This window comes from Zingiber officinale, chromosome 3B, assembly GCF_018446385.1.
Source record: "Zingiber officinale cultivar Zhangliang chromosome 3B, Zo_v1.1, whole genome shotgun sequence".
Taxonomy (NCBI): domain Eukaryota; kingdom Viridiplantae; phylum Streptophyta; class Magnoliopsida; order Zingiberales; family Zingiberaceae; genus Zingiber; species Zingiber officinale.
The window spans coordinates 97482101-97554189 of record NC_055991.1 but is presented as its reverse complement, the minus strand read 5'-3'; the positions used below and the strand labels follow the sequence as shown (position 1 = coordinate 97554189).

General features: G+C 40.1%; 2 protein-coding genes across 2 annotated transcripts in view; both read left to right on the top strand.

Annotated features, from left to right (window-relative positions):
* Positions 1-2515, top strand: part of LOC121967150 — a 9096-nt gene extending 6581 nt beyond the window's left edge. The window contains exons 3-4 of the mRNA XM_042517201.1: positions 1258-1372; positions 2009-2515. Of these exons, the coding sequence (XP_042373135.1) occupies positions 1258-1372; positions 2009-2217 (324 nt within the window). The 3' untranslated portion in view covers positions 2218-2515. The remainder of the gene's footprint in view (positions 1-1257; positions 1373-2008) is intronic.
* Positions 2516-20982: 18467 nt separating this feature from the next.
* LOC121967149 (V-type proton ATPase subunit a3-like) lies at positions 20983-43149 on the top strand. The gene is made up of 18 exons (XM_042517200.1): positions 20983-21343; positions 23646-23690; positions 23941-24060; positions 24150-24257; positions 25316-25426; positions 25503-25676; positions 25853-25990; positions 31736-31843; positions 32180-32287; positions 32397-32545; positions 33389-33542; positions 37612-37772; positions 37850-38056; positions 41308-41491; positions 41592-41675; positions 41752-41945; positions 42407-42466; positions 42557-43149. The coding sequence occupies exons 1-18, from the start codon at positions 21176-21178 to the stop codon at positions 42756-42758; spliced, it is 2475 nt and encodes an 824-aa protein (XP_042373134.1). The 5' UTR covers positions 20983-21175; the 3' UTR covers positions 42759-43149.
* The last annotated feature ends 28940 nt before the right edge of the window (positions 43150-72089 follow it).

The window sequence follows — 72089 nt, the reverse complement described above, 5'->3', positions numbered from 1 at the left end:
GCACAAATAATCCATTTGTCCCATCATCTCTTTAGTTGTAGCATTGTTTTATTCATCAAAGTGATCTTGAGAAGATCCTGCTCTTCCTCATGTCACACAAAATCTTCAAAGTCATGTCACACAAAATATGCAAAATCTGTATGGACTTGTTTTTTACACCCTTCAAAACCTTTGAATGAGCTTCTACCTCTTGTCGTGTGCCAGCTAGATGATTTCTCATTCAAAAAGACCACTGCAATACTCATTCCTACAACGATTACATTCCAATAGCATTTAGTTCCCTTCATCAAGCGCAATGTTCCCATGTCACCTCAACCTTCTGCTTCTTTCAAGCCATTCACTATCATAATTTAAACAATATATTAAAAATAGAGAAATAGTCAAACTAAAACCTTTTTGAGAAAGTTTGTTTCTAGTCAAAATCAAATATTTAATTACTTGTTAATTATTATCAGTATTTGGATTCTTGAAAGAGGCAAAGAGAATTCTCTATCCACAGACATGGCCGGCGGGGAGATTGAGCCTTAATATGGTTTTTGACATAGTTCCTTGAAATCCATTGAATTATGATAAGGGGTTCTCGGAGATTTTAGGTTGATTGTTTGGCATAAACATGGTTTGAATTATCTGTTTGGCAGATAGACACGAATAATTGTGCATATGTACACATTGGAATTACTCAAAATCAGAACATTTTGCCTTCCAAAATTGTATAGCATGGCCATGTACTCTTCTACAGAACTTTGTTGTTGGGCAACTAATTTGTGTGCATTTGTTTTTTTAGTGTGCTTCTTGCCTTTATAGTTTTCAGCAGTCTTCTCTCTCATTGCATCACAACAGTTTTGATGATTTCCGATGCTTGTAATGGTCTCTTATTTTGAAATAATTGATCCCACCCAAATGTTAGTTGCTGGAAGAGATTTGTCTCAATTGCTAATTTCTGTTTTGATTATAAGAGAAATAATTGGATCATCACTATTTTACTTAAGTTGCATAGGGAATTATTTATTTGTCTTTTTATAAAAAAGGATTCTATTTCTGGATAGGTGGAACATGCTAAATTAGTAATATGTTTCGGAAGGCAGTAAGCTACAGTACTTTATAAAAAGTTTACTGCTTGTTTTTTCCCCTTCATTTTTTCTGTTTTTGGTAAGATTGTACTTTTTTTGCTGTTTACCAGTCTTGCATACTGCTTCAAGGTCATGATTTTGATGCTTAGCTATTATCTAAATCTTATGTTCCCTGCATTTTGTACAGGGTCAACCCTTAAGGCCAGCACAGTTTATACATAAGCCTGTTCTCCGCAAAAAGAGATCACTCAAGAGGAAACGGAGTCAGACAATAAAAACAAAGTCAGAGGTTCTAGAACAAGGTTTTTTTTCTGCATATTACTACTTTGTTTTGCTCTTTGATAGGTTTAATGATGTTGAATATGGAGATAGTAGACTCTGGATTCCAGCTTAATGTCTATGAGAATTATAACTCTAGTTATATGGATCTCTTGCTATATTTTTTTTGGTAATCCAGGTCTTATGATCATGGATCTATTGCTATTGCTACTGCTGAATGTGGTGTTAGTTTATTTGGTGCTTATTTCTCACAATTGGTGATTAGTAGGATTTTGTGAAATGCACAACCACATTGTTGCTGCTGCTGTTGCTACGTTCATCATAAATTTTTTTTGTAGTATAACTGAAAATTTGTGAAAGCTATGCCCTATATATTTCTGTAAATTAACCTTACAACCACAACTTATCCCTAAGCCATGTGTTATCAGGTGGCTCACAATCCTTTTGAAACTTGCTCTTCAAGGGTTAAGTTTGATGCTTCAACTCCTCACTTTTTTATTATACTCGCAAACCTCACAATGCTAATATTTTTAGTTATAGATACAGCACTCTCTTGTTATGGCAAAAGGATGTAGTTGCATTTGAAATTTTGAAGCCATTGCCAGCTTAATTCTTTTATGCTTTAAATAAATGACTAGTACATTATCTAATGGTTGCAGTACATGATGGGGCTTTGAGGAGAGTTCATGAAGCAGAAAATGCTGCAAAAAGGGCTTCAGAATTTGCTCTCCAATTGCGAAGTAGAGCTCAAATCTTGATGTCGAATGCTGAGCTTGCAATGTACAAATCAGTTATGGTTCTAAGAATTGCAGACTTCATCGAAGCTACTTCAGAAAGCAAAGATCCAGCTTCAGTGATTTTGGACTGAGTCGAAGAATTCAAGCTCAGATTATCTACAATTTGCCGTGTTGTCAGTGACTCTTGGTTCAGGGGTCATCCTTGATTTCCAGAGATTGTTTGGTGGCGCCGAAAACAGTCAATTTCTTTGATATTCCTTTTATGGTTTTTGGTGTGCTGCTTGATGTTTCACCGGTTGTATGTGATTGGTGGGTTACTCCTGAAGCCATTTTTGCGACCGGTTCCCAGAATTTAGGCGTCCGGTCAAACTATAAACTCATGTATAAAAACAGTTGGTAGACTGTAAATGGTATCAGTATCACACTGTACATATCTTGTCATTCTCGGAGGGATTGATCAAAGTCTGAAGGCGGGCATGTCGAGCCACTTGGAAAAAATGACCGAGACGAGTGCTTACCATTTTGCGCTTATTTCTTTCCTAATGCTTACATTTTATCAAATTCAGTTAAACTTTGAAGAACGTTGTTCGTGGGCAAAAAAAATGCAATGTGGTTGTGCCCCGGATGAAAGTGAATACCAAATCTATATGACAGATATTCTAAAGAGTAACTTTTACGCCATTAATCACAACCAAGCATATGCATAAGAAGCTGGTGGTTCATACCAAGGTAGAAGTTATTTGCTGTCGATTGTATTCAGTTTGTCTATTGCTTTTTAGAGTCTATGATTTGTGTCTAATGCTCTTTATACTCTCTAATTTATCTTCCTGCTCCATGTGTGGTAGATCCATTTATCTTTATGAAAAAATTGAAGTATTTTTGTGGATGAAGCGCTCACGATAACTCGGCGTGCCCATATTGCATGGAAAGAACAAGGGTTTCATGCTTTAGCTAAGGACTCATGGTTCGACCGGCAACATCAATTCTTATCTTTGAATTATCCTTGTCGAAAATTGAAATTTATTTTTTTGGCAGCTTTAAATATCGGATGGTCATTTTAATGTCATTTGTAAAATATCAATCTAACTCTGGTATTATCTATGAAGTCGTCTTACGTGTTGGTACAGTTAATATTTATATAATTATTTATTTTAAAATCCAGTTAGTATTTATATAATTATTTATTTTAATAGATTTTAGGATTAATTTTAAATAAGTATAACTGTAATGTTTTTATTTTTAAGAAATAACATGTTATAGATCAGTCTGTCTGTAGGGGTGTAAATGTGTCAAGCCGCTCGTGAGCTATTCGAAGCTCGATTCGATAAAAGCTCGTTTAATGAGGCTCGTTAAGATAAACAAACAAAGCTCAAGCTTCACAATATTCGGCTCGTTAGCTCGTGAACATGTTCGTTAAACTTATAAATCAACTTTTAAATAAAAAAAATAATAGGTTTGATATTGAGTTTATAGATTTTACACTCTACTTATGAAAAACATAGACAAATATATTAAATTTATTTATTAGAATAAAATTATAAATTTTAACCAGAATATTATAATTTTTTTAAAATATATAATTTAATTTTTAATGAATATTTAAATTTATAATTTATATTTATTAAGCTCGTTTAGATTCGATAAAAGTTTGAATAAGCTCGTGAGCCATGAATATATTCGTTAAATAAAGCTCGAGCTCGGCTCGATTATAAACGAGCCAAACTCAAACATCCAAGAGTTCGGCTCGGCTCGATTGCATCCCTATCTGTCTGTAACATCTCGATAAATATCATTATATTTCTAGAATTTAAGTGTAGTGTTAAATATGTAAGAGTTTGTATTAAAGAGTTCGATTATAATGTATCAGCAAAGACTGCTACATCTCCATGAGAACTTTGGTGCAGTGTTAAATAGACAAAAGTTCTTACACCATAGGTTGGATAAGAACAAATATGAGAAGAAAACTAATAATTTAATATTTAAAATATGGAATATAAGAACCCTCACTGGTAAATCAATGGAGGTAGTAGATACGATGATTAGGAGAAGAATTAATATTTTATGTGTACAAGAGACAAAATGGGTAGGCAAGAATGCAAAGATAATAGAGAACTCAGGTTTTAAGTTATGGTACACTAGAAAGAGTAAAACAAGAAATAGAGTGAGTATTATTGTAGATAATTTATTAAAGGATGAAGTTGTAAGAGTAGTTAGAAAGGGGATAAAATTATAGTCCTTAAGATAATAGTGGTGAAAGAAACTATGAACATAATTAACATATATGCACCGTAAATAGGATTAAGTGAAGCTACCAAATCAAAGTTTTGGGACGACTTATATGAGATATTATAAAATATTCCACCAAATGAAATGATTTTAATAGGAGGTGATCTAAATGGGCATGTTAGAGTGAAAAATGAGGAATATGAAAGGGTACATGGAAGTTATCGATTTAGAACAAGAAATGAGGAAGGAAAAATTATATTAGATTTTGCGGTAGCATATGATCTTATATTAGCTAATACATTTTTTTAAGAAAAGAGAAGAACACTTAGTCACGTTCAAAAATATGAATAATAAATTACAAATTGATTTTCTTATGATTAGGAAGAATGATAGAAAGCTTTGTAAAGATTACAAAGTTATCCCGGGAGAGAGCTTAACTACCCAACATATGTTAGTAGTGTTGGATATACGCCTCAAATATAGTATCAATAGAAAAAAATATATACGACTCCTAGAATTAAGTGGTGGAAGTTAAAGGATGAGATGCAAAATATATTTAAGGAGAAGGTAGAAATATAAGCATTAAGTGTAATATACGATGACCCTTATACAACATGGGATAAGATGATATCAAAGTTGAAAATAGTAGCTAAGAGTGTATTCGGTGAGTCAAAGGGACATGCACCATTAAGTAAAGAATCTTGATGGTGGAATGAGAAAGTAAAAGAGAAAATGAAGGGGAAATGAATAGTTTATAAGGAATTATATATTTGTAAGAACGAGAAAAACTTAAAAAAATATACAATAGCCAAAAAAGAAGCTAAGAAAGTAGTGAGTGAAGTAAATAATGAAATTTTTGAAGGATTATATCAAAAATTAGATACAAAAGAAGGGGAAAGAGATATTTATAGAATAGCTAAAATGAGAGAAAAGAAGTAAAGAGATCTTATCTAAATAAAATGTATTAAAAATGAATGTAATAGGGTATTAGTAAACGATGAAAAAAATAAAAGAGCGGTGAAAGAGGTATTTTCATTAATTTTTTAATGAAGATTTAGGTGACCAACTTAACTTAGGTAATTTAAGTAGGTCAAATGAACATAGAAATTTAATTTTTTTTATCATAGAATTCAAACTTCAGAAGTAGAACAAACTTTAAATGGGATGCACAATGAAAAAACAGTTGGACCCAGATGATATTCCGATAGAAGTATGGAAGTGTCTAGGGAAACAACATATTGAATGACTTACAAAATTATTTAACATGATATTAAAAACGACCGAGCAATAAATGCGGGGCACAACGATGAGTGAGACGTGAGGGACGAGTTCCGAGCAAAGCGACAAGCGAGGCAAGAGCAGTGAGTACCAGGCAGAGCGGCGATTGAGACGCGAATGGTGAGTGTGGGATAAAGCAGCAAGTGAGTCGCGAACAATGAGTGTCAGACAGAGCGACGAGTGGAGTGTGATGAGTGCTAACCGACTAGTAGTTGATCGTGAGAGCCTGACCGGGAGGTCGTTGGTCGTGAGCGAGAATCTGGAGGCGTGAGAGGATGCTCACTTATAACTCGCACTAGGGCGAGAGTCTGGAGTCCCGACCGAGAGGTCGTTAGTCGTGAGAGCAAGTTCACTTATAACTCGCACTAGGGTGAGAGTTTGGAGGTGTGAGAGCATGCTTACTTATAACTCGCACTAGGGCGAGAGTCTGGAGGCGTGAGAGCAAGCTCACTTATAACTCGCACTGGGGCGAGAGTCTGGAGGCGTGAGAGCAAGCTCATTTATAACTCGCATCAGGGCGAGAGTCTGGAGTCCTGACCGAGAGATTGTTGGTCGTGAGAGCAAGCTCACTTATAACTCGCACTAGGGTGAGAGTCTGGAGGCGTGAGAGCAAGCTCACTTATAACTCGCGCTGGGGTGAGAGTCTGGAAGCGTGAGAGCAAGCTCACTTATAACTTGCGCTGGGGCGAGAGTCTGGAATACCGATCGAGAGGTCGTTGGTCGTGAGAGCATACTCACTTATAACGTGCACTAGGGTGAGAGTCTGGAAGCGTGAGAGCATGCTCACTTATAACTCGCACTGGGGCGAGAGTCTGGAAGCGTGAGAGCATGCTCACTTATAACTCGCACTGGGATGAGAGCTTGGAATATCAACCGAGAGGTCGTTGGTCGTGAGAGCAAGCTCACTTATAACTCATACTGGGACGAGAGAGTCTGGAAGCGTGAGAGCAAGCTCACTTATAACTCGCGCTGGGACGAGAGTCTGGAAGCGTGAGAGCAAGCTCACTTATAACTCGCGCTGGGGTGAGAGTCTGGAATATCGGCCGGGAGGCGATATGGAGACTAGACCTGGAATGGCTCGGAAGGTCTGACTAGGACCCGGTCTGGAGATTTGCCCAGGAATTAGATCTAGAGATCTGCCCAAGAATTTGATCTGGAGATCTGCCCAAGAGTTTGATCTGGAGATCTGCCTAGGAATTGATCTAGAGGTCTGACTAGGAAGCAATCTGAAGGCTTGACCAGGAATTGATTTGGAGGTCTGACCAGGAATTGATCTAGAGGTCTGACCAAGACTTGATCTGGAGACCTGACCAGGAATTGATTTGGAGGTTTGACCAAGACTTGATCTAGAGACCTGACCAGGAATTGACTTGGAGGTTTGACCAAGACTTGATCTGAAGACCTAACCAGGAATTGGTCTGGAAGCCCGACCGGGAATTGGTCTAGAAGCTCGACAGAGAATTGGTTTGGAAGCCCAACCGAGAATTGGTCTGGGAGCCCGACCGAAAGATCGTTAGTGATACTCCGATTCAAGACTGGTGGTGATACTCTGGTCCGAGACCAGTGACAATAGCTCGACCCGAATGGAGGAGGTGAAGCCATGAAGTCCATAGAAGCAGAGCCCGTAGCAATATGAGGGAGGAGAGCCTTTATCATACTTGATCACGGAGTGGTGTCGACTAACTGAGGATCTGTCTCGATCCCTCAACTCCAAAATGCTCGTGAAGTCGGGGAGAGAACTAGTGTCGATCCTGTGACTCCCAAATATCCACGGAGTCAAGGAGAATAATCTAAGCCCTGATCGTCAAAGAAAGTGAACCCCATAGCCATATAAGGGAGCAGAGTCCGTAGTATTAGAAGAAAGTAGAGCACTGTGGGTGAAAGGAGCAGAGCCTGTAGATATAAGAGAATGCAAAACAGGTAGAGGATGTAAAGCATATAACAATAATAGAGTGCAGTGCATATAGTATTAAGAGGATACAGAGCCCCATGGTGAAGGGTGTAGAGCTTGTAGTAGTAAGAGGATGCAGAGCCCTATGGTGAAGGGTGCAGAGCCTGTAGTAGTAAGAGGATGCAGAGCCCCATGGTGAAGGGTGCATAGCCTGTAACACACCTGACTTGGGAGCTGGGCCCCTAGTCCCTAATCGGAAAGCAATGCCCCTAGCCTGTAATCAAAGAGTGAGACCCCTAGATCCTGATCAGGAAGCTGTACTGCGAGTCACTAATCGGGAAGTTGTGCCCCTAGTGTATGAGCGGAAAGTTGTGCCCCTAATGTCTGATCGGGGAGCTTGGCCCCTAGTGTCCGATCAGAAATCGAAGGCCTTAGTCTTTGATCAAGAAACTAGGATCTTACTCTCTTATCAGAGAGCTATAGCAACCCCTATAATCATAAAAAGGGAGCAGAGCCTATAACATACCTGATCGAGGAGCCGTGTCAACTGGCTAAGGGTTTATCTCGGTCCCTTGACTCCCGAGTACCCATAGAGTCAGGGAAAAAATATAATGAAAAAACTAACCTGTCGGCCAACTGAAGCTCCAACTCAGTCCCTCGACTCCCGAATACCTGTGGAGTCAAGGTAGAAGATAATATGTTCGTTGGGATCTTCCGGGACTGTGATAATGGCAGATAACCCCCCGACGTCGTCCATCTTCACGTTCCAGAATAGGTGGAGAAGATTCCCACAAACGACGCCAAATTGATATTGTTCGGAATCTAAGTCAGATGAACTGTCGGGTGAGGTGGATAGAATATTGACTGAGTTGCGATGTCCTAGAGGGGGTATGCTGAGATGACTTCTATGTTGACCAAGTCGTCAGAAGTCCTCTGGTCAACGCTACCTGCAGGCAGCGACCGGGTTGCCCCGGTCCTTGGTACCCCCAAGCTCGAGGCAGATCCAACGAATATATGAGTAACAAGTTTATAATATAATAATGAGATAAATGAGGGGCGAGTACAGAAAACGTACCCTGGCCTAGGGGCGCCCTAGGATGGGATGTTGGTCTAGTTGTCGTGACCCGAAAGCGTAGATGGATAAGCCGGATGAAGAGTTGGATCTGATGAAGCGGAGTCGGATGCGTCACGGAGCTGGAAGCGACATCACGAAACCAGATGCGACTCGGCACATAAGCCAAGCTAAAACTGTTGGGATGTATACTAAAAGCCTAGCTTTTTGTATGAATATTTATTTTGAAATAAGAATCATATTGGTCAAATGTCTGCATTTATGTTAAATGCAGTTGTCCATTTAATTTATATTGTAGATAACATGGTGTTTGGTGTGACACAGAAGATCATGTTATCAGTTCCTTATAAATTATAAATAGTAGCTCACAACCAAGATGGAATGAGACAAACCATTGGAGTGGTTGTAGTGTAATTTGGTATTAGTTTATCTTAACTATAAAATTACACTAGTACACTATGTGTGTATTGAGCAGGACCATTTGAGGTTTTTCTTTTTATACTGACTACATAAAAGAACAAAACCTCTGTTATTATGGATGTGTGTACTCTTAATCCCGATATAATGATAAGCATGTATACTTAGTATTTATTTCTTTGATTTATCAATGGGTGAGATTTAGTTCATTAATTAAGTGAGTTGCCAGTAACTCATTTAATTAGTGGACATTCGATATCTTAAACGTAGGGAGATTAATGCACTCATAATAAGAAGGAGCCCATAATGTAATTTGGGATTGGTGCGGTAGTGCAATAATAACTCTTTAGTGGTATGAGTTATTATTGATGAACTTGAGTTGGGTGTTCGGGGCGAACACAGGAAGCTCAAGCTCATCGGGAGACCAAAATCAATTTCTACTCTCGGTCCCTGTTGTAGCCTCTATAAATCCTTGTATCCAAAAAGTCCACTTTTTACCCAAGTAATGGGTCGGCCACATCCTTAGTTGGTGCAACGGGGTCGGCCAAGCATGAGCTTGGAAGCTAAGAGGTGGTCGGCCAAGCTTAGTGCCCAAGCTAGGGGTCAGTCACTAGAAAAGGAAAATGAAGTTTTATTTTTAAAACAAAATTTTGTTAAAATCTTTCCTTATTTGTAGTTATCTACAATGGTTAAAAGAGAGATTTTATTTTGTTAAAATCTTTCCTTATTTGTAGTTATCTAAAATGGTTAAAAGAGAGATTTTATTTTGTTAAAATCTTTCCTTATTTGTAGTTATCTAAAATGGTTAAAAGAGAGATTTTATTTTGTTAAAATCTTTCATTTTTTATAGTTATCTACAATGGTTAAAAGAAAGATTTTAATTTTCTTTTATAGCCATCCTCATGGTTTTAAAAGAGAGTTTTAAAATTTTAAAATCTTTCCTTTTATAGCTTTCTACAAAAGATTAAAGAGATATTTTAATTTTATTAAAATCTTTCCTTATTTGTAGTTATCTATAATGTTTAAATGAGAGATTTTAATTTTTGATAAAACTTTCCTTTTTGTAACCATGATTTAAAAAGAGAAATTTTAATTAATCTTTCTTTTTTTGTAGTTGTCTACCTGTTTTAAAAGAGAGAGATTAATTTTTAAAACTTTTCTTTATTGCCATGTACAATAGGAAATTTAAAAAGAGAGGGATCTTAATTGTTTTAAATCTTTCCTTTTTGCTTTTGTGTGGTCGGCCATGTATTGTTTAAGAGGAAGTTTTAATTTTTTTAAAAAAAACTTTCCTTTTTAGTCATTAGCAAGGATTAAAAGGAAGTTTTAATTTTGTTTTAAAACTTTCCTTTTTTACCTTGAGCAAGGATTATAAAAGAGAGGGAGAGGGAACCTTCGTGATAACATAACCTTAGTCTCCTCTCTTGATCCTTGTGTGGTCGGCCTTTGCTTCTTCCCTTGCTCCTGTTAGGATCCTTCGTACGGCTAGAGAGGGGGGTGTGAATAGCCGACCCCAAACTTTCTCGTTTCTTCCTACGATTGGGTTAGTGCAGCGGAAATACAACGTAGAAAGAAAACAGGAGAAGAAAGACAAACCATATAACGAGATTCGGAGATGAACTCCTACTCCTCGGCGTGTCCGTAAGGTGGACGAAGCCTACCAATCCGTCGGTGGATGAGTCCCCGGAAATCCAGCTAATAAATACTCCTTGTGGGTGGAGAAACCTCACCACAATCTTTGCAAAAGCAATACAGGAGATACAAAGAAGAGCAAGAATAATATGAATGTAAAACAAACAAGCTTGCCTTCTCGTCTGGAGTCCGTTGATGAAGCAGCAGCTTCACGGATGCCAGCAGCTAGAAAACCAGAACGAAGCTCACGCGAAGCTTCAGCAAAGAGGAGCTCAGCAAAGCTCAAATCGCAGTGTCGTGAGGAAGAGAGTTGTTATCTTCTTCGCTCTGAGAGGTCTTATACCGCACTGCGAAGAAGACACGAAGACATCCAGCCGTTGTCGTGGCGGCTGGTGTGTGGACCGATCGCATCACCGATCGGTTCAATGGTCCGATCGGTCGTGGGGACCGATCAGGCTCACCGATCGGTCCGGACGATCCCACCTCTATACGAGGTGGTCGTGTCTCTCAACTCTTCCGATCGGTCCGCATCGACCGATGTCTTAGAACCCTTCGTTTGTTATCCGATCGGTCACCGATCGATCGATACACAACGTATCACTGGATCGATCTGAACCGATCCGAGCTTGGTTTTGCCCAAACCAAGTCCCAAGTCTCCAAACCAACATCCGGTCAACCTCGACTGTTGGTACATCATGCTTAGCATCCGGTCGCACCTTGACCTGCTAAGACTCTCCACCAAGTGTCCGCCAATCCTTTGACCCACTTGGACTTTTCTCTACACCGGACACGATCCGATCATCCCCGATCCATCTGGATTTTCCTTGCTCGGCTTCACTCACGTGATTTACACCGCCAACATCCCGTTAGGACTTTCATCGCCTTCACTCACGGACTTTCCAACCGCCTAACATCCCAGTTAGGACTTTCTCACCGCCTGGCTTCACACCAGGACTTTCCAACCGCCTAACATCCCAGCTAGGACTTTCCCACCTGGCTTTACTCACCGGGACTTTTCCACACCGCCTAACATCCAGTTAGGACTTTCCACCGCCTGGCTTCACTCACCAGACTTTTCGCACCAACATCCGGTTAGGACTTCCTCGTGCCAGGCTCCCTGCTTGGACTTTTCAGTGCCAAGTCTCCATACTTGGACTTTTCCTGCCAAGTCTCCATACTTGGACTTTTCCCGTGCCAAGCTCCTGCTTGGACTTTTCGCATGCCAAGCTCCATACTTGGACTTTTCCAGTGCCAAGTCTCCATACTTGGACTTTTCCAGTGCCAAGCTCCCTGCTTGGACTTTTCAGGTCAACCAGATCAACCTTGACCTACGGTTGCACCAACAATCTCCCAAGTTTGTATTCTTGTCAACACATCAGAATACAACTTTTCTACTCTCGTCAAACATTGTCAAACATCAAAATACAACTCGAGTCAGGTCACCCTTGACCAACTCGAGTCAGTTCAACCAAGTCAACCTTGACCTAAGGTTGCACCAACAATCTCCCCCTTTTTGATGTTTGACAAAATCCAAAATCAAGTTAGGTTAACCCGATAACCTAACTTAGGTTTTCCAACCATCTTCCAATGTCCAATGTTCTTTCCTTGAACATTCTCTGGACATTCTCCCCTTAGGTTAACCCGATAACCTAACTTGGGTTCTCCAATAATTCTCCCCCTTTTTGACACACATCAAAAAGAATTCCAATGTTCTTCCTTGAACATTCCTTGACATTCTTCCCCTAGCTTAGGTTAACCCGATAACCTAACTTGGGTTCTCCAATAATTCTCCAATGAACGCTCTCCCCTTTTTGACACACATCAAAAAGAAAAAGGAGGGTATCAAGGTCAAGAGTTTCTTCCTAATGAAAGTCCCATACCTTTCATTGAAACTCTTAATTTCCCCCTTGATACTAAACTCAACAATCAACTTAGTGATAATCCCATATCACTAATCCTCAAAAGTATTTTGGAGTAAAAACTCCCCCTAAAAGTCAACTCCCCCTTGACAATTAGGTAAAACTCCCCCTTGACCATTGCACCAACAATGTCTTGGAGAGTTTCAAAACTATAGAAATCCACAAAACCCAACTTCCAGCTGAAATTTCAGACCAACAGCTGAAAATCAGAAACTGGCACGCACTGATCGGTCCCCAGACCGATCCACGCTTTCTGGATCTCACTGGATCGGTCTGCAGACCGATTCATGCTTCACTGGATCGGTCCACAGACCGATCAGGACTTACCTGGATCGGTCCCCAGACCGATCCAGACTCTGATAGGCAGATTTCTGAAATTTCCTTCCCGAAATTCAGAAACTCCTAGAAAATTCCAGAAAATTCGAAAAATTGTGAAATTTTGAGGATACATTCCTCATAACATATACTATCATGGAAAAATAGTTTTCTATGAAAATAACTTCCATTTTTTAATCTTGATACAAAGTTCAAAAACTTTGAAATAGTTCAAGTTTAAACCAACTTTGTATCACAATGTTCAATGATGAATGCTATCACTAGGAAAACTTCATCAAGGTTTTTCAAATCAATTTTAAAATGCTTTTAAAACCATTTGAATTTGAGACTATAATCTTAGGGCTAGATGTACATGACTTGTACACAAGCTTTCCCTATGATCCTCAATTTCTTGAATTAGGGTCATCTAGGTACAAGGACTATGCACCTTGATCCTAACTCATGATCCTTATATCTCACACACATCTAAGGTGTATCAAACCACATTCAAGTCAATTTGATGTGAGATATGGATTAAGGTCAACTTAGGCTAAGTTTTCATGCATTTTCTAAACACAAATTTGATCTCAATATCAAAATGTGTTTTTCATCCTTAAATCAATTTCATTGATCATTAATGCACAAGATGATGACATGGCATATAATGATGTCATACATAATAACATGTGCCAATGTCATGATGTCATGGCATAAAGTTTGAAAACTTAAATAAAGCATGACATATAAACTAGCCTAAGCATTATCATGACATTTCAAATGATAATAAAATAAATATGATGTCATGGCATGACATATGGCAACCAATCATGGCAAGTTAGCACAAATAAGATACCTAAATTCCCTATCTAAGTATCCTTAGCCTTAGCTAACTTAAAATCTAACCCTAGATTGCCCATATATCCCTAAGAGAAAACCAAAATCCCAATTATGGTATTTCTCTAGGTTTTCTTAAATTGTGCCAAATAAGATTAAAAATGAAATTTCCAATCTTTAGGCACATTTAACTCTTCAAAGGAGTAAATGATAATTCCATTTCATTTTCAAAAGTTCTCAAAATCTTGAAAATGCTCCTTGAGTGTCAATTTCCTCAAAGTTGGGTTAACTACCCTTCTAATCGGAGTTGACACTCTCTAACCCATCTATGGGGTAGAGAAGACGCTCCTAGGAACCCAATACCTATTTGAGCTCATTGGGTTCACTAAATATTCACTAGGGATGACTTCCCTAGCAACCCTCCTAATGACCCTCTTAGGCTTTAAAGCCTTGGTCATCTGGGACTCATCAAGATCAACTCTAGGGGTGACTCCCCTTGTGACCTTGGTGGTGGTCTTCCTAGCCCTAGGTTTTGTTCCATAATCGAATGGAACACTATGATAAGTGGGCTTGACCACTTGGGACTTAGGTTTGTGACCCAAACCTTTCTTGTCCTTGGACTTGGGTTTTTGACCCCTAGACCCTAGAGTCAAATCCTTAAGAACCTTTTCTAGAGAGTCAAGTCTTGACCTCAAGACTTGATTTTCTTTCTCTAATACCTCAAGTTTTGATTTATCATTTTTCTTTGAGGTATTCCTAGGCATATGTCTAGTTGTCTTGGGGTTTCTACCTAGGTTCTCCTTAGCCTTAGATGAGTTAATTCTAGGGTTAGCTTTCTAGAATTATCCTTATCTAAACTCACATGTTTAGCTCCTAAGCACATGTATTGATTCCTAAGGTTATCATGCTTGCTATTATCGACAAGTGCAATAAAATTCCTAGCATGCATTTTATTAGAATTGCAAAAATGAACCTTAGAGGTTACCTTAGGGTTTGCCTTAGCTCCCCCTATCGATGTGCCCGGTCTCTTGCCCTTGTGAAGTTGCCTCCCCCTCGGACAATGGCTCCTATAGTGTCCCCTTTGCTTGCATTGGAAACACACGATGTGCTCCTTGCCCTTGCGTTTCAGGACTCCGGCTTCCTTGACCTTTGGCGCCGGTGGAGTCTTTCTTACCCTCTTCGGACACTTACTCTTGTAATGTCCATGTTCCCTACACTCAAAGCACATAATGTGTAATTTAATTGAACTTAAATTGCTTGAGTTACCTAGGGTTGAGGGTGGATGCGAGCTCTCTTCTTCATCCCTTTCGGAGGTAGAAGCTTCTTCTTCTTGCTCCGAACTTGAAGAAGAACTCTCCTCCTCTTCGTCCTTAGATGTTGAGTAACCCTCAACTTCTAATTCCTCTCCTCCATGATGTGAGCTACTTGGCTCACTTAGCTCCTCTTCATGGCTTGAATTTGAGCTTCCCTCACGGAACTTGGCCAAGTTATCCCATAATTCCTTGGCATTGTTGTAACCTATCTTACACAAGATGTTAGAAGGCAATGAAAGTTCAATTATTCTCGTTACCTCTTCATTGATTTCGGATTTGTGAATTTGTTCTCTTGTCCACTCCTTCTTCTCAAGTGGTTTTCCTTCCTTATCCACCGGAGGAATAAAACCTTCTTGTACACAAAACCAATTCATTATGTTAGTCATAAGAAAGTACTTCATCCTTACCTTCCAATACGCGAAGTCACCGCATTCGTAGAAGGGTGGAATGATGATGTCTTCTCCATAGAGATCCATTCTCTAGCTTGTGCTCCCTCGGGTGTTAATCCGGCGAAGAGCGACCTCGCTCTGATACCACTTGTTAGGATCCTTCGTACGGCTAGAGAGGGGGGTGTGAATAGCCGACCCCAAACTTTCGCGTTTCTTCCTACGATTGGGTTAGTGCAGCGGAAATACAACGTAGAAAGAAAACAGGAGAAGAAAGACAAACCATATAACGAGGTTCGGAGATGAACTCCTACTCCTCGGCGTGTCCGTAAGGTGGACGAAGCCTACCAATCCGTCGGTGGATGAGTCCCCGGAAATCCGGCTAATAAATACTCCTTGTGGGTGGAGAAACCTCACCACAATCTTTGCAAAAGCAATACAGGAGATACAAAGAAGAGCAAGAACAATATGAATGTAAAACAAACAAGCTTGCCTTCTCGTCTGGAGTCCGTTGATGAAGCAGCAGCTTCACGGATGCCAGCAGCTAGAAAACCAGCACGAAGCTCACGCGAAGCTTCAAAGAAGCTCAGAAAGCTCAAATCGCAGTGTCGTGAGGAAGAGAGTTGTTATCTTCTTCGCCTCAGAGGTCTTATACGCACTGCGAAGAAGACACGAAGACAGAATCTAGCCGCGTTGTGTCGCAACGCAGGTGTGGACCGATCGTGCATCACCGACGGTCAGTGGGTTGATGACGGTCGTGGGGACCGATCCAGTTCCCAATCTGATCGGTCCCGGACGATCCCACCTCTCTATACGAGAGGTGGGCGTGTCTCTCTCAACTCTTCGATCGGTCTCGGCACCGATCAGATGTCTTACAGAACCCTTCATTTGTTATCATCGGTCACGGATCGATCGATACATAAACGTATTGGATCGATCCGAAACCGATCGAGCTTGGTTTTGCCCAAACCAAGTCCCAAGTCTCCCAAACCAACATCCGGTCAACCTTGACTGTTGGTACATCATGCTTAGCATCCGGCCACTCCCTTGACCGCTAAGACTCTCCACCAAGTGTCCGGCCAACCTTTGACCCACTTGACTTTTCTCCTACTCAGACACCGGATGTCCGATCATCCCCGATCCATCTGGATTTTCCTTGCCCGCTTCACTCACCAGGATTTCCACACCGCCCAACATCCCAGTTAGGACTTTCTCACGCTGGCTTCACTCACGAGACTTTCAACCGCCTAACATCCAGCTTAGGACTTTCTCACCGCCTGCCTTCACTCACCAGATTTCCAACCGCCTAACATCCGCTTAGGACTTTCCCACCGCTTTACTCACTGGACTTTTCCACACCGCCTAACATCCTAGGACTTTCCACCGCCTGGCTTCACTCACGGGATTTTCCACCGCCTAACATCGCTTAGGACTTTCCTCGTGCGGGCTCCTGCTTGGACTTTTCAGGCAAGTCTCCATACTTGGACTTTTCCCGTGCCAAGCTCCCTGCTTGGACTTTTCCAGTGCCAAGTCTCCATACTTGGACTTTTCCCGTGCCAAGTCTCCATACTTGGACTTTTCCAGTGCCAAGCTCCCTGCTTGGACTTTTCAGGTCAACCAGATCAACCTTGACCTACGGTTGCACCAACAATCTCCCAAGTTTGTATTCTTGTCAACACATCAGAATACAACTTTTCTACTCTCGTCAAACATTGTCAAACATCAAAATACAACTCGAGTCAGGTCACCCTTGACCAACTCGAGTCAGGTCAACCAAGTCAACCTTGACCTAAGGTTGCACCAACAGCTCCTTGTTTCTTTCTCTCAAGGTCGGCGACACATCAAGAAGTTCCTTTTCTTTGGTGGCCGGATACTTGGAAGAGAAGAAGAAGAGAAAGGAAGTTTCCTATTTTGGCATCCCTTGGTGGCACGAGAGTCTTGGAGGAGAAGCAAGCTTGGGTGGATTTCATCTTGGTAGATCGTCGCCCACACAACGTCCAAGAGGAGGAAAGGAATACAATAGAAGATCAAGAGGTCTTTAGCTACAAAGAAAGGTATAACTAATTAATTGTTTCTGCTTTAAATTAATTAGTTAGTTTTCTTTGTATAGATTCTGAAATACCAATACAAGAGGCAATCAGTTTTAGGTTATCGTTTTGTTATCGATTTTATTTTTTGATTTCATGTTTCGATATTGTGCTTCTATTGAGGTCTCTGTAGTTAAATCTAGTTTACTGTAAAAAGTTAAATATCTGATTTCTTTGAAAGGCTTTGTCTAGGAAGTGGTAGATGATCTCATACCCAAGAAGGCCTAGTGCCTCGCCATGTTTAACCTGGAAGCCGATCTTTGAAATAAATATTTAATTAACTTCTGTAATATGATTTAACTTATGAAAAATACATCGGTTAAACTTGGAGTAAAAATGTTAAGTATCGTTTCCAATCCAAATTTAACTTCTGAAGGACAATTTGGATTAATAATGTTAAGCATCGTTTGCAATCCAAATTTTAACTTCAGTAGAGTATATGGGTAGCTAGGATAGTTCTATGCTTGTACAAATTTTTGTACAGAGGAACTAGAACGGTATTCCGAATAGCAACCAACAAAAATATCGGCACACAGGTCAGGATAAGACATCAGTACACAGGTTGGGATAAAATATCGACACCCAGGTCGAGATACAAAATGACACGAAGGTCGTAACCTAAAACATCACACAGGTCAAATGGTAGTAACGACATGAGGTCTGGATACGACAAATCAGATCAGAACACAATAGCAATGAGGGCTCGGAGGCCCGATCCACAGCAAAGGCTCAAAGCACTAAGGGAGTGCACATCCATGGAAGCTAGAAGGTCCGACCGACACCGAAAGTGTATGACTTTGGCAGATTCGTACCGGCAGCGGAGGTTCGGCACCGGATCATTGATGGAGGTCGCTAGCCAAGACGGCTCAGCATGGAAAATGTCTTCCGATCGGAGCAAGGGTGCTGGCCGGAAGAGGAGGGTGTGACAGGATGAGGTAGTAACCGCCGGAAGAGGTGGTGGCTGCTGGCAGCCTTTTTGATTGCAGCAGCGCGGAGAAAAGAGGAGGTGGCGGCTGGAGGTTTGTTGCTGATGAGAGAAATGGGAAAGCATAGGTGACGTCGGAAGGTGCGCTGCGTGAGGAGGGCAGCACCGAGTCCATCTGGTGGCGGCGTCGTGAGGAGAAGGAAGGGAGTGGCGGTGATGTTGTCGGCACAAAGAGGGAGAAAGAAGTGTTGGCGAGGGGTTGTTTGTTGGGGTTGCCATCGAGAGGAAGTGGAGGAGGTGGCGTGAGAAGGAGCCAGCGGCGGCGGTGTTCTCGATGGGGGTCGCGTTGGTGAGGAGAAGGGAGGAGGTGGCGACCGGCGACGAGAGGTGCTCGGAGAAGGCGAGGCTAGTCCAGTGGTGGCGGTAGCAAAGCAAAACACGAAGGTCCCCTTCTCAACAGTGCTCCCTTCCCCCTTAAAGCCCTATACAGTGTAATGATGAAAATACCCCTCCCTCTTCTCTTAATTCCCCCTTTACCCTATATCCGTATCACAAGCTATGAAAGATATTACAATGAACTCAATTAGTTAATTATAAGAATACAATAATTAACATTAACTCAAAACCATTCAGCTTTATTCCCTTGTATAGACCTCTGATCTCTTGAATTGTTAGTTATTATTCTTTTGTGCTGACACCCATCACTTGATCGGATACTACCATTAGGAGTTCAGATCCTCTGTCTCGAAATCACTCTGTCCCCTTACGGATCGGACGATCATGACATCTTTAAGATGTGTGCAATATTCGCATGATGTGCAAGGTATCCTTGAGATGTAATTTGGTCCGTTCGATCGATAAAGAGACACAGGAATAGACTGATTTCGAGACAAAGGATCTGAACTCCACCATTAGTCAATTAATATATTGTCTTATTTGATATTGTGCACATAGATTTTTCAAAGAGTCATTGACCAAGCAAAGTTCTTCTAGTAATGCAACAGTCCATGACCTAATTAGAATTTATTGTGGAGGTAGATGATTAGTGATGCAATTTAATCAACTCAAATAGTTGTTGGTAGTCTCAAGTTGACGAGATCAAAGAAATCAATTAATGATAGATCAACTTACAATAAGTGAAGAATGAAAAGGTGTTACATGATATAAAAAGGGAGCTCGATGGAGATTTGAAAGTTTGGTTAATATATATTAGAAGCCTCTTGTATACTCCTAGCCTTTTTCTTGTAAATTCTTACACATTTATATCTTCTAAATTCTTACACATTTATATTTTATAAGTGGTTTTTCTGCTTATGATAGTTGATTGTAAATGAGAAAAATAATCATAGGTTCTGGAATAAGAACTTTAATGACTGGCAAATCATATACATATCTTGTGTTAGCAATTAGTACGTGTTTGTATTGATATTCTTTTTATTAGATAAAAAATAAAAAGGTGCCTTTTATTTTTGAAATCATCAAGATGGTACTCCATTTTGATATTTTTATTAAATGGGTATCCCATCATATGTATAATTACCCAACTATTATCTCCTATATTATTTCTATTATTATTTATCGCCTATATTTTCTGCCTACATCATGAGCCGAAAGTGCATTGTAAAAACTATAAAACTATAGTTATTACAACGTGAATATTAAATAAAGTTTGAGATCATACATATATCACTGGACGTACAATATATCAAATCAAAATTTATTAAGAAATTTATATTTGTTATTAGGTGCAACCTGTAACCTATTCTTAGATCCAAAAAATATCATTTAAAGTACGTTTGGATGCTTAAAAGAATTTTAGTTTTCTTTATTAAGGTATTTTTTGGTTCATGATTTAGGCTACAAATATAGACCGGATAATAATAGGAATAATAATAGAGGATAATTCCAGACAAAAAAGAAAGATGTTGTTTAAAAAGAAAGTTGGAGCTTATCTTCCTTCTCGCTATCCCTTGGACTACATCATATTGATGGAATTTTATGAGAACAAGAGGGTGCTCAAGTATATACCCCGCTCCTTCTTAGATTCGTCACTGATTGTGTTATTTTATAGGAGGCGGAACAAAATTTTGATTAAAAAAATTAAAGTAAGACGTATTTTTGAGGATTTGGAAAAATAAAGGCTCTCTTTGAACTTTTGCCCCTTTTATTTATGTTGCTACTGAATTCTGTGAGAAAAAAATATATTACGTGCTCACATATTATTACGGATGAGCATATATAGGATACACTCTAATAAAGTTTATTTATATTTTAATTTTCTTTGAAAAAATTATCACCCGAAAATCCAAATAATATTTTTATTATCATTACAAAATATAAAAGGGTACTTAATTCATATTTTGAAAATATCATTCCTTAACTATTATTATAATAGATTTAATCAAAATTATTTAAACAGGGAAGTAGCTTGAGCAGCTTTAGTTAAATATGCTAAGGAATTTTCATCAAGCTCCACGTTTTAATAATTTTAATTAAACTGTTTCAATTTTAGCAATTTGATTAAAATTATTCTAATAATATTTGACTAAATTATAATAGTTTTATCAGCATCTTTTGGCTGTCCATTTTTTCCCGTAATTATCTCTTCGCGAGACGGTGTGCGTGGGCAGATTGGGAAATTGCTCTTTGCCATACGAGAAGTGCAGACGACCAAGGGATTATCTCGATCCAGCATCTCTACGGGACGGGCCGGTGATCGAGTTGCAACCCTAAGTTTTTTGCGGTTCGTTCGAGAGGACGATCGGTCTGCAGGATCGAAGGAGAAAGAGGGACGATGGGAGACTACCAGCGGCTCAACGTGCACCGGGAGCGCGGCTGCTGTCCTCCCATGGATCTGATGCGGTCGGAGGAGATGCAGCTTGCGCGGATAATCATACCTGTGGAATCTGGCCACCATACTCTCTCCTATCTGGGCGACCTCGGTCTCGTTCAATTCAAAGACGTATGCAGGGATCTGTAGCCCTTTCCTGCTCTATGTCCCCGCTTTTCATAATTTCCTTTGTGCTTTTTGCTAATGAAGGTTTTATCTTTGATCCTGTGGGGTGTGTGATATGGTTTTCTTCTGCAATTCCTCAACGAAGATTATGACACAGCGTCGATTTTTCTCTCTAGTGTTTCTGTAATCTATCGGATTTCCCCCATCATCATCTTGGTTTCTAGTTTTCTTATTCACCTTGAACACGATGAATCCTTGAATGTATCATTGTTTATTGGTGAAGGTGAAGTTTTGATCGTTGGGTCATCTGAAGTTCGACCTTATTTGGATTAGAATTGTGTCTATTACTTTGCGTCCTGCATAGTGCCGACTAGTGCGATCTAGAAATGTGCTCCATTTGTTTTCTTGAAATCATTTCGTGTGGTTTTAGTTTTTAAGTAGCTTTGTTTGATCTCCAGGTTGATGGTTTGTCCAAAAATCAAGTTGTTCCAAGCTCTTTGAGTAATGCCCTCACGGCTTTACTTCTTAGGTTGTGTCATATGACGTCTAAATCTGCTGAATCTCTTTCCCCGTGTTTTATTTCTTCTGATGATAAGTGTTTTAGCACAATTTTTGATCATTGTTTAATCAAATTCGATAGGTTGAACATGACATCATTGTTTTTGCCTTTTCCCCCTTGACTTTGTTTGTTCGTAATGTTTATGTAAAGATATGGTATGTTCATTAATGCACATGCATATTCTTAGGACCTACCTATTCAAACATGAGAAAACCTGAAACAACTGTTCCCTGTATTCATGTGTTATGTCATCTTTTTGTCAATGATTTGTGTTGTCAAATAGGCAATTGAATTTTCAGCACATACTTTTGGCAGTCTGCCTAGAAAATTTGATTCCACCCCCTTTGTACAGAATGGGGAGAACTATTTAAGATGGATATGCAGTTCTCTTTTTTATCTGATATCCTCTTATTTGACAAATATTTATATGTTTTGAACATTTGGTTCACATTTTCAAAGGCCTCTAAGTTGAAAATTTGTTAATCTTTCATTATGGATCTTGTCCATAGGTAACTTACATATAAGCTGAAATTACTTGTTAGATTTAGTTGACATTGTTATAACTACTAAATTTCATAACAAAAAAAGTTAGTTTTTTTTCATGGAAAAACTGTTCTAAATTTCATCTCCGCATGTAAGTTTTTTTATTCTTATTTTGAATTTGTATTTTCTTATAAAAACTTTGCCAAGTTTTCAAATCTGTGGAAACTAGAGTTTCATACTAGGGCAGAATTGATCATGATTTTTTTTTTAATTTTTAAATTGTATGAACTGTATTCAAGCTACTAATAAATATTATGAAACTTTAATTTTGAAAAGGTATGTCTCATGGATTATTTTTCTTCATTTCACAGTTCTTTACTACATGAAAAATGCAGAAATTATCCATATAATTTGTCAAGGAATTACTTATTAACTTGGATTTCTTTATATTATTTATACATGTGTTGTGTTAACTCACATAAGATTCAAATCATCTTACTTTTATTCAAATTTATGCGGCGTCACACACTATTTTGAAATGATCGTAAGTTTTATCTTATAGTTATGGTGAGGAAACTGTTCTATAGTTCTTTTTTAGCTGTCTACTTTTTTGATTAGTCAAAGAGTTATGTTGATTGAATAAGTTGTTACTTGTTACCAATCTGGTTCGTTTTCAAATTTTAAACATTTAGAGTCTTCATTATCTATAGATGAAAAGGATTGAAGTTCTAGGTATTTAATATAGTTATTTCTATTATTTTAACAATGAGAGATTGATGATGGTATCTTAGGTAGAAGGAAAAAATTTCACTTTTGCAGTCAACAATGTTCAGTTAGATCTAATCCAATGAGAGAAAATAAGTAAATATGATACGAAAAATATTCAAATATGACCACGTGTTTTATTGTTGGATAGAGTTAATCAATTAGAGTTGATTTCATGAAAGGTAAAGAAAGACCAAACACTAACATAATTAACAAATATTACTCTCACTACAACCTTACATTGAACTCAATAGCTGAGTAATATCCATGAAGTCTTCTCCAAATAGTTTGTACTCGTGGCCTCTTGCCATAACCTGGAGTATCATGGAAACTTGCATTGCTTAAATGTACAAGAAATATGGACCTAAGTTACACAATTTAAACTGTATAGCATGATTGTCATTGTCTTAGCATGTGATATCCACTTTTTAATTTCTGTTCGAGTATTAGAATCTACCTATATGTGAATTTTCAATGATTTCTAATATCCAACCATTTCAGCTTAATGCAGATAAAAGTCCTTTCCAGCGAACATATGCAAACCAGGTATTTTCTTCTCTTCCTTTTTTTGATATCTTGCCTTCACTATTAATTGTTTTAGAAGATTGGGGTATGCCTTTTCCAGTTAAATACGGGCATTACTTAATTGAAATATAAGAAAATAAATTGCATTTTTTTGTTCTTTTATTCTTTCTTTTATAGTTGGCTTTATTGGTTCACCATTTTTCATCATTACAGTTTCATTACTCTAATATCTCTCATCCTCTCTAAATGTATCTTCTTAACTACTTTGCAGATCAAAAGATGTGGTGAAATGTCACGCAAACTAAGATTCATGAAAGATCAAATGGCAAAGGCTGGAATTGTGTATTCAGAAATGCCAACACAAATCCATATCGATTTTGATGAATTGGAGGTGACATTGTTGTTCAAGTGCTATTTGTATGTTGGCATATGCTTGTGATATATAAATTTTCTTGCACTGAACTCTATCATCTATGGCAGATAAAACTGGGAGAGATTGAATCTGAGCTAATTGAAGTTAATTCAAACAATGAAAAACTACAAAGAGCTTATAATGAGCTAGTTGAGTACATGTTAGTTCTCAAAAAGGTATAAATTACTACGATTTGTAGATGTTATTGGGCAGATGCATTCTTCACATCTGCTATTGATTGCACAGTTCCAAATAAATTTTGTAATTGCCATTTTGGTTTTGTTTATTGTAATAATATGAATTTTATCCTATTGCTTTTATTAATCCTGCATTCAAGTGTTTACCTACTATTCCGCATGATCATAATTATAAAGAAGTCTTTATCTTATGAACATTTCGGTGTGCCTTCTAAATCATGGAGCATGATTCTAAGCTGACTTATTGATGCAGGAAGCCCATTAGCTAAGGCTTTGATCAACTATAGTACATTGCATCAATAGTACCATTACTGGACTTTCTAAAATTTAGTCTTAAAATCTTAATTGGATGCATAACCTTTTAAGTTTGAGCTCATAAGAATAAGATAACTTGGTAATCATGTACTACTTCAGATTGAATTTAAGTTATCATCAAACATTTTATTTTCTAGAAACAATAATCGTTCAAGTGGTTCTTGAGTTCTTTTTTCAGATTGGATATGTAACTATAGAGGTGTGTGATAAGGACAGTTAGTCAAACATAATTGCATATTCCAAATTAAAAGATGCTGGTTTGGCCATGTTTTGTCAAGGAAGGTTTGAGGTGTTGTTCTCATATTTTGTAGATTTTAGAATGTGCTTGTTAGTTAATATGCACATAAGACCTTTAGGAAGTCCTCCAATTACTTTCATGCGTCAAATGAAGATGCTACATCAACCTCTTTGTTTGGTATATGGGGCTTGAAGTTCGAAAAAAATCAACTTTTCACATCAGATGTGCTTGTTAACAATTAAAGTCTTTCAGATATATATATATATATATATATCACTTTTGATTCTGCATTTGATATTGTTGCTTTCTAATGATTTTTTAAGTTTATCAGTCATTAAGCCCACCGCTTAAAATGTGGTAGAAACTGTGACCTCAAGTTTCATAAACTATGGGGACTTCAACCACAAAACCATCCCATATTTGTGTTGATTTTTTTTGTTAAGTTTATCAATCGGGCATTATCAACTTTCTTCCTTGTTTTCAGGCTGGAGAATTTTTTCACTCGGCGCAGAGTAGTGCTACTGCTCAGCAGAGAGAAAATGAGTCACACCAAAGCGCTGATGGTTCTCTTGATAGTCCTTTGTTATTGGAACAAGTATTGCAACCACCATGTTCCTTCTATTTGCTGTTTTATCTAAATTTTCAATAACATTCTTGGTATCCTTGTTCAGGAAATGCTGACAGAGCCATCAAAGCAATTAAAACTTGGATTTGTTAGTGGACTTGTGCCCAAGGAGAAGGCAATGTCTTTTGAAAGAATTTTGTTTCGGGCTACTAGGGGCAACATGTATCTTAGTCAAGCTGCTGTTGATGAACCTGTGATTGACCCAATTTCAGGAGAAAAGGTGCATTTCTACTCACAGAGATTATATGTGCGATTAGTTAGCAGTGATTTTTTGAATCAATCTTGAATTTTACAGGCTTAGGAATAGGAATTATGACAGAAGTTATTCAATGAATTTTGGGTTTCTTAGTACCTCATATATCTTCCAATTCCTTTGCCCACACTTATAATCCACAGGTTGCCAAAAATGTTTTCGTTGTCTTCTATTCCGGGGAAAGAGCAAAGGCCAAAATGCTAAAGATATGTGAGGCTTTTGGAGCAAATCGTTACCCATTTACAGAGGACATTGGAAAGCAAATGCAGACGATTGCTGAGGTTTGCATTTGCTCCTTGAAGTTGTTTTTATGCGGTTCTAATTTATACCAGTATAATACCTTAGGATACTAGTGTTTTTCACATGTTTCTCTATTTAATAAGGTAATTGCAGTCTTGTTCTCTGTGCTCTGTGGAGTTCTGAAATTCATGACTTACATTTACAGTTCACTCACAAGGCTATTGTTGAACAACACTTATGGTCCTTTGGTTTTATGAAGTTTTTAACATAGGCTTAGCTGGAAACGTAAAAGATTTTCTAGTAGATGAAAACATTTTATGGTAGTTATTTTTCTTTGCTTGGATATATGCATATGGTTTTAAATTATTTCTGGTACCTGTTTTGTTATTGTAAAGTACAGTTGGCATGGGCATCCTATTAATATTTTCTATTTTATGCCCAAAAAATTAAATTATTTTAAATCATACATATGTGCATGTTATATATTTTATTCCTGGTATATATAGTGCAGTATGTATTTTATATCTATTCAATTATTTGAGTTTAAATCAAGGTTTAACATTTTGAACTGTGATGGCGTTTCGAACATTGACAATGATATTGTTTTGGTATGGTACCGGTGTTTTGATTTTTTTTTTGCCTTTAGAGAATTAGAGGGTGAAGGAGGAAATTGATGAAAAAACAAGAAGAGGACACAACTATATATCTAAGTCTGGATTTTGTCTCCCATCTAAAATGATTCATTTTTACATGGTATTGCAGTGGCACAAGTTACATAAAGATAACAAACAGTATGTTAATTCATCTTGACACTTTTTATAGCATGCCAAAGGGTATCAAATGTCAATATAACACGATACTCATCAACATGGATTACCTATGCAAAGTAGTAGGGGGATTCGAAGATTTTTATTATTATTTTTGGTAATTTTTATTTTTTAGTATTTAAGGGATTTTTGGTATTTTAGGTATTTTTGATAATTTCTATTTTTTAATTTTTTTTAGTCTGTTTAGGGATTTTAGAATTGTGAGTTTTTTTTTTCCTTTTGTTAGGATTCCTTTATTTTCTTTACAAAATAGGAATTGAGGTTCATATATTAGGATTTTCTTCCTTTCTTTCTTTGAGTCTTAGGATCTAGAGTTTATATAAACACATATTTAACTATTTGAGGAATAATCCTCTATTCTTAATAAAAAGTTTCCTTTTGGTGGTTTTTCTTTTTGCCTTCTTCTCAATTCTGTCTTTGGGTTTTGATAATTTATTGGAACAATACATTTCGACCGCTTGTTACAATACTAGATTTCGAACCATGGTTTAACTATTATACAATTTCATATTTTTCTTTATTGTAAATTTTATATTTTTCTTATTAGCTGTCTTCAAGCAAGGTTTAACATGACTACTCCCAAGCCCGGATAAAGGAGGAGGGTTGCGTTAGGTTGCCAGCCAGCGTCAAACTATGGCAAATATTCAATGAATGGATCCATTAAACTATTATGCTAATGCTAGGTTGTTTTCCGGAAGGAACGCGTTGCAGGGTCCGGCTGTAATGTCTCGGTAAGGACCACTACATCTCCAGAACTCGGGTGTAGTGCTAAATATGCAAGAGTTCGCGTTATAGGGTCCGACTGTAACGTCTCAGCAAGGACCGCTACATCTCCATGAGAACTTGGTGTAGTGTTAAATAGGCAAGAGTTCTCACACCATAGGTTAGATAAGAACAAATATGATAGGAAAACTTATAATATAAAATTTGGAACATGGAACATAGAAACTCTCACTGGTAAATCAATGGAGATAGTAGATATGATGATTAGGAGAAGAATTAGTATTTTGTGTGTACAAGAGACAAAATGGACAGGCGAGAAAGCAAAGATGATAGAGAACTCGAGTTTTAAGTTATGGTACAATGAAAGAGTAAAGCAAGAAATGGAGTGAGTATTATTGTAGATAGTTTGTTAAAGGATGAAGTTGTAGGAGTTGTTAGAAAAGGGGATAGAATTATAGCCCTTAAGATAATAGTGGCGAAAGAAACTATGAACATAATTAGCGTATATGCACCACAGGTAGGATTAGATGAAACTACCAAATCAAGGTTTTGGGAGGACTTAGATGAAATATTATAAAATATTCTACCAAATGAAATGATTTTAATAGGAGGTGATCTAAATGGGCATGTCGAAGTGAAAAATGAGGAATATGAGATAGTACATGGGAGTTATGGGTTTGGAACGAGGAATGAGGAAGGGAAAACTATATTAGATTTTGCGATAGCATATGACCTTATATTAGCTAATATGTTTTTTAAGAAAATAGAAAAACACTTAGTCACATTCAAAAGTGAGAATAATAAATCGCAAATTGACTTTCTTATGATTAGGAAGAAGGATAGAAAGATTTGTAAAGATTACAAAGTCATCCCTAGAGAAAGCTTAACTACCTAACATAGGGTAGTAGTGTTGGATATACGCTTCAAGCATAGTATCAATAGAAAGAAAATATATACAATTCCTACAATTAAGTGGTGGAAGTTAAAGGATGGAAAGCAAAATATATTTAAGGAGAAGGTAGAAGTACAAGCATTAGGTGAAATATACGATGACTCTAATATAACATGGGATAAGATGGTATCAAAGTTGAAAATAGTAGCTAAGAGTGTACTCGGTGAGTCAAAGGGACATGCACTACTAAGTAAAGAATCTTGGTGGTGTAATGAGAAAGTACAAGAAAAAGTGAAGGAAAAACGAATAGTTTATAAGGAATTATATATTTGTAAGAACGAGGAAAAACTTAAAAAAATATATAATAGCCAAGAAAAAAAACTAAGAAAGTAGTGAGTGAAACAAAAAATGAAACTTTTGAACGGTTATATAAAAAATTGGATACAAAAGAAGGGGAAAGAGACATTTATAGAATAACTAAAGTGAGAGAAAGGAAAACAAGAGATCTTAGCCAGATAAAATGTATTAAAGATGAATGTAATAGGGTATTAGTAAACGATGGAGAAATAAAAGAGCGGTGAAAGAGGTATTTTCATCAACTTTTTAATGAAGGTTTATGTGACTAATTTAACTTAGGTAATTTAAATAGGTCAAATGAGCATAGAAATTTTAATTTTTATTGTGGAATTCAAACTTCAGAAGTAAAACAAACTTTAAATGAGATGCACAATGGAAAAACCGTTGAACCAGATGATATTCCGATAGTGGTATGGAAGTGCTTAGGGAAACAAGATATTGAATGATTTACAAAATTATTTAACATGATATTGAAAACGAAAAATATATGATCGGGTAAATACTGTAGTCCTTTATATAAAAATAATATAAATTATAGGAATATTAAACTAATGAGTCATATCATGAAACTTTGAAAGGTAATAGAAAAAAATTAAGGAAGGAGATCAAGGTGGTACATGTCTGGAAGGTCGACAATAGAAGCTATACATCTTCATAGACAATTAATTGAAAAATATCAGGAGCAAAAACAAGATCTACATATGGTATTCATTGACTTAAAAAAACTTATGATAGAGTCCCAAGAGAAATTATATGGAGAATTTTAGAAAAGAGAGGTGTTAGCGTAACATATATTGAACTAATTAAGGATATGAGGATGTAATGACCAGAGTAAAGACTTCAGGCGGAGTAACTGAAGCATTTCCAATAAAGATAAGGTTACATCAAGGATCAGCTCTAAGTCCCTATCTTTTTACACTAATTATGGACGAATTCACTGGTACCATAGTGCATATTGTTTGCTGATAATATTATTTTGGTAGATGAAACACGTGAAGGAGTAAATGCTAAACTAGAATCTTGGGGGGAAACACTAGAAGGGAAAGGTTTTAAGCTTAGTAGATTAAAGACAGAATATATGAAATTTAAGTTTAGCAATATTAGAAATAATGAAACAATTGTTAAGATAGGAGAGGACGAGTTGTCCGGAACCGAGAGATTTAAATATTTAGGATGATGGAGGGATTAAGAGAGATGTCTTACATAGAATACAAGCAGGATGAGTGAAATGGAGGGGAGCGTCGAGTGTTTTATGTGATCGTAAAGAACCTCTTAAACTTAAAGGTAAGTTCTATAAAATCGCAGTTAGACCTGCTATGTTATATGGAGCTGAATGTTGTGCTATGACTTGAGCACATGAGCAGAAGATGAGAGTTGCAGAGATGAGGATGTTAAGGTGGATGTGTGAACATACGAGGATGGGCAAAATAAGAAATGAGAGTATTAGAGAGAAAGTCGAAGTTGCATCTATTGAAGAAAAATTCCGAGAGACACGTTTAAGATGGTATGGATATGTACCGACCAATAAATGCTCCAGTTAGGCGATGTGAAATTATGATAAACATACATATCAAACGAGGAAGAGGAAGACCAAAAAGTCTTGGTTAGCAACAATAAAACAAGATAAAATTTAATTAAATATAGATGATGATATAATAGGAGATAGAGCTCAATGGCGTAAAAGGATTCATACAGTCGACCCCACCTAGTGGGACAAGGTTTGGTTGTTGTTGTTGTTGTTGTTGTTGTAATAATCTAGGTAAATTCATCCCTTTCTCAATATTATGTCATTATTGCATTGACTACATTTTACCGTAACCACACTTTTATTATCATTAATCTTATCTTTATTGTAATATATGATATATGTGTGTGTATATACTATATATAATATTTGGTCTTGAGACCATGAAGCGCCCACAAATTAGATTAAACGTTGAATTGGAGCTTATTAGAGGGAGCGGCAAGGTAATTTTTATAATTAATAAATTTCTATTATTGTTATTTAATTTATAGTAAATATGAATTTTTATATCTGATTTTCTAATAATTTTTTATCACTATATTATTTCATCTGTATTTTAAAATACAAATAATTTTTTCCATGTTTATCATTTTATTATTTTCAGAAGAAATTATGTTCTTTTGTAATTCTTTTGATAAAATATTATTGACATTGAGAAGGGTGAAATTGGTCGAATAAAGTTTATAGAAAAAATCAAATAGTTAATTACGCTTGTTTCAATTTTAAAAAGTTTTGATGAATGATTCTTTTTAGATTGGGAAAGTTATTGCCTAAAGTTTAAGCCATATTTCCAGCTTTGATCGAAGACCATAACTTATTTTTGTCAATCAAACACCAAACTTTCTTGTAAACAATTTTCAATGAATAAATGGCATATTGATTTTCTCTGATTTTCTTTGTTCAGTTCTCTTACTGGAAAGAATGAGAATGGGTAATGGTGATAAATGGCCATACTGATGGAAGATTATCTCTTTAGTTCCTTCTTCCTTGTCATTGTAAATATCTCATATTCTATTCCCACAATATTCTTGCCTAATTCATTGAAGTTTCATTCTGCGATCTAAGTATACATTTCCATTGTTCACATCAACATTAATTTGGCTTGCTCTCTGTCCTACTAAGCATGCTTATATTGTACTTTTATCACTTCCACCTATGAACTTGAGTTAAATTGTTTAATGTGAGGATGCTAGGCATCAGCTTAGTAGGGTGCATTTGATGTTCTCAATCTCATCTATTCCAAATTCTAGTAATCTACTTGGTCTCAGTTTAGTGCTTTGATATCCTTGTTCTGTTGCATTTTCTGATTCATTCCGCCATTAGTCAAAAATTTCGAATGATGCATGTCATATTCATTAAAAGAGACTGCACATTAGCACATTTGCTAATACCTTGTAAATCTGATTGTTGTGGTGAAATCTCTGGTATCATCCAATTTAATGACAGTGCATTGTTGTTTCAGGTTTCTGGAAAAATCTCCGAGCTGAAGACTACAATTGATCTTGGGTTGCTTCACCGTTATACCATACTTAAAAATATCAGCTATCATTTTGAGCAGTGGAACAACATGGTTGGTTTGTGCTTTTTTTACCTTTGAGATAGCTACATGTATATAAGAAAAGTCAAACTTCTTGTAGTCCTATCATTAGTTTGTATCTGAAACCTGGGTTATATTTAAGGTTTTGCATGTTAACTCCAGATCACAGACTTGCAGGATCCTCATGCATTATAATTTCCTTGTATTGAAAATTATTTCAGATTTGTATGTTTTAGAATGTCAAAAAAATCTGACCTTCACGCTTCTTTGATCATTGATACATTTTATCATGAAACAGTCATGGGATTGCTTTAGTTCCCAGCCTATGCTCTTGAATACTCAAACTAATGTATTTGTGGTATATTCTAGGTAAGGAGGGAAAAATCTATTTACCATACTTTAAACATGCTCAGTCTTGATGTGACAAAGAAGTGTTTAGTTGCTGAGGGTTGGTGCCCTGTTTTTGCAACTAATCAGGTACCTCCTTGAAGTAATTTATGAATCTTAGGCTTTTATGAATCATACATTTCTAAAGTTTGCTAGCCTTTTATGTGGGGACAAATACTTATAAGTGTTTGTTTTACAGATCCAAGATGCATTGGAGAAGGCTACATGTGATAGCAACTCCCAAGTTGGTTCTATTTTCCAGGTGCTCCATACGAAAGAATCTCCACCTACATACTTCCAGACAAACAAATTTACTTCAGCTTTCCAGGAAATTGTTGATGCATATGGGTGAGTACCTAATAGAGTAATGATGCTGTAATCTTTTCTTGTAGAGTTAAAGCTTGGATATCTTGAGTCTGAGTATGATAGTGGCATAAGTTTTTGTACTTTTTGGTACTATTTGAATCTGATTGTGATTTAGTACCCGCCATGCCAAACCTATCGAAATGTATCTAAGATTCACATTCTTCTACCTGAATCATAGACATAAAAAATGAGTATCAAACCATGAGGTAACCAACTTAAATGTGCATATGTGGATGACAACAATCAGTTCAGGGAGGTGCTGTACAATACAAAATATTACCCAATTCCATCCTTCATGTTGACTGTCTCTATGCACCACATTGACTTATGCATTGAGCCAACCATTTTTATGTGTGAGTTTGGGAATAGTCAATTATGTGCAGGTGGCATGTATTATTAGATATATGATGTTGGATCAAGCAGCTTATGTTCGCTGATGGCTTCCTAGTTCTGAATGATTATGACTTAGATGCCATCAGTAAGGATGTTGATGCTCTAGGATAAGTTCAACATGACAACACTTATTCTTGTTGATGCATTCTGATATGTTGCTTCATGCACTCGAACAAGCCTACTTAGCAATCCTTGTATCTGTTTGTTATTGCATATCCATCGAGTATGACTAGTCTCAACCATTCTTTTACGTAAATTTATGTATGCCTTTTCTGTTAATCCTAATCTTGGCACTCTTTACTATACAGGAAAGATGAGTTTTTGATTCTGCTTTATCTTAATGGGTTTGATGAACGGAATGTGTTTAAAGCTAATTTTTATGCTCGCTTTTCCTTTGTGCCTGCATGATATTGTAGTTAATGTATATTGCAGGGTTGCTAAGTACCAAGAGGCAAATCCGGGTGTCTACACTGTTGTCACATTTCCTTTCTTGTTTGCTGTCATGTTTGGTGACTGGGGTCATGGCCTATGCTTATTACTTGCAACACTATTGCTTATACTCCGGGAGAAGAAACTATCCTCTCAAGTAAATTCTTGTAACCCTCAATTTGTTTATATGCTCTTATTTTAAGAAACTATTGAACCTATACATCTTAATTTGCTAACAGATTGGTGATCCTAAAGTTGCATACATCTCTCAGTTCCTATATTTTTGAATTTTGTCTGGTTGCTTGAAATTTTTTGAGGCTAAAAACTGAAATTGGTAATTTGCTATGCTATAACATATGGTTGCAAAACAGAAAGAACAGAGTTTCAATTAAAAGTCACATTCTTCATGTCGACTACCAGATTAATTGGAGTTAAACATGAAATATGGTTACATTGTATGATTTGTACATCTATTAGTGATTTGATGTGAATTAATGATATATTCTTTTACGTTGCTTTTGGTACGTATAAATTGGAATGGTTCTTTCTCTTAATGATCCAATATAATGTTTGCATAGATAATTTGAAGGGAATGGTCCATTCCAAGGAATAACTCAATCCATTCCACTTTTTAAGAAGAGGAGAATTTCATTACATTTCTATTAAATATAACATTTATTAATAAATTCTTATGTAAAAATTATAACTGAGATAAATGCAATAAGTGAACTGAGTGCTCGAGTGAGTCGATTGGGCTAAGTAAGAACCATTGAGTTGGATACACTAGCCAAGTGAATGGTCAGGTTAAGCGAATCGGGGCTAGACAGGGATTGGTTTGTCTAGGATGGCCAGTCGGGAGGGTTAGGTCAGTCTAAGTAGCTTAGGCAAATTGAGTAGCTCAATTGAGCCAACCAAATGAGATTTGTTGGGCACCCTAAAGGGACTAGATAGATCATGTAAGATAAATTGATTGGAAAAATTAGAGTACCAAAAAGAGTTAAACATAGATTATTATTATTTATTTCCTTATGCCATGCTATTGTTGCAACCAAACCAAGATACATTCCTCTTTTCATTACATTCCATTCCATTTCAATTTTTGTTACTATTTCTTTCCATTCCATTCATGTGTGCCACACACAAACCTAGAACAAGGTTCTTGTTGCCTTTTATCTTTTGGTGGAAGAGTTTGTACCCATATTTGGAAATTTAAGCCCACAATATAGCACATGATTTAACCCTATAGGGATCACACATCATTTTACTTGTCCATTGAGATTGAAATCACAGTCTAGACAGAGGCATCTACCTCAATAATTGTTTTGATTTTGTTTCCTGTTGGCTTAGGATGTGAGTGAAAATTAGCATTAGGAAAGACCATCAAGGTATGTGCTACCACTGCTTCAACCTTCCTTTTCTTCTTCCTCCATTTATTCTCATTCACTCTGCTTCTTCCACTTTTCCTCATCTCCTACGTCATCCTTTCATTGACGTAACACTTGGTGCATCGATCGTACAAATATTATCTCATACTAGTATGGCATTGACACTCCGATACTGTATGAGACCTTAACCTTGATTTAAATTTTAAAGTATCTAATTACAATGTTGATCTTGAAGTACTTTAATTCTTAAGGAAAAAATTGATTAGCTAAAGTTTTTCATATCTATAGCTAACACCTCTTCTATAGTTGAGTTGGATCAACAATATGCTTTTATAACTGTTATTAAATAAATATGCATTTGAGTTATATGCTCATAAGATTGTATTTCTATCATTAATTAGAATCTTGCATGTTGTGTTTGGTTTACGGCTTAGAGATGGTGCATGTTAGACAAGAAGTATCTGTTCATTATTTGGGTGTATTAATGGTGGATAGTTCTGCTTATTGTCAATCAGACTATTTGAGTATAGAGGGTAAGGGAAGGAATAAAGAGGCATGCTTTTGACTTGCAGCTATCATCAATAGAGAGATTGGGAGAAGTCATTGACTTGAGATTAGAAGGTAGGAGGTCATCCTTGCTACTGACTTGAGCCTATGAGAGTGAAGGTTGAATGCACTAGATGCAGAACGAGTAACTCGGACAAAGTATGCATGGAGATAATAGATAGGTGTATAACTTGATATATTTAGATCCATAAGAAGATTTTGAACAATGGGCGAGTTAGAGACGCCTAGGGGTGTCAATTCGGGTCGGGTCAGGTTGAATTCTTTTTTAACCCAACCTGAATCCGAATTCAACCTGAAACTCCTAAAATCAAACCTGAACCCGACCAAGCCGAACCCGACCCGGATAATCTGAAAATCTGATTCAAAACGACTTTTTTTTTGTTATTTTCCGTACAATTTTTCACTTTTATATCAATACTTCATTATTATCATACTAACATTGATATTAATATATATAAAAACATCTTAATTTTCAAAATAAAATTTGATTTAACCCCAAAAAACCCACTAAACCCTATATTTTGGTCAACCCGACCCGACCCGAATCCGAAAATGCCAAACCCGAACCTGAGATTTATGAGTTTGATTTCTTCTATTTGTGAGCAATTTAAAGAAGTTATTTGGTGCTTTGGTGAATTTCTTTGCTCAATGACTAGTCAGAATTTTTTTTTGACTTCTATACTTTTTCTTTTTAGAAACTTTTATGTTAGTGAACACATGGAGTACAATTATATTCTGTGAATTAGGTATATGTATATCCAACTTAAAAATATGTTATGCAATTGTTTTTAGTTAAATCATCCACGTATGTGTTTTTAGAGCTTCTCACATTGAAGTATCCATCCTCATGAATTGCAAGATGTAGATGAGGTAAATTGCATGATTTTTAAGGGCTTATTTCCAAGAAAGAAAATTGGATGAAAGGAAATAGTGGGGGCAGAAATTTAGTTGTTTTTTTTCCATTTGTTGTTTACTTTCATGAACATGTATAAGGTTAAATACGTGAAGATGAAAAATGGATCTTTTTTCATCACGTTTGCTATCAAAGGAAGGAAAACTCTCCTGCATCCAAATGTATATTGTACCATTAACTTTTAGATCAATTATTCCCAAATAAATTTATGTCTCTTTGATAAGTTTAAACTTTAATCCTTCTAACTTTTCCCCCAAGTAAACAAAGAAAAGTAAATTTTAAGATAATGTTCCTATTGTTCAAGTAAACAAAAGAATGGAATCATTTAATCTCTTCCCTTATATTTCACGGTACTATGTTCTCTATCCCTGTTTTTCTTTCATCTTCTCATGGAAAGCTTACTATATTTCAGTGTTGATAGTGTTGACTCTCACCACTCCTTAGTACACCTTGATGTGTGTCTTGATGAATTCACATGAATAATACTCCTTTGTTCCCCTTCCACTTAATTGATTTACTTTTGAATAAAAATAAGACTAGTAATTGTTAATATTTTGTTGGACCATAGCATGTTGACATGCTACAAATTCATCATGTGTGAAGCATATTGAGATAATTCAATTGGCTGTTACTTCTTGAATTTGCTTCCTCTTTGTTTTTTTTTTCTTTTCTTTTAAAAGCAATTCCGTAGGAATTAAATAGTTGGTTGTGGTAATATCGTGTCATACAATTTTACTCTTTAATATCCTTCCACTTGATTTCTTTACTTCTAAGAATAAAATTATACCAGTTGGATAATTGAGTAAACTTTTGGAGAAACAATTTATAAGAATATTATAAATATTATGACTTTCATCTAAATTCATTCTTTTCAAGTTTCATTAGCTGTTGAAGCATTCAAAGTGTTGACACAATATTATACTCCTTTGCATAGGCAGCACGAGCAACTTAGGAGAGAATTCCTATGCCAAATTGTACTGGGTTTGGTGATTTTTTTTTTAGGATAGTAAATTTCAGCTGTGCCAGATAGCATGGCCTCAAATATTAGTGCCAACTATTTGGGTCAGCTTTATGCATCTCATCTACCTATTGAACTCTATAGGTTATATCACTGGTAAATTTCACTTAATATTTATCTACCTAATGTCCCTGTGGACACTTCTATTAAGAACAAACTATTGCATCTAGTGTGTATCACAGCGGTTCCTCTCCCTTTTTTGTCTGGGAAAAACTTGCTGCTACTGTATAGTAAATTGTGGATTCCTCACTGTGGAAAAACTTGCTGTTAGTTTGTAACAAGTTTCCTGGCAATATTTATGTTCATTTTTGAATATTTTAATTTTTGTATTTCTTTATTGCAGAAACTTGGTGACATCATGGAGATGATGTTTGGAGGTCGTTACGTGATCTTGATGATGGCATTGTTTTCAATTTATACTGGATTGATTTATAATGAATTCTTCTCTGTCCCATTTGAGATGTTTGGTCGATCAGCCTATGAATGTCGGGATCCTACATGCAGGTACAGAAGGGGTGATCGCAAGTTTGTACCAATTATGTTTGAGCATATATGTAATTGTTTTGCCTACTTAATTACAGTGACGCCACTACAGTAGGCTTGATCAAAGTGAGGGAAGCTTACTCTTTTGGAGTGGATCCCCAGTGGCATGGTAGCCGAAGCGAGTTGCCATTCCTTAACTCATTGAAGATGAAAATGTCTATCCTTCTTGGTGTTGCACAAATGAACCTTGGCATTTTCTTAAGTTACTTCAATGCAACATTCTTCAACAACAGTCTTAACATGTGGTAATTTCTAATTTCAAAATTTTCTACAAATGTTCTGCAAATTGCATACAAATCACTGCTATTTGGTTATATTGCTAGTGTTTGTTCTTTATGCATTATGGAGCACTGGTATAATTGTCTTTATAGAATACAAATCCTCGTAGTGATTCTCTCATTATGTTTTGATGCTCTTTTACCACTTGGGATGGACGAATTTTTTTATGCAGTTTTTGTTACTTTCTCTATTATTAGGCAAATTGAAATATACAACCACAATCAAGTTTTATCCCACTAGGTGTGATCAATTATATAGATCCTTCTACGTCATTAGGCTTTATCCCCGACTATATCATCATTTATATTTAAATTAATTTTATTATATTTTATCGTTGCTAACCAAGTCATCTTTAATCTTCCTTTTCCTTGTTTAATGTGTGTATGTATCATAATATCACATTGCCTGACTGGAACATTTATTGGTTGGCCAAGTAGTTGTCGTACCATGAATTCTCTCAATAAGTGCAACTCAACTTTCTATCTAATGATCTCATTTTTTTTTATCTTATCTGTTCTCGTATGTCTACGCATTCACCTTAACATCTTCATCTTTGCGACTTCTCTTTTCTTCGTGTACTCAAATCATAGTCCAACATTCAACTTCATATAATATAAATAGATCTAATTGTTGTTTTGTAGAACTTTCCTTCACATTTTAGAGGTACTTTAGAATCCCAAAAAAACCAAAAGTTCTCCATTTCAACCAACCTGAGTGATTGAGCTCTTAATATTTTTGACCTTTGGAAAATTCAGCACACTCCAGATTATTATGTACAAGCACAACCATTTTTAACTGATGTATCTACACATACAATTACAAACTGTATGCAACATGTTTTGCATCTCCTTTTTTGTGTATGAAACCTATTATTGTATCGTATAATAATGTTTAAAAAGTTGATGCCAAACACTCTTTTAATAAAAAATTATTTTGAATTCTCTTTATGGAACACAAATACACAATTAAATTGAAAAAATTTCCATGAACCAACACACTCGATCATCTAGATGACGTGCTAGAAAACTTTGTTAAATTTACAACTCACCTATGTCAACGATTGTCTTAGAAAAGGACTCCTATAGTGATGAAAACTAGTATTCTAAAACCATGTGGCCTTAAACCCTCTTAATATGTGGTATATGATCCTTTTTGACAATTTTAGATAAGGCTAGCTAAGAGGTTCCTATGTGGACCAAGTGGGTGTATATGCGAATTAAGTGGGGCATCCTTGTAATGAAAAAGAAAAAAAATGGTTTATTTTTTCTGATTATCTATAACTTAATGAGGACTTTTATCATAATTTTTCTTAGTTGAAAGAAGATTAATCATAAGAAGTCCTCTCCAATTTCTCAATTTTTGCCATTGTCATCCCTCATATAATTATTAATCATTTCATAAGTACTATTTGTTGCATAAAGACACAACATATGCATTGTTCATACATTTACTATATGAATTAATAACTATGGTACTATTTTTCATTTATATTTATTATATGAATAATTTCAACTATGCATCTTTCGTATATTTTAAAATGTTCATATTATTATACTACTATGTTTCATAAATATTAAATATAGTTCTAAAAATTATTTAAATTATTTGATCTTATGATTGTACTCTAATTCTACAATCAAAACTTATAGCTATTTTTCTATTATGGTAGAATGTCGATCTTGTCAAGCTTGCCAATTGCTTAAAATTGGCCCTTTAAACCTTGATGAAAACTTGTGCAATGCTAAGAATTTTGAAGTTTAAAATGTTCCTTTTGGTGGTATCATCATTTTGGAACATAACATAATGGAATAATTTACACACTTCTAGGATACATGTGACTGACCTTTAATTTACACACTTGTGCAATGCTAAACCTTTGAGTCGTGTTCAACTTTTGATAGATTCTCTTCTAAGGTTTAAAGTATTATCCTGTGCCATAATTTGTTCCCTAGTTGGAACAATATAATTTCAACATCATACTGTGCCATTGTTAGGTACATCTCAATACACATCAAAAGTGTCGAATGGAATTAAATGGATGTTACCCCGTTAATCTATTCTAATGTATTTACCTATGAAATTGAAAATAAGACTACAACAATTAAATAGTCAACTGAATTAAAATTGTTGTATACTATGCCAATACTTGACAAACCAAGATGAATTTAAATGAATTTTGTTCCTTTAATCTCTTTCTACTTGTTTTTTTTTATTTAAAAAATAAGCCTATAACTATTAGATAGTTAATTAGATTAAAATTTTATTATACCATATTGTGTCAACAACATATGATACACTTTAGCATATATTGGATTATGCCGAGATGAATTTAAATAAGTTTTACTTCTAAATTTCACACTTGCTGTCTAAAAACAAGATTGACAATTAGATATTAACAACAACAATCAAACATTTATCCCACTGGGGTCGGCTATATGGTTCCTCATACGTCATTGAACTTGATTCCCTACCATATTCTCATCTATATTTTATGCCGCTTTATCATTCCTAGCTAAGTCTTCTTTGGTTTCTCTCTTCCTCGATTAATATGCATATTTGTAATTGTCTTACATCATCTAACTGTTGCATGTATTGAACACCTAAGTATGTGTCCATATCATCTTAAAAGTATTTCTGGGAGTTTTTCCTCAAATAGGTACAATCACGATTTTCTCTATGATGTTTTCTTTTCTTATGTTGTCAATCCTCGTATATCCACAATTTCATCTAACATTTTCATCTTTGCTACTTTCATTTTTTTCTGGTATGCTTGCTTCATAGTCTAACATTAACTTCATATAACATAGCATGTCTAATCACTATTTTGTAAAATTTCCTTTTAAGCTTTAGAGGCATCTTACGACCACAAAAAAGACAATTAAATATTAAATTGAATTAAAATTTTGGAAATATAAATTACAAAACTATAGCAACATGTTGAGATATCATTTATCTTGACACACGTCAACACTCGCTCAAGTGTACCAAGTTTCAGCATGATACAGTGATTCTTTGCACAAGTAGCATGATCAACAGATGAAAGATTTGCCATGCTGGTAGTATCAGATTTTGATATCATTATTGAATGGTAAACTTTTGACATGAAATTTCAAAAGTACTTCTCTTGTGATCTCTTTTGCTTATTATTTTGGCAGAAGACAAAATTTCAAACAATGTTCTCTCTAATCTTCCCGTCTGTGCATTAATTTTGTTGCAGGTACCAGTTTATTCCACAATTAATATTTCTGAACAGTTTGTTTGGATACCTTTCTGTCCTCATAATTGTAAAATGGTGCACTGGTTCACAAGCAGACCTATACCACGTTATGATATATATGTTTCTAAGCCCAACAGATGACTTAGGTGAAAACCAACTCTTTCCTGGCCAAAAGATTGTCCAGGTTGGTCATTTACAATTTACCCTTTGATATCAGTATTTTAGATTTCCCAAGTCGTGTGGACAATTTTATTTTATTTTTACAATTTTCATTGTGCTTCCAGCTTGTGTTGCTTCTTTTGGCTCTTATTTCAGTTCCATGGATGTTGTTTCCAAAACCCCTACTCTTGAAAAAGCAACATGATGAGGTAAGCTTAATTTTCCTTCTGGTTTCATTACGTTTTTTGTTGCTTGTATTGATTAGCTTATATGATTGAGATACAGAGACACCAAGGTCAATCTTACAGCATGATCCACACTACTGAAGAATCACTTGAGATTGAGCAAGATCATGATTCACATGGACACGAGGAGTTTGAGTTCAGTGAAGTCTTTGTCCACCAACTAATCCACACAATAGAATTTGTCCTTGGAGCAGTCTCAAATACTGCCTCGTATCTCCGTTTATGGGCCCTCAGGTATACTTTTCTCCTGGGATATTATTTATATGAATCAAGATTCTTTTCTTGGCTTGAGATTCAGTTTTCTTACTCAGGGTACAAAACATTCAGTAGTCTGCATGATTTAATTTTGAAGAAATGCATCTATATCAGAAATCTAGGAAGATTGCTTTATGAAAATGGAAGAAAAAATTCCTTGTACTTGAGCTTAACCTTGTTGTGTTATAGCTACAAGCTCACTTTGTTGCATGCTACAATGCTTTATGTGCTCACATACTGCATTATTATTATTTTCTATTGCCTGGATGATGGTTTTGGTTTACAATGCTTCATATGTTCACATACTTGCATTATTTTTTCTATCAAATGGATGATGGTTTCTGTTGTATTCTTCATAAAATGATATTCTTTGTTTTAATTACTTGCATTATTTGTTGCACGCTAATGATTGCTTGATAACACTCGTCTTCTTTCTGCAGTCTTGCTCATTCTGAGCTGTCAAGTGTGTTCTATGAGAAGGTGCTTCTTCTTGCTTGGGGGTGAGCTCTCTTCCTGATTGATTTCTCATTTGGTTGTTAATATATTGTCATGAGTTTCTTTGCACTAAAATGACAATTGGTTGTTAACAGGTTTAACAACATCATCATTCTCATTGTTGGCATCATCGTCTTCATTTGTGCCACCATTGGCGTGTTGCTTGTCATGGAAACTTTGAGTGCATTCTTGCATGCACTCAGGCTTCACTGGGTCGAGTTCCAGAACAAGTTTTACGAGGGCGATGGATACAAATTCTCCCCTTTCTCATTTGCATTAATCCCCGAGGAAGATTAAAAACAGCAATCACAATGCTTCTATTTATGTGGCATTTGTTAAAATAAAGTCTCTTGAAGGCTTGTAACCATAGGCAAATAATTTTTGCTGTTGCATCACGGAGGAAGCTGGATTAAATTTAAACAATCTTGTGCAGGTGTGTATTATATCGACGGTTGGAAGAGTCTTGCATCAACCCTCAAGTCTGATGTTCCGAAATCATTTGTTTCTTTGTAATAAATTGTATAAGTCTGAAGATCATACTTGATCCTGCATTTAATAATCCAGTATTCACCTTATGGTTTTGTCATAAACAGTGAGTACTTTGGATTATAAATTTCAAGGATTACCTTTTTGTGATGTTTCTACCATAATGTTTCTGAAGCATGTCAATACTGAGAATTTATGAAAACAGATTATGTAAATGTTTTAATATATAATCTTGGTGCTGCTTGACATGATAATGTAGGCTGATGTTTGTAGTAATATTCAACATGAACTCGAGTTTTAAGAGCCAGGAAAAACAAATAATATGCAAAGCTGCAAACGACATACCTTGGTATCATGAACAATTTCATCAATGGTTGGTTGCCAATAATTATTTTATGATTTCTAATTTTAGGATTTTTTTTGATCACAGGAGTTTTAAGGTGTAATCTAATTATTCAGTGGGATGGGTCATGTCCCCCTGGTTCCCCGTCCTCTATTTGGTATCAGAGCTAGTGCAAAGAGATGACAATGGTAGCGTAAATATCTTAAGGTTAAGGTACGTAGGGTGGTAGCGTAAATATCTTAAGGTTAAGGTACGTAGGGAGGTCTCTCCCGTCCTCTACTTGGTATCAGAGCTAGTGCAAAGAGATGATAATGGTAGCGTAAATATCCTAAGGTTAAGGTACGTAGGGAGGTCTAGGGAGTCTTGATTATCCCTTGTTTTGCTTTTAAGACTTCTTTAGTTATCACTTGTTATTTGGAGTGTTGGTATTATGCAAATCAGGTAACGTAAAAGAGTAAGTCCTAACTTAGCAATAAGGTAGGAGGCTAGGATAAGTCCAAGGGCATACTTGCGTGAGCAATACCTGGTAAGGAACTACCTCTCCAAAGACTTGTGATGACCCTAGATGTTTGAAACCTAGGAAAAGGTAATTCAGGAATGGTATAATAACTCCCAAACACCAAACATAGAGTACCTTGACCTTACTTCTCATACCAAAGTTTCCACAAATCAGCTAGCTAACAACCTTGCGATTATTTACGACCGAACCTATCTATCTTCCTGAGTCCATTTGAAAAATTTCAAGATAATCCACGAACAGTGTCAGCACCTCGAGAAAGAAGTTTTAAAGTTAAAAACTGCTTTGAGAAATCTAACGCGTATACACAAAAAATAAGCCATTAGCAGAGTAGGAAGTTCAAGCATTGATTGCAGAAATAGCAGAACAACCAAAGCTTGTGGAGAAGTAGGCCCTGAGGCTAACAGAAGCACTTAACTAGAAGCTCGAAAGAGTGGAAGCCCTACTCTATAGGTTGGAGAGGTGGACCACTTCATGAGCAGTTATGCAATCTCAAAAAGTACTTCATCCTACAAAGAAGCAGTGAAGGCTACTGAGCAAATTGAATCCCCGACAATCGGATTCGCGAGGCCAAGTGATTTCCAAGGTCCAGTCTCTTGAAGTTCTATTATAATCAAACAGAACAACACACAGCTCCAGCTATTAGTCCAAATAGTTGAAAGTTTGAAAGACATCCAAACTGATCTGAAGACGATTATTGAAAAGACAAAAGGAGTCCAGACAACCTCTATACCTGACGAACTTATTGGCAAATTAAAGAATCTATCTTTAGGTCCTTTAGAAAAGTCTAAAGAAGGAAGGGGAAAGCTATGAGTATTCAGAGGCCCTTATAAAATTCTCAAAGAGGAACAGGCAAAATTGAAGAATTAATGATGACAAGGGCAATAATGGAACAACCTTCTGCCCCTACTCAAACTCTCCTATTTGAATATCATATCAGAGAATGCAGAAGAAACCAGAGAAGGCTATACAACGCACGACAAGCAACCAGGAGGCTAAGCTGGCGACTCACTAGAGGATCTACTCCTGTATATACACTTGAACAACAAATAGATCCTCAAACTCAACTTCGGTTATCTATACAGGAAAGAGCAGCATTAGTTCCTGCGGAAGTCTTATATCATTCCAGAAGGGATGATTCAAACCATCGGGTCTACATGCATAGATCCGAGGAGACCATCTTGGTTACTGAAGGTAACCAACTAGATTGAGAATTCATCCAAGAAAAAAGTTTTAATCAGCTCTGAAGAAGCAGAATGCAGTATATACACCTCAGTGTCTTACAGGTACACATCCAAACCCTTCATCGATAGGAAGAAGGTACCATGGCTTTAATAGTTTTTAGAGACAATTGCTGGATGGGAGACCAAGCGATATTAGCAACCATGGAGGTGGACTTAACGAAAGGGAGCCAATTGGTATATGTTATACCTAATATCATGCTAACAATTGGTGACTTTTTCAAAAATATTCAAATCTCCATCCTTACCAGAGGATATGAACAGTGGCAAAACGGAGAGGCCGACCTCCTTATAACCAGAGGACTTGCAAGCAGGCTTTCCAACACTCCCAACGTAGGTTTTGTCTATGAGATTCAGGGAGTTGTTGATTATTTAACAAGCCACGACGTAAAAGCTCTACTCGGCAGACGATATTCCACTACTGGCCTACAAGGATTAAATTGGGTGATCAAACCCTCACAAATCTGTGTCCCTAGACAACCATCTGAAGTTAATAGCAGAAACTTAATAGATGGAAGAATTTCTTTTAAGTTTCAACAATTATGTGGCAGCATCATCAGCAAGACAACCTCATTACAATGAAAAGGACGAAGAAATACAAAGTAATAAGGAAGCTTTCCATACATTGGCTGTCTTAATTGAATGAGCTCCTGGTGTTCTAGCATATGTTGATGAGTATTTTGAGGAATATGAACAGTCACCACAACCTGATGCTCACCCATTTATTCTGGTACACAAATTATCTCCATATGCAATATTACCCCAACAAAAATCTGCTGGTGCTGCAAGATTTGATTTGGCAGCAAGCCAACCATGCACTATAGAGCCTAAAGGACAAGGCAAAGTGTCAACATGTCTCATCATGGAAATTCCTTGGGGAAGTTACGGCCGTATTGCTACTCGGTCAAGGGCAGCATGGAAGCTAGGGATTGATGTCGGAGTTGGAGTTATAGATTGTGACTATCGAGGAGAAATTATTATACTTGTGTTCAATCACTCGAATACTCCAGTCACTATTCGGCAAGGTGATTGTATTGCACAAATAATCTTTGAAAATATTTTAATGCCGGATATTTATGAAGTCCCAGATTTCACTACAACCACGCGAGGCAAAGGTGGTTTCAGATCGACATCCCAGACACCCGCGATATTTTCTAAACTACTACCCAAGGAGAAGCATGCTGTCTCGGTACTTGTAGAGGATACCCTTCCTCAAGAGAATTTAGTGGAAGTCCATGCAGGAACTACAAGCCCAGGGGTCTTTGTACTCCGGTCCATGGATACTTCCCTAGAAACTTTCGAGGAAGAGGATAACCTCCTTGACCAAATTTCTTATATGACTTCAATCACTCACCCTATGGAAAAGGTGGATCAGCTAATTTGGGATTATTCAGATACGGAATCAGACATGGAAGCTGATTGGGTTAATCCATTTGCAACAGAGGAAACAACCCAATCATCCCAATTAATTGCGACGGGATATGAAATAGAATACCCCAACATGCGACGTCTTGTGGAAAGTCAACCTGATCAATAGCAGGTATGCTCCACAAGTACTGTCATCTCACCATATAACCCGCCACAAGACACTATGATCGGACCACCTGGATACCCACCAGCAGCAGCAAGGGCGGACCCAGGACCATCTCAACCCATTTTTGAACAAAGACCCTCCAATGCAAGGTTTAAGAGGGATACTAGTAATGAAATGTGGACTCTGCCCTCAGCACAACAGGAAGGCGGAGCCATCTTTGTCATACCAAAACAGATTGGTATGTTCGATGACGTCTTCTCTCGCTGGGAGTCAATAACAAAAAACCATGTTGCAAGTCAAGGTTTCACAGATCCCAAAGACAAAATCAAGTATATGGAAAACCTTCTGGGGGAAATTGAAAAGCTAGCCTGGATACAATGGCGCATGAATTACCCAACTGAGTATAATGCTCTGGTTGAAATAGTTGACGGAAGGGAAGGAACCCAAAACGTGATATCACAAATGAGAAGGGTCTTTTCCTCTGAAGATTCGACACAAGGATCAATGGCTATACAAGATGCAGCCTATAGAGATCTGGAGAAGCTATCTTGTGATAATATGAAAAGCATTATACAATACATAAATGACTACTTAAAGCTAGCCTCAAAGACAAGAAGATTATTCACAGGACCCGAGCTATTAGAAAAATTTTGGCTAAAGATGCCTAGAGATTTGGGGAATAGAATCAAGGCGGCATTCGATGAAAAATATCCTGGCCTATCAATTGGTGTTTTTCCCAGAGTCTTATTTGCTTATAAATTCTTGGAGCAAGAGTACAAGGATGCTGCATTTAAAAGATCTCTAAAGGACTTATCTTTTTGTAGTCGGATGCCTATTCCAGGTTATTATAAAAACCAAGGGCAAAAGAAATATGGTATTAGAAGATCCTGTTGCTCCCCGTGGGTGTTTTGATGTGATCAACCAAGTTGGTTATGTTCTACTTTGTGTTTGATCCCTGTGTCTGAGTGTGCAGGAGCTTAGGAGCGCAGGAAGTCGAGCGGAAGACGCAGCTAGCAAGAAGGACGGCACAGGAAGGGAGCCGACGGGCTCGGTGCGGCCGAAGGAAGAGAGAGCTGCGGAAGAGTACTCCGGTGGACGAGAAGAACGTGCGCGGCGTTCGAGGGACGAGAAGCTGGACGGAAGCCTGCTCGAGGAGAAGGCCAAAAATTGAGTTCGGGTGAGCCCTATTTCGGTTGGCCGGAATCACCCAATCGCATGGAGCTACGGAAGTCAAAGCAAGGCGAAAGGATGCTGGAAATAGAGCTTAAGGCGCCTCAAGCCAGACTGGAGGCGCCTCAATCTGCCTTGGAGGCGCCTTTAGACTTGATGAAGGCGCCTTCAACTGGTCAAAAGTGATCGTTTACGCTGGGATAAAGTTTTATCCGTTGACCGAACTGGAGGTGCCTTAGACCCTCGGGATAAACTTTCCAGGAGCTATATAAAGGCCTCTGGAGCTAGGAAATATTCAACAACTCAAGCATTCAGCTCTGTAACAACTTCCTAGCAATAGTTCTGAGCCGTTAATGTGTAAAAGACTTCTCCGCCTTCAGCAAAGGAGATCTTCTACTGTACTTTTCTTACTGCCCTAGATTAACAACCCTCTTGGTTGTAACCAGGTTAAATTCCTGTCTTCTTGTTTCTTTATTGCTTTATTATTTTATTTACTATTGCACTATTTGAGTTGAAAGTACGAGGAGGGTATAGTGTTAATTTTTCAGAAGCAATTCACCCCTCCTCTTGCCGGCCTCTGCTGCACCTACACTTGGTATCAGAGCCAGACCGCCTCAGAAGGACTAACCGCCGACTGAAGCACAACGATCAAGACGATGGTCGGAGCAAATATTCATCCCCCGAAGTTCGACGGAGACTTCGTGACGTGGAAACGCCGGATGGAGGTATTCTTTGAAACCGACTTCGATATTTTACTAACTATGAAATATGGTTTTGAAGTTCCGAAAGACAAAGAAGAGCATCAGTGGAGCAAGAAGGAGCAGGCCGAGTTTGTTGCCAACGGAAAGGCAGAATTTCACCTACTGAGCGTGCTGCCACCACAAGAGGTAAGTCGAATCGGAAGCTACTCCTCCGTGAAAGACCTCTGGGAAAAATTCCTGGAGCTTCATGAAGGTACCTCGGAAGCTAAGCTAGCGAGGCGCGACATCCTCCGGACCCAATTAACGAACCTTCGGATGAACCAAGGCGAGAAGGTAGCGCAACTCCAAGCAAGGATCAAAGAGCTGATCACGCAACTAACCAACCTTGGAGAAGAATTAATGAACCGAGACTCTATCCGGTACGCACTCAACGCCTTCCCCAGAACTCCAGAGTGGGCCTCCTTAGTAGATGCGTATTACATCTATAAGGATTTCGAGGTAAGTACTTTAGAAAGTTTATTTTCTACATTTGAACTTCACGAATCTCGGATTGTAGAGCCCATTAAAGTGGAGAAAGCAAGTCAGAACATTGCCTTGAAGGCAAGAACAAACAATTCTGACTCTGAAGCCTCGATCGACGAATCCAAAGCTACATTAATGGTAAGACGATTTAATAAGTTTTTTAAATCTAACAAATTTAGATCGCAGAAGCATGAGTGAAAAAGGAAAACGGTTCGTTGCTACAACTGCAACGAAGAAAGGCACATCAAGGATGATTGCCCGAAATTAAAGAGCAAGCAGAAAGAAAAGGAAAGGGTCAAGTACAAGAAACCAGAATCCTCCAAGCACAAGAATTTGAAGGCCACCTGGTCAGATTCGTCTTCTTCCGAATTAGACATCGAAGCCTTCTCCGGATTAGCGCTGGTAGCCAACCATCTTCCTGAAGATGACTCAAGTTCAGAGATGAGCATAGATGAAGGGGGAGGATCATCAGAAGAAGAAAGCGACGATGAAGGGGGAGAATCATCGAGTCAGGTAAGTAAGGTACGTAACCTAACCCCGACTCATTCCTTTCAATTTATTAAATGTCTTTCTAAAGATTTATTCAAATTAGAAAAAGAAAATACTGAATTAAAATTAAAATTAGCAAAAGCATACCCACTTGAGATGTACGATAATCTAAAATCAGAAAATGATAATCTAAAATTAGAAATTAAGAATTTAAAAACTAATGCATGCTTAAATAGATTTCCAAAATCAAAAGTTAGAATTTATGGAAAATTGAATTGGTATATTAGAAATCATCAGGGTCAACTTAGAAGAGTGCCTAAGAATTATGTACCCCCTAAATTTTTGAATAACCCTGTAGGAAGGAACCTCTATTGGGTTTCGAAATCTGTGCTAAATTAATTTATTTAATTAAAAGCTTACAGTGAGAAAATTAAACTTTGAGTTTCTTTATGGAAGCTTTGTCTAAGGAAGTGGTTGTTGCTCCAATAACCAAGAAGGTCTAGTGCCTCGCCACGACCTGGAAGTCGAAATATCGAAATAAAAATGTTTAATTAACTTTCTGATAAAAACATTAAAATTAGAATTAAATAATGCTTTGAAAAGTTTTTAAACATTTCCTTAGAAATTCATTTTTTTTAATTATCTAGAAAAATGTCTCTTGAAAGTTTTACTTAGATTTTTTTTAATTCTAAAAATCAACTTTTTGACTTAGAAATTATTTTTCAAACAAATCATTTTAGTTAGAATTCTTTTGTCACTTAGAAATTTCACTTAGATTTTTTTTTTAAATTCCAAACATTTCATTTTACTTAGAATTTTTTTTCCATTTTTGAAAATTCTATAAATTCAGTTTACTTAGGCATTTTTTCATCTTAAATTAGAAATTTTTCTAACTTAAAAATGTTTACTAAAATTTTTTTTCTGTTACCCTATTTTTGCTGTGATCAAAGGGGGAGAGAAAGATATAAGTTTAGAGAAGTACATGTTTAGGGGGAGAGAATTTTTTAAATTAAAAATATTTTTTCTGATTAACTCTTAATTTAGTAGTTACAATTTTATTTATTGTAAACTGATGCTTAATATGTTAGTTTAGTAATTTTATTTTAAAATTACTTTTCTGTCTATATTAATCCTAACTTGAACTTGGGTTGATGCACATCAAAAAGGGGGAGATTGTTGCTCTCCGTGGGTGTTTTGATGTGATCAACCAAGTTGGTTAGGTCCTGCTTTGTGTTTGATCCCTGTGTCTGAGTGTGCAGGAGCTTAGGAGCGCAGGAAGTCGAGCGGAAGACACAGCTAGTGAGAAGGACGGCACAGGAAGGGAGCCGACGGGTTCGGTGCGTCCGAAGGACGAGAGAGCTGCGGAAGAGTACTCCGGTGGACGAGAAGAACGTGCGCGGCGTTCGAGGGACGAGAAGCCGGACGGAAGCCTGCTTGAGGAGAAGGCCGGAAATTGAATTCGGGTGAGCCTATTTCGGTTGGCCAGAATCACCCAATCGCATGGAGCTACAGAAGTCAAAGCAAGGTGAAAGGATGCTGGAAATAGAGCTTAAGGCGCCTCAAGCCAGACTGGAGGCGCCTCAATCTGCCTTGGAGGCGCCTCAAGCTTGAAGGTGCCTTCAGACTTGATGAAGGCACCTTCAACTGGTCAAAAGTGACCGTTTGCATTGCGGATAAAGTTTTATCCGCTGACCGAGCTAGAGGCGCCTTGAACCTTGTTGGAGGCGCCTTAGACCCTCGGGATAGACTTTAAAGGAGCTATATAAAGGCCCCTGGAGCTAGGAAATATTCAACAACTCAAGCATTCAACTCTGTAACAACTTCCTAGCAATAGTTCTGAGCCGTTAGTGTGTAAAAGGCTTCTCCGCCTTCAGCAAAGGAGATCTTCTACTGCGCTTTTCTTACTGCCCTGGATTAACAACCCTCTTGGTTGTAACCAGGTTAAATTCCTGTCTTCTTGTTTCTTTATTACTTTATTATTTTATTTATTATTACACTATTTGAGTTGAAAGTACAAGGAGGGTAGTGTTAATTTTTCAGAAGCAATTCACCCCCCTCTTGTCGGCCTCCGCTGTACCTATAGATCTAAGACATACAAAGGTAAACCCCATGAATCTCATGCCCGTATTGAGAAAAGGAAGCATCTTCTAAGGAACAAGAAATGCAAATACTACTTGTGTGGGCAAGAAGGGCACTTCGCAAGGGAATGCCCTAATGATAGAAGAAATATAAAAAGGGTAGCTATGTTTGAACAATTAGAAATTCTTGAAGACTATGAAATTTTATCAGTCCAGGAACGAGAAGCTCAGAGTGATGCAATTTTTAGCATTTTCGAAGGAGAAGAAGACTATGAAGAATTACACGGGTCTCTCCAAACTCTTAGTTTCTCTAAAGAGCTAATATTAATGCTTGGACAGGTAGACGGAGGTTACCGTCCATAAATCAAGGTTACAAAAGAATAGCTTAATTGTATTCACAAATGACACCACAATGAAGATATATACCCCCCGCAACCAAGTGATTGCACTTGTTGCAAAAGAAGCACTATAAAAAGAGCAAGAATCCATTACCCAAAGTGTCTCATTACTGCCTGCAACCTGTGCGGACCTTATTACTTCCATAAAAAGGTACCTATAGCCCCTGCTGCACCTGCTCCTTTCTTTCCACATAACTTGATCAATGAACAATAGTATTACATATCATGGTGCCAAGGAGAAATCAATAGGTTACAAAAGGAAGTGGCGTATTACGAGGCCAAATACGAAGAGCTCCTCCTAGAAAAGGAATTGGAAAAGGATTTCCATGCCCTCGAAAGGGGGAAGGAGCCAGTAGATGATGAAGAAATAACAGAAGCTGCAAATTTACTCTATGAAGAAACCACTAGCAGAGTAATTGAAGCTCAAGAAATGAAGGGACCAAGATTGATCAAAAACATGCTATACAACCTGACAGTAGAAATGAAAATTCCAGGGATTCCCAAATTTTCACTAAAAGTCATCCTGGATACTGGCGCTACAACTTGTTGTGTTGACCAGAAATCTATTCCCCAAAAGGCCCTTGAAAAAAAAAATACTTTTATAGTACAATTCAGCAGGATTAATTCGCAGCAAACCGCTAGGATGAAGCTAAAGCAAGGAAAAATGCTTATAGGGAACAATATGTTCAGGATCCCCTACACATATAGTTTCCTTATGGTTCTCGGAGATAACATTCAGATGATTATTGGCTGTAATTTCATCCGAGCCATCCATGGAGGAGTTAGAATTGAAGGCAACGTGGTAAGCTTTTATAAAAATTTAACTACCATTAATACTTTGCCCTCTGTTACCACAGATGTAGCTATAGAAGAATTGGAGCTTGAAGAAGAAGAATATATCCAAATAAAGAAGATGGTTCATTATGCCACGGGAACATGATCAAAAGAATTTCAAGAACAATTCAAGCATCTCCTTGCTGACCTCAGAAATCAAGGGTACATAGGAGAAAATCTGTTGCTCCACTAGTCTAAAAATCAAGTTTTATGATACCTGGATATCAAAAATCCCCACATGATTATCGAGGATAGACCACTAAAACATGTAACTCCTAAGCAGAAAGAATCATTTACAAGGCATGTCAAAGCTCTGTTAGAGTTAGGAGTCATCCGACCAAGCAAGAGCAGGCATAGAATAACAGCAATTATTGTTAATTCGGGCACAATAATTGATCCAAAAACTAGAAAAGAAGTCAGAGGAAAGGAAAGGATGGTTTTCAATTACAAATGTCTCAATGACCTCATGAATAAGGATTGATCCGGCCGTAAGAAGGGGGGACCCACTTCCTGAAGGGTCTCAGCCTGAGGACCGATGAAAGGCTGTGCGGTGGATGGCCGAGCCGAGCGGATGGGTAGGTCCGAACGGAGCTATAGATAAGCCCATCCATGGGCTCATGTTTCCGACGCCAAGGCAGGAAGACTGAAGGGCCGAGCGGGAGTCCGCTCGGCAGGGGCCAAGGGCCGAGGGGGTTGTCCGTTCGGCCAAAATAGGGGCGAGGGTATAAAGGGGGTCGAGCAGCCTATGCGCTCGACTTAGGATATGAGATGTCAGCCGAAGCATGTCTAATGATTAGGCCGTACACAAGATCGCACGATCTTGCCATCACATCATGGAGGCTGATACAGTAGCAGTATGGTCTCATATATGCTCTTATGACAGACCCATACCTGGGCATGGTCAAAGGCAGGTGGTTGCTTTGATTGGCACGCCCAGGCTTCTTTGAGAGATCTATATAAGGCTTCCATTTCTCCACTGGAGGTATGAAAAATCTTCATTTTGAAGCCACCTTTTTGTTATTCCTCGCCTGACTTGAGCGTCGGAGGGCCGTCGCCGGGATACCCCTCCCGGCTCGGTTTCGTTGCAGGTTCACCGGAGCATTCGAGGATCTAGCAGGAAGCGCCACGTGCCCAGCGTCCACTGATTCCCGGTTCGGACAGGATCAAATTGGCGCCGTCTGTGGGAACGCTCCTGCATCCGATCGGTAACAATGGACGAAGCTGGACGACAAAACACGGTGACGCTTTCGAGGGAAGAGCTCGACGCTCTGGTCGAGATAAGGGCCAAAACAGAAAGCAGCGGCCGAACGGCCGGAGCAACAAGCAACATCTGCGTCGGGTGGCCGAGCGGAAGCACCTCCCGCCACCGTCGCATTCCACCGGGCCTTATTTCGCACCCCTGAAGCCGGACCAGCTCGGAGAGATAGAGACTCTTCCTCAGACGAAATGCCAAGGCGGGATGACAGAAAAGGTAAGGCTCCCCGGGCGGATTCATCTCCCGAGCGGGCCAACCGCTAATTTTCGGAGGCTATTCTACGAGACCCTCTGCCCAAGCACTACGTGCCTCCGACGATCGGCGAGTACAACGGAACAACGGACTCGGATGATCATCTGGGTAAGTTTGATAACACGGCCATGCTCCATCAATACACCGATGGAGTGAAATGCCGCGTCTTTCTTACCACACTCTCGGGATCGGCTCAACGGTGGTTCCGGAGGTTGCCGGACGGATCTATCACAAGCTTCAAGGATTTCCGAACGGCCTTCCTCCACCACTTTGCTAGCAGTCGGCGTTATCAGAAGACAAGTGTCAGCCTGTTCGCCATCAAGCAAGATCCAAAGGAATCGCTTCGGGCTTACATCCAACGATTCAACCAAGTGGCAATGGACATCCCAACGGCCACATCGGAGACGATGATGAACGCCTTCACACAAGGCCTGGTAGATGGTGAATTCTTCCGGTCGCTCATCCGAAAGCCGCCCCGAGATTATGATCACATGTTGCATCGGGCCAACGAATACATAAACGTGGAAGAAGCGCAAGCCGCTCGGAAAAAGGAAACTCTAGCCGAGCGTGCACCTGTTCAGGCCGAGCGGAAACAGCACGCCGCTCAGCATCCACCTAGAGGACCGAGGGCCGAAGCAATTCGATCCCCCCACGGCAGATCACATGTACAAGAGGTGGCTGCCGCTCGGCCCAAACCGAAGAAGAAGTGGACCCCTCTGTTCTGCTCCTTCCACCAGTCGGATACGCACAACACGAGGGATTGTCGAAGTCTACCCTTCGTGACTAATCCCATTCCCAGGAGAGCCGAACGACGGTCTCCTCCCATCGACAGAAGACAAAGGACCTATGAAGCTGACCGGACCCGCACCGAGAGGCGACATCACCAGACGCCCGATCGGCACCGATCCCCAAGATGGGAGAATCGCCGGGCGTCCAGAGAACGGTCACGACCGTCCGCTCGGGAGGAGGAAAACAGGAGCAATACTTCCCGGGGCGAGATCAGCGTTATTGCTGGAGGGCCGACCGGAGGAGACTCTAACCGAGCCAGAAAGGCGGGCGTTCGGCAGATGCAGATCCACGCGGTCGGCTGTAGCCAAGAGCGGGCAAGTGGACCGGAAATTACTTTCGGGCCCGGAGATTTAGAAGGAGTAGAAGTGCCCCATGACGACGCGCTGCTCATTAAAGCGGTAATAGCAAATTACACCATTCACCGCATATTTGTTGACACAGGGAGCTCGGTCAACATCATATTCAAGAAGGCGTTCGATCAGCTGCAAATAGATCGAGCCGAGCTGCTGCCCATGACGACCCCGCTCTACGGGTTTACGGGCAACGAAGTTCAGCCGGTCGGACAAATCCGGCTAGCCACCTCGCTGGGAGAAGAGCCGCTCAGGAGGACCAGGACAATAAACTTCGTGGTGGTCGACTCTCCGTCATCTTACAACGTCATTTTGGGACGACCGGCGCTCGGCGAATTCCGAGCGGTTGTCTCAACCTTCCACCAGAAGATAAAGTTCCCGGTGGAGGACCAAGTAGGAGAAGTGCCTGGAGATCAGCTAGCAGCTCGGCGGTGCTATATAGAGATGATTCGGGCAGAAGCTTGCTCCGCTCGGAAGGCGCCCCGAATCGAGGTACACGTCATAACCGAGAAACCTCCTGCTTTAATTTATGATGAAAAGGAGGAAGTCCAGATCCATCCGACCCGATCGGAGGCCACGACTTTTATCGCCTCTGATCTGGAGAAAGAACAGAAGGAGAAGCTGATTCAATGCCTCCAACGAAATCATGATGTCTTCGTCTGGTCGACACATGAATTACCTGGAATTTCCCCAAGCCTAGCGCAGCATGAATTGCATGTCCGACCGGACGCTCGGCCAGTGAAGCAGAGAAAAAGGGACTTTAGCGCCGAGCAGAATGCCATTATCCGGGCGGAGGTGGAAAACCGGCCACATACGCGAGGTGCAGTTCCCAAGCTGGCTGGCCAACGTAGTCTTGGTCTCCAAGCCGGGCGGCAAGTGGAGGGTCTGCATCGACTTTCGAGATTTGAACAAGGCATGCCCCAAGGATTTTTATCCTCTGCCCCGGATAGATCAGCTGGTGGACTCCACGGCCGGCTGCGAACTAATTTGCATGCTTGACGCTTACCAAGGATATCATCAAGTACCGCTCGCCCGGGAAGACCAAGAAAAAGTAAGCTTCGTAACTGCTGACGGCACATATTGTTACAACGTGATGCCGTTCGGATTGAAGAATGCCGGAGCCACCTATCAACGCTTGATGAACAAGGTGTTCAAGGAGCAGATCGGGAGGAATCTGGAAGTTTATGTGGACGACATTCTTATCAAATCCGTCCGAGCGGCCGATCTTTTCAAGGATATGGAAGAAACCTTCCGAACGCTGCGCAAATATGAAGTCAAACTAAATCCCCAAAAGTGCCTGTTCGGAGCCAAAGGAGGGCGTTTCTTGGGGTATATAGTGATCGAGCGGGGAATTGAAGCAAATCCCAGCAAGATTAAAGCACTGCAAGACATGCCGCCCCCAAGAAATACAAGAGAAGTGCAAAGGTTGACCGGTCGGATAACTGCTCTATCGAGATTCATCTCCAGAACCGCCGACCGGAGCCTGCCATTCTTCAAGATCCTGCGCAAGGCTACTAAATTCCAGTGGGATGAAGAATGTGACCGAGCATTTGAAGAGTTGAAGACATATCTTAATTCTCTACCAGTGTTAGCCAAGCCGGTCGGGGGTGAGTCACTTTATATGTATCTGTCGTCAACTGAGCATGCTGTAGGCTCAGCACTTGTGAGGGCGAACGGCGGAGAGCAGCCGGTGTATTTTCTAAGCCACATTTTAAAAGATGCTGAATCTCGTTACACTGGGCTCGAGAAGTTGGCCTTTGCTTTAGTTCTAGCCGCTCGGCGCCTGCGACCGTATTTCTTGGCTCATACCATTATTGTCCGGACGAACAGTCCACTTGGAAGAGTGCTGTTGAATCCAGAAGCGTCCGGACGGCTTATCAAGTGGACGACAGAATTAAGTGAATTTGACATCCAATATCAGCCCCGCTCGGCGATTAAAGCCCAATCCTTGGCTGATTTTGTGACCGAAGTGCAAAGGCCTGAGCCGGAAGCTATGTGGAGAATATATGTGGATGGATCCTCCACTCGGCTCGGAAGTGGGATCGGAATAGTACTACTCTCACCTCAGGAAGAAAAGATGCACCTATCCGTCCGGCTGGATTACAAAGCTACTAACAATGAAGCAGAGTATGAGGCCCTCATAGCCGGATTACAGGCAGCACGGCATGTGGGAGCAGGTCGGGTGACACTCTATTCCAATTCGCAGTTGGTCGCTCAGCAACTTTCCGGCACCTTTGAAATCAACTGTGTTCGGCTCAAACTCTACGCTGAGGCCTTTGAAAAACTCAAAGCTGCTTTCCGAGAGGTGCTTATTCAGAAGATTCCCCGAACGGAGAACCAGGCGGCCGATGAGTTAGCCAAGCTTGCGAGCTCAATAACGTCGGTCGCCATTCAAAGAACCAATTGAAAACGCTGCTGGTGGCGCATGTCGACCGGATGCAAGGCCTCACGTTTCCAAGTGACTGGAGGACACCTATTATAGAATTCCTCCGTTCGGGCACCACACCATCTGAGGAATATGCAGCCCGGCTCCTCAGAAGAAGAGCCGGTCGGTTTACACTCATCGGAGATCAGCTTTACAAGAAAGCTTTTTCGCGTCCTTTGCTGAAATGTGTAAGCTCGGAAGACTCAGCTTACATCCTCCAGGAAGTACATCAAGGATCATGCGGGGGACATCCGGGCGGGCGCTCGTTGGCCAAGAAGATCCTCTTGGCCGGATACTTTTGGCCAACCTTACAAACAGATGCCGCTCGGACAGTATCTACATGCCTTTCATGCCAGAAGTATCATAACTTCATCCACCGACCGGCAGAGGAGATGAAGGTATCAACCATCTCATGTCCGTTCGATCAATGGGGAATGGATATTGTGGGTCCATTTCCGATGGCGACCGGGCAGAGGAAATTTTTACTAGTGGCGGTAGACTATTTCTCCAAGTGGGTGGAGGCCGAGCCGCTCGCAAAGATTACTGAATAAATGGTTAAAAAATTCATCTGGCAACACATCATTTGTCGGTTCGGCATCCCCCGCCGACTAGTGTCCGACAACGGGCGGCAGTTCACAGGGAAGATGTTAGAGGATTGGTGCAAAAGCTACGGCATTGAGCAACATTTCACGTCCGTGGCCTATCCTCAGAGCAACGGTCAAGTCAACCGGGAAATTCTTCGTATTCTGCGCTCGGCTCGACCATTTGGGAGGGAGTTGGCCGGATGAAGTGCCGAGCGTCTTGTGGGCCATCCGAACGACGCCAAAAGAAGGGACAGGAGTCACACCGTTCCATTTGGTATATGGCGGTGAGGCCGTCATTCCAGTCGAAGTCGGCGTTGATTCAATCCGGATCCAGAGCTACGATGACGACAACGCCGAACGAAGAAACATGGAGCTGGACTTGGTAGAAGAGGAGAGGGCGAAGGCAGCCGTTCGGCTGATGGCATACCGCCAGCGGATGAAGCAAACTTACAACCGGCGCGTCATCCCCAGATCATTCCAGGTCGGCGATCTTGTCTGGAAGAAAGTTAAGCCGGTTGGCGACGTCGGCAAGCTTGAAGCTCCATGGGCCGGTCCCTTCAGAGTCATCGAAAAGCTCCGCTCGGGCGCGTATTATTTGGAGGACAAGGACGGTCGGCAGCTAGATAGACCGTGGAGCGCGAACCACCTCCAGCCTTACCGGGCGGGATGAAAGGTGTATCACTGTAAATCACTCGGTGTACTTCATTTTTCGACTGAATGCTTGAAATGCAGAAATGAAGAGTCAAAAGAGCGAAAATGAGACATTACCGTGGGTCGAAGGCCCTGTACCGGTCGGACGGCGGTAAATTATCTTAGCAAAAATGCTCGACAAAGCAGACCCTGAGCCGTTCGGTCAGGAATACGTTCTCCACACTGAGTGAAAGGTGCGCTAAATGTAACTGTATATGCTCCTCGGTCGCCTATGCACTTGCGATGCAGGAAGTAGAGGGATGATAGCACAGGGTATCCTCTGCGAAACGGAAGGCCAAGGTCGCTCGACCTGGTAAGGAGTTAGCCCTAAAGCCGTCTAGCCCAGACATTAAACCGGAGAGCCGCGCCGACCGGCTATAAATATCCGAGCCGACGAGCACCGTCGTTAAAAATCGAGAGCCGCGCCGACCGGCTATAAATATCCGAGCCGACGAGCACCGTCGTTAAAAATCGAGAGACGGGCCGGCGTCTATAAATAATCCGAGCGGAAACCCGACGAGCACCGTCGTTAAAAATCGAGAGCCGCGCCGACCGGCTATAAATATCCGAGCCGACGAGCACCGTCGTTAAAAATCGAGAGCCGCGCCGACCGGCTATAAATATCCGAGCCGACGAGCACCGTCGTTAAACATCGAGAGCCGCGCCGACCGGCTATAAATATCCGAGCCGACGAGCACCGTCGTTAAAAATCGAGAGACGGGCCGGCGTCTATAAATAATCCGAGCGGAAAGCCGACGAGCACCGTCGTTAAAAATCGAGAGCCGCGCCGACCGGCTATAAATATCCGAGCCGACAAGCACCGTCATTAAAAATCGAGAGACGGGCCGGCGTCTATAAATAATCCGAGCGGAAAGCCGACGAGCACCGTCGTTAAAAATCGAGAGACGGGCCGGCGTCTATAAATAATCCGAGCGGAAACCCTACGAGCACCGTCGTTAAAAATCGAGAGCCGCGCCGACCGGCTATAAATATCCGAGCCGACGAGCACCGTCGTTAAAAATCGAGAGCCGGCGCCTATAAATAATCCGAGCGGAAAGCCGACGAGCACCGTCGTTAAAAATCGAGACGGGCCGCGTCTATAAATAATCCGAGCGGAAACCGAGCACCGTCGTTTAAAATCGAGAGCCGCGCCGACCGCTATAAATATCCGAGCCGACGAGCACCGCCGTTAAACATCGACGGAAGACCGCCGAGCACCGTCGTTAAAAATCGAGACGGGCCGGCGCCTATAAATAATCCGAGCGGAAAGCCGACGAGCACCGCCGTTAAAAATCGAGGCGACCGGCTATAAATATCCGGCCGACAAGCACCGCTATTAAAAATCGAGAGACGGGGCGGCGTCTAAATCCGGGCGGAAAGCCGACGAGCACCGTCGTTAAAAATCGAGGGACGGCGGCTATAAATAATCCGGCGGAAAGCCGACGAGCACCGTCGTTAAAATCGAGACGGCCGTCTATAAATAATCCGAGGAAACCCTCGAGCACCGTCGTTAAAATCGAGAGCCGCTACCGACCGCTATAAATATCCGAGCCGACGAGCACCGTCGTTAAAATCGAGCGCCGACCGGCTATAAATATCCGAGCCGACGAGCACCGTCGTTAAAATCGAGAGCCGCGCCGATCTGCACCGTCGTTAAAAATCGAGAGCTGCGCCGACCGGCTATAATATCCGAGCCGACGAGCACCGTCGTTAAAATCGAGAGCCGCGCCGCTATAAATATCCGAGCCGACGAGCACCGCCGTTAAAATCGAGAGCCGCACCGACCGGCTATAAATATCCGAGCCGACGAGCACCGTCGTTAAACATCGAGAGCCCGACCGGCTATAAATATCCGAGCCGACGAGCACCGTAGTTAAAAATCAAGAGACGGGGCGTCTATAAATAATCCGAGCGGAAAGCCGACGAGCACCGTCGTTAAAAATCGAGAGCCGCGCCGACCGGCTATAAATATCCGAGCCGACGAGCACCGTCGTTAAAAATCGAGAGCCGCGCCGACCGGCTATAAATATCCGAGCCGACGAGCACCGTCGTTAAAAATCGAGAGCCGCGCCGACCGGCTATAAATATCCGAGCCGACGAGCACCGTCGTTAAAAATCGAGACGGGCCGGCGTCTATAAATAATCCGAGCGGAAAGCCGACGAGCACCGTCGTTAAAAATCGAGAGCCGCGCCGATCGACTATAAATATACCAAGCGGAAGAACGAATATCGGAGTAAGAAACTGCGGAAACTATAAATATTAAAGCATTCAGGCCCGAAGGGGGGTTGGTCCTTCGACACTCGGCGTCTGTTGACTCCACGCAAGCAGGATAGAGCGAATAGGTCTGCTCACTCGCACTTTATGCAATGAGCCAAGCCGATCGGACGCGTGAGGGAGAAAGCTTAAGAGCACGACTGGCGAAAATTTTACAAGCATTAATGTTAAGCAAACAGAAGAATATTATGGACAATGAGTAAGAAGACAGGAAAAGGGACATTGTTTCATTAGAAGAAAAATTATGCCGAACGACACGTACAAAAATTTCACATCCGCCGAGCGGAGGAAGTACAAAAAGTACTTGAATAACCCACATCACTCCGGATCCTCAAAATTAAAAAAGGTGTCCGGGATGTCGTCGATCATGGCCGCCAGTTCGGGAGGGGGAATGCTCAGGTCAGCAGGAAGATGCCCCCCCTTCTTGAAGTACGCCGTGGTGACCTTGACCGCCTCGAGGAAGGTTGAGGAGACGTTGCCACCAAACTTTTCGCCAAATCGCTCTGAGCGGATGTATTCTTGGCGCGCTACGGCTAGGCGACTCGGCTCTCCCTCCTTGTATTTTTTGAGCAACGCCCGGGAAGCAGTTAAGGAATCTTGGAGGGCCTTCAAGTTTGCTTCAGCCTTTGTGCATTCAGCCGAACGGACCTCCCGTTCGGCGTTCAGCTGGGCCTCCAGATCCTTAGATCGCTGATTTAGCGCATGGACATCTACTTTCATTCTGTCCAGGTTAGCGATCGCCTGCCTCTTCCGGCTACCGGCGCGCTTCACCTCTTTGTCGCGCTTCTTCACCAAGTCCTCTAGCCGAGCTACCTCAACAGCCAAGTCGGCAGCCTTCTTCTGTTCAGCCTCAAGAGCTTGTTTCTCCCGCTCGGCCGAGGGACCTTCCGACACTTGGAGTTTTTCCAGAAGGCCCTCCAACTCGGCTAGCCGATGGCTAGTGGCAATTTGTTCAGCCCAGCGCTGTAAGGGAAATAATAATGTCAGGAATCAAACAATAGCATGACACGGGAATGAAGATGGGTTTACCTGAGTGGCCTGCTGCATATTGTTATCGCCGAGCTGCTTGGGCGTCATAAGGGCCACCTGAATCTGGGCGTCCTCGAAGAGCTTGGCGAGCGGACCAGTCAGGGTTATTTCGTGAACGGGGCTCGATGGCCGATCGGCAGACAGCAAATATTCCTCCGATGGGAATCGGAGAGTAGTCTTGATAGTAGGGTGGCCGGACGGCGCTTCTTCAGTCGCGGCCGCCTGATGCGAGGACTCCCCTATGGTGGAAGTTTCGCCCAACCGACGTAAGCGGCGGCGAGGTCGAGGAGGAGAGCCAGAAGACTGTGCGGCAGGCGAAGCCATAGGGGTCCCGATCCGTGACGGCGTGCGGTCGGGCGAGGCGGGGGTCTCTTCGACGTTTCCGCCGAACCTCCAAAGGCGGATCTCCAACCTGGGGAACGCCCAGCTCGGCGGGAGCCGAGGAAACAGGATCGATTTCCGCCTCAACCGCCGCTGAAGCGGATGAGGCAGCTTCTGTTTCAGGAGCGGACTGTGCCCATCCCTCTCCTGCACCTGCCGGGTGGCTAGGGATTAAACCCCGCTCGGCGAGCTCCTTTTTGGTGGCCGCTTCAATTTCTACATACTTCAATTTCAAGTGAGTGGTAGCCTTGGATCGCCACATGACGTCAGCTGCAGTGAAAGAAATTAAAATCAGTTAGACAAAAAAGACTAAGAGAGTAAAGAGTCCTTACTCATGCGGAAGGGGAGATTCGCCCGAACGGGAGATAATCCGAAAATATATAGCACCCCCTTCAAGAGCAACTGGTCGATCTTGTATCGCTGGCCGGACAACCAGTTCGCCGCATGAAGATAGGCTGGATTACTTCTGAACTTGCCAAGTTCCGGCTGGGTCGGCACGGCGGTCTGCCATTGGGTGCGGAAGGCTGGCCGATCGGGAAGTCGGATGAAGAAGAAAAACTCCTTCCAGTGTTTGTTGGAGGTCGGCATGTTATCAAAAAATTTAAAGCCTATTCTACTTTGGAAGATAAAAGTGCCCGGCTCGGATTGTTTGGGGTAGAAGAAGAAATGGAATATCTTAGGGTCAAGAGGAATACTGTGCAACCTAAAGAGGATGACCATCCCGCTCAGCAACCTAAAGGAATTCGGCACAAGCTGGCCGAGCGGGATGTGGAAGTAATTACAAACCTCCAGAATAAATGGATGGGTAGGAAATCTAAGGCCGCCCTGGAATTGGTCTAAAAAGAAATAAATGGAACCGATCGGCGGGTCATGTGGACGGTCGGACGGGCCGGCTATAATTATTTCGTGGTCATCAGGAAGCCCGTATGTCCGAACAAGGCGCTGGGCATGCTCCTCATCGAATCGGCTCTCCATGGTCAGGTACCAGGGGCCCGAAATGTTAACAGCGGGTTCGGAGGAACTCGCCATCTCAGAAAAAAATCAGAGGAAGGGAAACGAAAGGAGCGAAATGCGCAGGGAAAACCTATTAAGTGAAGGCAGAGGACTCACTGGGAAGGAAACGGGTGGAAAGAATCACCGATGAGGTGATCGCCGCCTAAAAACCAGACACTAGATCGCCGGAGGCCGCAGCAACAGAACGAAGCAGAAGGCAACGCGCGAGCGAATATACGGCCAAAAAAGGGACGGAGGCTTTATACGGCCGAGGCCGGTCAGCCTCCGCCGTCCGATCCAGGTCACGAGAAACAAGGACGCCATCGGGTCGTCCATTTCAAACGGGTGCGTCCCATCGTAAGTGACGCCGCCGCCACACAAGGGTCGACACGTGGCGCCCTGTCACCGAGTGCAATTAATGCGCCCATACCGCGCATGCTCCGACTTAATGGAGAGGATTTGCATAATTTTCGAGGAGATCTAGACAAGCAAATGTCAACATTAAGCGACAAGACAACCAAAATAAAGAGCCGAGCGGCTGAATTTGGCAGAAGGGCCAGACGGCCCCAGTGATATTATAAGCTACGGAAAAGCGGCGACCGCCCGCTCGGACACATATAGTCCAGTCAGTCGGACTCACTGCCTCCTTCGACTAGACTTGAAGGGAGGGCAAGTGATCCGGCCGTAAGAAGGGGGGACCCACTTCCTGAAGGGTCTCAGCCTGAGGACCGATGAAAGGCTGTGTGGTGGATGGCCGAGCTGAGCGGATGGGTAGGTCCGAACGGAGCTATAGATAAGCCCATCCATGGGCTCATGTTTCCGACGCCAAGGCAGGAAGACCGAAGGGCCGAGCGGGAGTCCGCTCGGCAGGGGCCAAGGGTCGAGGGGGTTGTCCGTTCGGCCAAAATAGGGGCGAGGGTATAAAGGGGGTCGAGCGGCCTATGCGCTCGACTTAGGATATGAGATGTCAGCCGAAGCATGTCTAATGATTAGGCCGTACACAAGATCGCACGATCTTTCCATCACATCATGGAGGCTGATACAGTAGCAGTATGGTCTCATGGACGTCTCCCTGACAGATCCATATTTAGACATGGCCCTTCTGACAGACCCATACCTGGGCATGGTCAAAGGCAGGTGGTTGCTTTGATTGGCACGCCCAGGCTTCTTTGAGAGATCTATATAAGGCTTCCATTTCTCCACTGGAGGTATGAAAAAATCTTCATTTTGAAGCCACCTTTTTGTTATTCCTCGCCTGACTTGAGCGTCGGAGGGTCGTCGCCGGGATATCCCTCCCGGCTCGGTTTCGTTGCAGGTTCACCGGAGCATTCGAGGATCTAGCAGGAAGCGCCACGTGGCCAGCGTCCACTGATTCCCGGTTCGGACAGGATCAAGGATCAATATAGCCTGCCCGGGATCAACATCATCCTTCAAAAGGTCAGTAAGTAGAATTTATTCAAAGTTTGATTTAAAGAGTGGATTTCATCAGGTGGCGATGCACCCAGACTCAATTGAATGAACAACTTTCTAGGTACCCGATGGCTTATACGAATGGTTGGTCATGCCCTTTGGCCTAAAAAATGCTCCAGCAATTTTCCAGATAAAGATGGACAAATGCTTTAAGGGTTATGAGAATTTCATAGTTGTTTATATTGATGACATTTTGGTATTTTTTCCAAAATGAAAAGGAGCATGCGCAACATCTAAAGATCATGCTCGAAATAATTCAAAAACATGGACTAATACTTAGCCCTACGAAGATGAAAATAGTAGTTCCAGAAATAGAATTTTTTGGCATAATTATTGGAAACCGAAGGATCAAGCTTCAGCCGCACATTATTAAGAAGATTGCGGATTTTGATAACAAGGAGCTGCTGACAAAGCGAGGAATGCGTTCCTGGCTGAGCTTTCTAAACTATGCTAGAAACTATATTCCTAACCTGGGTAAGTTATTAAGCCCACTATATGCTAAGATCAGCCCAACTGGCGACAAGAGGATGAATTCTCAAGATTGAGTCTTGGTGACACAAATCAAAGAAAATGTTCAAAGATTGCCAGACTTAGAAGTTCCCCCAAAGATTGTTTTGTCATCCTTGAAGTTGACGGCTACATGGAGGCATGGGGAGGAGTCTACAAGTGGAAAAAGAGCAAATTTGCCCCGAAGACTTCTAAAAGGATTTGTGCATATGCCAGTGGCAAGTTCTCCCCGATCAAATCCACTATTGATGCCAAAATATATGCTATGATGAATTCACTTGAGGCATTAAATCTATTATCCAGATAAAAAGGGAGTTAGTAATTAGAATAGACTGTGAGACAATCATTAGTTTCTTCGAAAAATCTTCCAATAGTAAACCATCCAGAGTCAGATGGCTTGCATTTACAAATTACATCACTGGCACCAGAGTCTCTATATGCTTTGAGCATATTGATGGAAAGGATAACCAATTAGCTGACTCTTTATCAAGACTAATTAATTGTCTTATGTTTTCAGAATGGCCGGAAAAAGGCTCTCAACAAATTGGAACTGGTAGCACCAGCCCTCTTGGAATTAAAGGAAAACCCCAACAAGGAGGCTCAAGCATAACTGACTCACGCCCTCAAGAATCTGGCCAACTCGCTAAGCAGTATGAGCAATTACTACAGTCCATGCACAACAAATACCCAATCACCCTTGAAGAAAAAGCCAGCATGGACCAACAACTCCACAACTTGCAGCAGCAAGCTGGAAGGGAAGAAATCAATGCACTCAAGCAGCTCAAGCTGCCCCACTCCATGAAAAGATGAGAATGCCAGCTACGGAGCACCTCTGATAACTGGTGGTCAGATTGGTACCCAACTACTAAGCAAGTGGATGATCAACTGGAGAAATAAGGAGAAGAGATGTTAGGAACTCACAGATTCTATTAGTTTGCATCAAGCCAATACAATACTGTCCCAAGTAGAGATCAAGTATTGCTTGATTTCTCTGCAAAGGGTTTGCTTCTTCTTATATAGAAGAAGTAAGAGATGTCGGGTGCTCATTGGACCCCATCGTCGCATCTTCATACAGTCTCCTGATAAGAAGGGATCATTCTTTATAGCTAATACTGATCACTTTACTACTCGTGATTATCCTTCTGATAAGAAGGAATATCTTTACAACGCATACTTATTTTAAATTATTCTAGACAACCATGAGTGGGCTGAGTCATAGGTCCACTCACTCCGAAAAGTCTTCTTTACAGTTGAAAAGAGGTCATCCTCCGTACGACGTCCTGTAGTAGGTTGGTAGTGACTTCTAGCTGGTTGTCCACTTGCTTAGTAGTTGAGAACCAAACAGACCACCAGTTGTCGAAGGTGCGTGATGTGCGCAGATCTTATGATCATTTATACATGTTTTGACGCACATTCACTTACTTTATTCATATATATTCTATGCATGTTCACCTCTCTTAGCATATATTTAGTATAAATACTCTTTTATTCGGAGATATACTCTTTGTATATTTTCTTGTTGATAGGACATGATTTGGAGCAGAAACAAAGCTTAAGTGGAGTCTAGAGCTTCTAAGGTGTCGTGTCCAGGCTGTGTGAAATTTCTACACTGCAGGCTAAAACCAAAATGGCCATAACTTTCTTTTCAGTTAGGCTTTTGGTATGTTCTTTATACTGAATTGTAGATAACTTCAAGATCTACAACTTTGATGAAGACCTCAACTCAAGAATACCACGTTAAGATGTGATAAAATGATCTACAAGTCCACACGACCTTGATACATGGCCGTGTCAATTCTGCACGACTGTGCGGTGTAACCAGAGCAGAAGGAAGGCACGACCGTGTCAATTCTGCACGGTCGTACGGTGTAACCAGAGCAGATCTCACACGGCCGTGCCACTCAACCCGAAGGGAGGAGGAAGTTGGCCGTGCGGATCTCACACGGTCGTGCGGCGCCCGTGCCCTAACTTATAAAAGGGTCAAGAACCCTATTCTTGGGGGCATTTTTGGTTTGGGACTTCGTCCCTCTCCTTGGGAAAGGGTTCTCCCCTTCGGGGGAAACCCTAGCGCTTCATTCACTGTCATCCCTTGACGTTCCGTCCATCTCCAGAGCAAGGAGGCATCCCCAAGACATCGGAAACCTCAACAAGCATCTCTTCTTCCCCTTCTCTCACATCAAGGGTTGTAAGTATATTTTACTTTATGTTTTGGGGTTGTTCTTCCCTCACAATAGAGTAGATCTCCTTTTCTATGGATGTTGGGAGTAGTTTTGATGTTTGATTGATGTATGAACTAGTGTACGCTAATTTCCTTGTTCAATGAAGGTTTTATTCCATGCTCTACTTATGTTGTGCCTCTTATGTGTTTGATAAAGCGTGTGAATGGTATAAGCATGTAAACATGAGGGATTTATCTCCTTGTTAAGGTTGCTACTAGAATGGATAACCGGGGGGTCTTTAGTGACAAAGGATACCCATTCAACCGGATATATTATGCCCTTAGTGACAGAGGACATCGATACTTACCCAATTTCTAGAGTTAAAATGTCTTAACATAGGGATTAATCCTTAAACATGGAGGGTAAGGAAGTGACTATGCATTAGGGACATAATCCTACATCATAGTGAAACCGAAATCCTAGAATCCATCTCCCAAAGCTCAATTCCCTCTAAGATCGATTCTCTCATCCTTCTCTTTCTCTCTTCAATCAATCTTGTTAGTTTGCATGCGCCAAAGCCAACTTTCGACCTTCTAGATAACTTACTTTGTGACATCTCTAGTGCTTAATCAACAGTCCCTGTGGATTTGACAAATCTTATATATTACTGACGATGAAATCGTATACTTGCGGTTCGTAACAGTGCGCCGTAGCTAGCATTCTCGTCTTTTCATAGAGTGGAGCATCCTGAGCTGCTTGAGTGCATTGATTGCTTCCCTTTCGGCTTGCTGCTACAAGTTGTGGAGCTGTTGGTCCATGCTGGCTTTTTCTTCAAGGGTGATTGGGTATTTGTTGTGCATGGACTGTAGTAATTGCTCATACTGCTCAGCGAGTTGGCTAGATTCTTGAGAGCGTGAGTCAGTTGTGCTTGAGCCTCCTTGTTGGGTTTTTTCCTTTAATTCCAAGAGGACTAGTGCTACCAGTTCCAATTTGTTGAGAGCCTTTTCCGGCCTTTCCGAAAACAATTAATTAGTCTTAATAAAGAGTCAGCTAATTGGTTATCCTTTCCATCAATATGCTCAAAGCATATAGAGACTCCGGTGCCGGTGATGTAATATGTAAATGCAAGTCATCTGACTCTGGATGGTTTACTATTGGAAGATTTTCTGAAGAAACTAATGATTGCCTGATAGTCTATTCTAATTACTAACTCCCTTTTATCTAGATAATAGATTTTTAATGCCTCAAGTGAATTCATCATAGCATATATTTCGGCATCAATAGTGGATTTGATTGGGGAGAACTTGCCACTGGCATATGCACAAATCCTTTTAGAAGTCTTCGGGTCAAATTTGCTCTTTTTCCACTTACAGACTCCTCCCTATCCCTCCATGCAACCGTCAACTTCAAGGATGGCAAAACAATCTTTGGGGGAACTTCTAAGTCTGGCAGTCTTTGAACATTTTCTTTGATTTGTGTCACCAAGGCCCAATCTTGAGAATTCATTCTCTTGTCGCCAGTTGGGCTGATCTTAGCATATAGTGGGCTTAATAACTTACCCAGGTTAGGAATATAGTTTCTGGCATAGTTTAGAAGGCTCAGCCAGGAACGCATTCCTCGCTTTGTCAGTAGCTCCTTGTTATCAAAATTCGCAATCTTCTTAATAATGTGCGGCTGAAGCTTGATCCTTCGGTTGCCAATAATTACGCCAAGAAATTCTATTTCTAGAACTGCTATTTTCATCTTCGTAGGGATAAGTATTAGTCCATGTTTTTGAATTATTTTGAGCATGATCTTTAGGTGTTGCGCATGCTCCTTTTCATTCTAGGAAAATATCAAAATATCATCAATATAAACAGCTATGAAATTCTCAGTACCCTTAAAGCATGTGTCCATCTTTCTCTAGAAAATTGCTGGAGCATTTTTCAAGCCAAAAGGCATGACCAGCCATTCGTATAAGCCATTGGGTACCCAAAAAGTTGTTCATTCAATTGAGTTTGGGTGCATCACCACCTGATGAAATCCACTCTTTAAATTATACTTTGAATAAATTTTGCTATTACTGACCTTTTGAAGGATGATGTTGATCCCGGGCAGGCTATATTGATCCTTATTCGTGAGGTCATTGAGACGTTTGTAATTGAAAACCATCCTTTCCTTTCCTTTGACTTCTTTTCCAGTTTTTGGATCAATTGTTGTGCTCGAATTAACAATAATTGCTGCTATTCTGTGTCTGCTCTTGCTTAGCCGGATGACTCCTAACTCTAACAGAGCTTTGACATTCCTTGTAAATGCTTCTTTCTGCTTAGGAGTTACATGTTTTAGTGGCCTATCTGTTGGATCGTGAAAATGCTAGAGGGGGGGGGGGGTGAATAGCGATCGAAAAATTTGAATTGAGTACGCAACGGAAATATGAAAGACAACACTAATACAAACCAGTTTTACTTGGTTCGAAGCCTTCGTCGACTCCTACTCTAAGGCCCGCACTCGTCAAGTACTTTCGTTAGACAATTCACTAGTAGTTCGCAAAAAAGATTACAAAAATAAGTACAAGAATTCTTTAAAGGAAATACCGACAACAATTGAAAATAAACTTGAACTGCAAGTTGTCGGAGAAGCTTTGCAGTGTAGGAAGAGCGTCTTGGAAGCAGCACGCACGAGAGCAGTTATACCAAGAAGTGTTGTTGTATTTGATGCTCCGTGGAGGCCTTCTTTTATAGGCATGCTCCGGGCACTTGGATCCCTTCTGGGCGCCTGGACCGTGACATCGGCCGTCCAAGCAGCGCTCGCCTAGCTATCAGGATATCTTTTGCCTTTCGGGTACCCGGACCGATTCCAAGCGCCCGGACCACCTTTCTCCAGAAAGTCCTTTTCCTGCAAGAAAGTGTTAGTCCGAGGCAAAATAAAATCTAAACTACCCTGCAAAACAGAAGTTAGCACAATTATAGTAAAAGAGTAGTAATTAGATTCCGTCTTACCGAGACCGGAATCTAGTCACGATCTCAACTTAGATTCCCGAAATGGTTCTAAGTTGGATCAATGCCTACTGTTCCCTCGAATGGGGAACGTGTCCTCACCAAGTCACTCTCCTCTAGTGACTTACCTTAACTTATCTGCCAGACGTCCGGTCAGCCCGTCGACCCTTCTGGACTTTGTGCCAACTATCAGGTCAGCCCATCGACCTAGCTGGACTTCGTGCCAGACATCTGGTCAGCCCGTTGACCAGTTTGGACTTCGTGCCAACTATCAGGTTAGCTCGTTGACCTAGCTGAGCTTCGTGCCAACTATCCGATCGGCCCGTCGACCTAGCTAGGCTTCTCTTGCACATTACGTCAGAGTGTTAGATCACATTGAAATTAACTTAACCTTATTTTGTCATTCATCAAAATCTGAGTTAGACCGTCAATGCTAATCGCACCAACAATCTCCCCCTTTTTGATGCAATGACAACTTGAGTTAAGTTAGTGAAAAAAATATGCAAAACATAAGCAAGTATAAGACATGATTTTTAAGTTAGCCTTGTTTTATGTTTGGTATTTTGTTGCTAACTAACTTAAACCACCTAACCCTCCCCCTTTGACATTCATCAAAAATAACAAGCATAGATAAGTAAAAAATAAATTTGACAACAGAAAATTTTGATAAAATAAAATTTTCAGGTTGACTTGGGGGAGTTTAACTTAGAAAAATAAGTTAGTGTAAAATTTTTAAAAAAAGTCATTTAAGGCAAAAATGTAAGCATTAAACTTTCAATATTAGAAAAATTTTCAATACCTAAAATAATTTAAAGAATATTTGCTAAAATAATTTTGCAAAATATTATGGTAAAAATTGATTAACTTTGTAAGTTAAAATAAGTTTACAAAATTAAAGTAATTTTCAGAGTACTTTTCAAAAACAAGTTTTGTAAAATTAAACCAATTTTCAAACATAAGTCCAATTTTTAGAAATAAGTTTATGAAAGTCCTTTTCAAAAATAAGTTTTTGAAATCTATTTTCAAAAATAAGTTTTTGAAATCTATTTTCAAAAATAAGTTTTTGAAATCTATTTTCAAAAATAAGTTTTTGAAAGCCATTTTCAAAAATAAATTTTTGAGAGCCACTTTTTAAAAATTAAATTTGCAAAATTAAAGCAAATTTCAAAATAATTTTGCTA

Excerpts from the sequence above, each read along its gene's own strand:
- LOC121967149 (XM_042517200.1), top strand. The coding sequence starts at position 21,176 with ATGGGAGACTACCAGCGGCTCAACGTGCACCGGGAGCGCGGCTGCTGT. Across the intron at positions 25,677-25,852 it reads ACCCAATTTCAGGAGAAAAG|GTTGCCAAAAATGTTTTCGT; the intron begins GTGCATTTCTAC and ends TATAATCCACAG. Across the intron at positions 42,467-42,556 it reads GTGCTTCTTCTTGCTTGGGG|GTTTAACAACATCATCATTC; the intron begins GTGAGCTCTCTT and ends GGTTGTTAACAG.